At 37.7% G+C, this 71904-nt stretch overlaps 5 protein-coding genes across 10 annotated transcripts in view; 2 read left to right on the forward strand and 3 right to left on the reverse strand.

Annotated features, from left to right (window-relative positions):
- Positions 1-735, forward strand: part of etv5b (ETS variant transcription factor 5b) — a 6296-nt gene extending 5561 nt beyond the window's left edge. The window contains exons 12-13 of one of the 3 annotated variants that reach the window (XR_014608206.1): positions 1-381; positions 519-735. The exon at positions 1-381 is cut by the window's left edge and continues 53 nt beyond it. Coding sequence is in view for 2 of the 3 variants with exons in the window: in XM_084128470.1 (XP_083984596.1) it covers positions 1-184 (184 nt within the window). In the remaining variant the exon portion in view is untranslated. Of the gene's footprint in view, positions 392-518 lie in introns of those variants that run through there. The other 2 variants (XM_084128470.1, XM_084128471.1) reach the window with 2 other exon arrangements.
- Positions 736-6192: 5457 nt separating this feature from the next.
- On the forward strand, positions 6193-10417 carry gca (grancalcin). 2 transcript variants are annotated; one of them, XM_084128477.1, is made up of 8 exons: positions 6193-6642; positions 8724-8888; positions 8966-9035; positions 9141-9184; positions 9307-9454; positions 9664-9777; positions 9903-9961; positions 10115-10417. In XM_084128477.1, the coding sequence occupies exons 1-8, from the start codon at positions 6619-6621 to the stop codon at positions 10139-10141; spliced, it is 651 nt and encodes a 216-aa protein (XP_083984603.1). In that variant the 5' UTR covers positions 6193-6618; the 3' UTR covers positions 10142-10417. The 2 variants fall into 2 exon arrangements, with proteins under 2 accessions (XP_083984603.1, XP_083984604.1); XM_084128478.1 differs by lacking the exon at positions 6193-6642 and adding an exon at positions 8506-8530.
- A 6224-nt stretch (positions 10418-16641) lies between these two features.
- Positions 16642-40746, reverse strand: ptprnb (protein tyrosine phosphatase receptor type Nb). Of its 2 annotated transcripts, XM_084128468.1 has the most exons (23): positions 40514-40732; positions 38250-38300; positions 37378-37488; positions 36517-36622; positions 36306-36432; positions 35837-36176; positions 35597-35734; positions 35439-35473; positions 34311-34600; positions 33985-34071; positions 32942-33021; positions 31779-31843; positions 29950-30159; positions 29414-29665; positions 23968-24115; positions 23640-23713; positions 23126-23203; positions 22354-22473; positions 22085-22251; positions 19340-19393; positions 18454-18518; positions 18278-18351; positions 16642-18034 (listed from the first exon to the last, which is right to left on the reverse strand). In XM_084128468.1, exons 1-23 carry the CDS (start codon positions 40587-40589, stop codon positions 17963-17965), a joined length of 2820 nt encoding a protein of 939 aa, XP_083984594.1. In that variant the 5' UTR covers positions 40590-40732; the 3' UTR covers positions 16642-17962. The 2 variants fall into 2 exon arrangements, with proteins under 2 accessions (XP_083984594.1, XP_083984595.1); XM_084128469.1 differs by lacking the exon at positions 33985-34071 and having other exon boundaries at positions 40514-40746.
- Positions 40747-40956: 210 nt separating this feature from the next.
- On the reverse strand, positions 40957-55875 carry dnpep (aspartyl aminopeptidase). Of its 2 annotated transcripts, none has more exons than XM_084128474.1 (15): positions 55774-55875; positions 55330-55420; positions 54928-55016; positions 54481-54594; positions 54129-54254; positions 53561-53685; positions 53347-53431; positions 47024-47131; positions 46215-46292; positions 46015-46095; positions 45757-45917; positions 45006-45045; positions 44807-44908; positions 41909-42076; positions 40957-41257 (listed from the first exon to the last, which is right to left on the reverse strand). In XM_084128474.1, exons 1-15 carry the CDS (start codon positions 55777-55779, stop codon positions 41207-41209), a joined length of 1425 nt encoding a protein of 474 aa, XP_083984600.1. In that variant the 5' UTR covers positions 55780-55875; the 3' UTR covers positions 40957-41206. The 2 variants fall into 2 exon arrangements, with proteins under 2 accessions (XP_083984600.1, XP_083984601.1); XM_084128475.1 differs by having other exon boundaries at positions 55694-55819.
- A 1530-nt stretch (positions 55876-57405) lies between these two features.
- On the reverse strand, positions 57406-60206 carry LOC311092127 (polymeric immunoglobulin receptor-like). The gene is made up of 5 exons (XM_084128476.1): positions 60057-60206; positions 59618-59938; positions 59121-59435; positions 58698-59024; positions 57406-58317 (listed from the first exon to the last, which is right to left on the reverse strand). The coding sequence occupies exons 1-5, from the start codon at positions 60094-60096 to the stop codon at positions 58178-58180; spliced, it is 1143 nt and encodes a 380-aa protein (XP_083984602.1). The 5' UTR covers positions 60097-60206; the 3' UTR covers positions 57406-58177.
- Between the last annotated feature and the right edge of the window lie 11698 nt (positions 60207-71904).

Consider the following 71904-nt stretch of genomic DNA (forward strand, 5'->3'; position numbering starts at 1 on the left):
CTCCATGGCATTCCCTGACAACCAGAGGCCCAGTCTGAAGGCAGACCCCGATGGGATGCAGGTTCCTGAGGATGACACCGTTCCACTCTCACACTTTGACGAGACTAACAGTGTCCCTTATCCAGCAGATGCCAGGGACCAGTGCTTAGTGGGGCCGTCCTTTCCTGAAAATTATGCTTTCTGAACTGTTTCGCTACCAGAACTCTAAAATGCATCCTCACACTCCAAATGCAGCTCATGTCAAATTGTAATCGCTCCAATGAGGAATCTGTAACGCCTGCTGAAAAGTCTCTAAACTTTCTTGCCACATTTTTATTGTTCATTTGTTTGTTACTACACAGGTTCCATTATAGAAAAATGTTTTTCATTGCTTTTTTAAATGTACACAAAAGTAAAGGGACAACAACAGTATTTTTCAGTATAACCTTTTATATATATATATATATATATATATATATATATATATATATATATATATATATATATATATATATATATATATATAAATAAAATCAAAGGTTATACTGAAAAGTACTGTTGCTTTCTTTGTGTATTGGGCCTGGTGTCTATTTTTCAATGCTCTACTTCAGTGAGTTTTTTTTAGAACACTTCTGACAATGCATAATGATGCACCTCAGGCTGTGTTGTAATTATCTGTGTATATAGCTTTGATTATAATCTGGAAAAATGCAAAAAATTTCTCCAGCTGGCCAAGTAAAATCTTAGTAATTTCAACTGCTTTTGTAATGTGATTTTTATGGATATGGGGCGGGGTAGAATAGGCAAAAAGAGAGCAGGGGAAATGAAAAGTGAAGAATCTATGTATATTATGAGTATATTTTTGCAAAAGCAGAATTGAATAGCATTGTATAACCTGTACAACAGACTTTTATCACTTCTAATCTGTTCTGTTTGTACAGTGGTACAGTGGTGTGTGAAATTGAAAACCAGCTCTTGATATAGGGCAAAATCGAGGATGAAAAGCCTGATTGCTGATTCAGGATCAGTCATGCTTGTGTGACCTTTAACTGTTTACCAAAGGATTAGAGCAAGGCCATCTGATCACTGTTCAGTAGTAAACCAGCATGGCAAGAAACCCCCTAGCTCTTTCCACATTCACTGTCAACCTTACTTGTCTTTCCTAGGTACAACAGACCCCTAGTTCTGTTTCACTGTGGATAAAACTGTTGTTTCATTGTCTTTTGAAGGCAATTTCTTTCATTAAGAATTTTTAAGTACAGTTTTGGTGTACAATTACAGACCTGTATTTTCTGAACTATAAAAGTACAGGATAATAAATGTCCATAAACAGATATGGTTCTTTTTGGATACAGTTTGTTTGTTTTTTGTCTCATTTATAGCCAGTGGCACATCACCTACACTTTGAAAACATATTTGGAGTAAATGAACAAAGTAAAGAGCATTATGACGGTCATTAATACACTAAGGCCTGGTTTCACAGACAGGGCTTAGATTAAGTCAGCATTAGACCTTAGTTTTTTAGGGCATTTAAGTAGATTTTATACGTTAATGTGCCTAAAAACATTACTGGTGTGCATCCTGAGACAAAGCAATGGCAAAACAATATTTTATGATATGCCCGTGCAAGTTGCTTTCACTTAAAACCACTTAGACATGCCTTTTAATCAGGGACTTAAGGCTTGCCTGTGAAACCGGGGGTACATGACTTTTGCTCAGATTTGCATTCTGGAAAAATCGAATTGATTCTTGTTGACGAAATTCAGAGCAGTCTGCAGATTTTGGGCAGTTCGAGTTGACAGATTTCACAGAAAATCATGTAGTGTATGATGGGCACAGACTAAAAATGTTTGTTTCAGTTTTAGTTTACGTGACAACGATGTACTAAAAACAGAAAAGTTTTTCCTTCGCGTTTTTTGCATACAGATGACAACATTGTAAAAACGATTCCTATTCACACGGATCCGCGAAAACAACTAAAACGCTGTATCATGCTGCCATACCAGTAGTTGGCGATGTACTTTGTAAAGAAAAATGACTGAACACGTAATACGCATCTGCATGACATCACCGTTTTCACAAATTCGCGTTTTTGTAGTTTACACAGAGACGACAACAGCATTGTTTTCAAAAACTTGCACTTTAAGGCCATTTACATGACAGTGTTTTCAACTAAAAATGGAAAACTATATGCGTGTAAGCCATGTATTTACGCGACAACAGCATATTGGGGGACTGAAAATGCAAGTTTTTGAAAACGATACCAGTAATGTCTCCGTGTAAACTACAAAAGCCAAAACAGTGACGTCATGTGCATGCGTATTATGTGTGTATAGCCGTTTTAATCATTTTCGTGGATCCGTGTGAATGGGGATCGTTTTGATAACATCATCTGTACGCGAAAAGTGCAAAGTAAAAACTTTTCAGTTTTTATTACATTTATGTTGTACACTTTGAAACCCATTTTCAGGCCCTCAAAATGCTGTTGTCAGGTAAATGAACGGCCCAAAAGCATAATTTTCACAAATTTGCATTTTTTTTGTTTACACAGCGAAGATACAGTATTGTTTACAAAATCGTTGAAGCCCATTTTCAAAAGTTTTAGTTTTCAGGCCCCCAAAATGCTGTTGTCGTGTAAACAAACGGTCAAAACGCATAAAATGTTTTCCGTTTTTAGTTGAAAACACTGCCGTGTAAACAGCCCCTATATGATTCCATCCAGTCTGAGAATATCAAACATGTTTGATATTTTGAGCCGGTTTTAGAACACATTGTTTTCATTTGTCATGTGTCTCCACCAAACCATGTTTCTGCATTCATTTGTTATGTTCTTATGGTTTAAAAGTCTGGTAGTGTGTGATCCTCAGGTGTTTAATGTATAATGCCATAGTGTTTTAAAATCTATTCAGATTTTAAAAGTTGTGTAGTGTATTCCAGCCTTTACATTGAGACTATTCAGTCCATTTGGCACATTGAGGAATCTCATTTATGTGCGTCTGTGATCTTTCCAGGAACCTCTCAGTCTGACCACTAAACTGTAACCCAGCAAAGCCTGTGTAACGAGGCGATGCAAAGTAACAGGGTATTGCATAACCTAGTGACGCTCGTTCTCTTTCTTCTCTCCTCTCTCCTTTAGCAGGGTTAGTCTTAATCCTGCTGGTGACCTTGTTCCATGGAGCCAGAGAATAGAAGAGTTATTAAGCTGTCATACACCCTTATCATCATAAAGGAACTCAAGCTTACTGAATGCTTGGCAAATTATGAAGTATAACATGTTTGGTGCCAAACCACAGAAAAGTTACATACCTAAAAATGTGTAATTCTTAGAGACTGAGTACCATATTTACTGTTATACAACAGTTCCAGCACTCAAATCTGATTGGCTGAGCTGCGATATAGGTATAATAGCACCGGGATGTTTAACTGTTCGTATAAGTCAGTTCCTCTGTTTATGCTGTGAAATTACTTTGTATCATTACTTCTTTATAGAACTGTTGTATAAGAGCAATATCACACTCACATTCTTGCTAAATATCTGCTGTGATATTTATGACACAAGGCTGCAGCCCTGCAGATATTCAGCACTCATGCTCATGTGATATTGCTTAAATAAATGTACAGTTTTAACAGTGTATTCAAGTGGAATGCTTTTTGGGGGTGTACTAGAATATGTTTTCATGCTTGATTGGTTAAAAAATGCATAATTTTGCACATATTTTACATTATTGCAGCTCCTCTCTCCCCAGTCTGGCTCGAACACGCCGATTTCCATAAAGCCCCTCCTTCCGAAATACAAAATGTGCTGTGATTGGTTAGCTGGCCCAGTGTGTTGTGATTGGCAGAGCGTGTTCGGGAAGTGTCCTGCCCATCGATAACTGCAAGTTCTTCTCTAGTGTAAATATTAATGACGGCGTCAATTTCAAACCATTTCGAGCCCGGTTCAGACCCTGACAATGTTAACAAACAAGAGGATCGTGCAGAACGTATTTCATGCACAGACTTTGCAAGCACAGATTTCACAGGAAGTTTCAGAGTGGTATGTTTTTTGTAATTTTCTTATACATTATAGATACAATGTTATCCACCATTTAATCATGATATTTGTCGGAAAACTAAGGTAATACAAACAGTAATCGATCCCAAAACCATGGTTAATTTTCCTAAGGAGCAGTGAACGGTCTTACAAAGCTTACAAAAGCAACAGAAAACAAGCTGTTCTCCATAAAATGTGCAGCACACAGATAAAAGTTGGGGTTTAATGGCGCTTTTCCACTGCATGGTACGGCTCGGTTCGGCTCGGTATGGTTCGACTCGGCGCGGAACGGTTCGGCTCGCTTCGCTTTTCCAATGAGTGGTACGACTCGACTCGGTACGGCACGGTTCGGTTCGCTTTAGCTCGGTTGCTTTTCCACTGCAGTTAGTACCGCTTCAAAGTGGGTGGGACTGATCGTTATAGTTGCCGTCTCTACTGCCATGACATCATCATATTAAATGCGAATTTTTCATTCCGTGTTTCCCCATCCACTCCTCGGCAACCAACGAGAGGAACGTCTGCACCTCGTCCACTGACCACGATTCAGCCATTTCTTTTTTTGAAGTTTATACTCCTTTTTTTAAGCAAATACTTTTAAAACAGGCGCTACAGTGTTGGCAGTGTTGGCAGTGTTAAATCTAGCGGGTTTAGTGTCTCGTGTCGTAAATACAATGACGCTGGTAGTGATGATTCTGTCTGACCAATCAGTGATCTGCAGTGTTTTCACGTCACATTTTAGTATCGGTACGGTTCGCTTGGAACCTCAACAGAGGTGGTATCATTTAAAGCGAGCCGAAGCGAGCCGTACCGTACCGTACCATGCAGTGGAAATGCGCCATAAGTGAGCCGTACCGAACCGAGCCGTACCGTACCATGCAGTGGAAAAGCGCCAAAGCGTGCCGTGCTGTACCGAACCGTACCGTACCATGCAGTGGAAAAGCGCCAATAATGTTCAGGAACAGTGTTTAAAATACGTTTTAACCAAAGTTCATCAGCCTTAGAAGGTCAAACAAATGAGTTTTGAAAATGATGCAGTGTCTCTTTGACACAAGTATTTTGGAATTAATTTGCATATTCCGTGGGCGGGGATTAATTAAATGAGCACCATTGTGACTTCATAAGATCCAGAAAAATCACGCTGTAGTACAAATGAGCCATTCATTGTAGTTCTTAAAAAGGGGATCCTGTTAAATATCTCCCTTTGGAGTGGACTTTGAGCTTTGTAACGTTGAAGATCTTTTTTTATGCTCAAACAGCAACATTACAGACTAACTAAAGTTGAAAAGTGGAAAAACATAATAGGACCCGTTTAAAAATAAAGGCTCCACAAGGGGGGGTTTCACAACAATGCTATTGGTGAATTTCAGGTTCACCAAAGAACCTTTCAGTAAACACTTTTTTGGTGAGTGTGAAAAACAATTTAATACTCTTAAGAATCCTTTCCTACTATAAAGAACCTTCAGTGCAATGGAAAAGTTCTGTGGATGTTCTTCGTGGAACTATAAGATGTCAATAAAGGACCTTTATTTTTTAACCCAGCAAATAGCCATAATTTCAAGGTTAACTATAGACCCGATATAGTCTGGCTATGAGCTTGAATTTAAATATTGAATTGAATTGAAAATAACCATGAATTTGGTTACATGTCGTTTTTGCCAAAATAACCCATGTAAGCAAAGTCAACAGTGATCATTTTTTAAACATGCATAGCCTGGGAGTCTATAGGCTATGGTTATATTAAATGTTCACTGACAGCCCAAATTTTGCCTTGTTTTAGCCTAGACGTCAGGACTGTGTTTGGATGGCTATTGGACGTCTTTTAAACGCAAAATTGCTTGCTGGGAACTTGGAAGGGTATGTTATGACGTCAAAAACTTTCATGCGCACAAAACATCCTGAATGGAAGGAGTTGTCTCCTTTATTATTGTTGTGGTTGTTGATATTATGTGATGTATGATTTCTCTTTTGTATGTTACCGTTCTCTGCACACACAAAAAAAATAGAAGGAAACACTGTCCAAAACTTACCTCCAAACTAGAGTCTTGTTGCTGGGTTGAGCACAGGAGCTGCTAGCTTCTACTTTTAGTGTTTTAGCGCCCACCGCTGGTTCTCAACGTAAATGACAGGTTGGTGTTATATAAGCACGCACCATTGATAAACACGTCATCCCAGCCAATGGCGAATTACTACAGAATAACTCCACTAAGTTAATCACCAGTAAATACGTCTGTGATCATTTTGAACGTAACAGTGTTTCCCATGATGCATTTAACAAGCAAAACTGCGCAATATCATTGGCCACCAAGCTTATCAAATTGCCATATGATTTTCGTGTAGGCTATATCTGTCACTGAACGCTTGCTTTACATTAGGAGGTGTGATCCAAAATCGGCTCTGCATAGATAGTCATGTTTTATGACGTAAGGTTAAACTAAAACTCTGCGACCAGTCATCCGATCGCTGTCAGTCCCGCTAATCCTAATGACGTCATCATATGACTTCCCGTAACACAGTCGAAGTACGGAAGTGATCTGGACTGGCCGAAAACTTTCTCATAAGATTCATTTTTAAATCGTTTCTGTTACTTGAGGGTGCAATCACTAAGTATGGCGTATCCTGGGTATAACAATGTAAGTATCACTTATATGTTTTATGTTGTAGAATGTAAAAATAATTAGATAATTAGTTTAAGAAACGCCAGATTGGTTGAAAAATCTGTGTATGTCTTGTTACGCCCCAAATTGTTACATTGAATAAGTTACATATAATTTAAAGCGGTAATTACATTTCCTCTAATATGGATTTGGCATGAATATGGATTAGGCATACCGATTGAAACCGCAGCAGGTTATACCTGATTCCTGAACCCAGTAAGTTATCAGTAATGTAACTTTTTAACTAACGTTACAGGGCTATTATTTTGCCCACCGCCCACCCGGTTTTCAAGGGCAAGGACATTTTCAAAAATACAATAAGCCATTACATTTTTGTTTTGTTTTGTTTTCCATTGAAACATAAACATTACTAAAGCAAATTATCTTGAGATTTAAAATTGTGGAAGAATTTTTTCTTGCAATGTGTTTTAAGCATAAACTTCCACTTCTAGAAATTTTATTTTAAGAATGTTTAGATGTTTTTATAAAATATCTCCACAAAAACAAAAATAGTCACAGCACGTCATCCATCTATGTCAAAAACAAGCTAAATGAATCAAGTGAAATAAATTCTTTATTTGCACACCACCCACACATATTTTTTAAGGGCAAGGACATTTTCAACAATACAATACATAAGCCATAACATTTTTGTTTTGTTTTGGTTTCCATTGAAACATAGAAAGAAACATTACTAAAGCAAATTATATTGAAATTTTGTTTAACTTATTGGCAAATAATTTGTCTTGTTTTAAGCATAAACTGTCACTTCTAGTAAATCTTATTTTAAGGATGTTTAAATATGTATATATAAAATATATATATTTTTTGTTTTTTTTGTTGCTGTGGGTCACAGCACGTCGTCCATCTATGTCAAAAACATAAGTTAAATGAATCAAGTGAAATAAATTCTCAGGCTGAATTCATACACTGTCAGGAAGAAACAAATGTGCAAAAATGATGGCGGTTTAGCAAGCCACAGCTTGTGACTAGCTTCTAAGCTGTTGTAGCCTTGAAAGTTTGTTTCCCCCCTTTTTTCTCTGAGAATGTATAAGTCCAAATATTTATTTACATTTTTAGTCACTTTTATTGACATTTTCTGCTCCCAAGTCATGCCTATCTGCCTGTCTAATTTTGCATGGACAGGTTAAAGTAAAAAAAAAAAAAAGGTAGATGAACATGTAGCATAGATGTGGTTTCACCACAGAAAGCACATGTATAGCCTCTTGGCTATATATAGCCTCCTATGTAGGCTGGAGTTTATTTAGGCCCAATAGTAATTGGCCGCCCCTGTCTGTACTCTTGGTAAAACCCAGTGGAATGTTATGAGTTTAATTGGACAATTGTGTGTGTTTTGAAACAAATCCAAGTGGAGTAATACATGATGTTCAGCAATTGGTTGGTTGATACATTCTTTTGAACAGACACTAAAGGTTGATTTAGATTGCACATTTTATTCTAGCTGTAGCCTACTAGGGCTGTTGTCAGGGGCAGACCACTTGAACCTTTTTGTAATAAGTTAAGTCTTAAATGTAGTCATGAACCGAAATTTACATCTGAAAATTATTTCTCGTTTTTAATCAATCTGCATTTTGATGAACCAAGATATTTTAGTCTATGCTGTTTTCAGGTAGGCTAATGCATGAACAAAACATCACTAAACATTATTTTAGCGCACTTAACGTTACCATCTAATAATCGCAATAAGCGATTATAATAAGTGTGAGCTTTCAAATTCTGTACATTTTTTAATGAAATTCAAACAATAAATGTTGTGTTGGTGCTTTTTTGACATATCACTGTAGCCACCTGAGTTCTTCTTCTTTACTTATAGCACGAAATAAACAATAATGGGCGTCAGAAGGTATGTTAAAAGAAACTGTACAACTTATTGAAATGTCTCATGTAATCGCTCCATCAATGTTTCAAGATGTCAATATCTCAGGAACGCCATTCAATGTCCATAGCTTGTTAGTCAACTATCAGAAGAAAACTTGTTAGTTATTTTTCCGATCAGTACAGTAGGCTGCTTAAAAGTGTCACACTTTTAATTGCAGTTTGGTGGTCCAATGCCAGGAGTTCCTGCTCAGGGTATGGCAATGCCAGGGGTCCCTGCTGCAGGTGGTTACCCAGCACAACCATATGGAGCGTACCAGGGGGCTTTTCCTGCGGGTCCTGCCCAGGACCCAATGTGGGGCTATTTCACAGCAATAGCTGGCCAGGTGAGAGCTGCTAGCTATATACTGTTTTTTTCTGTCCCACTATGTTGTTCATGTAGTAAAGATAAATCTTATGTCAGGATGGTGAAGTTGATGCTGAAGAACTTCAAAGGTGCCTCACCCAGACCGGAATCAGCGGCACCTACAATCGTGAGTACAAAGATTGTAGAAGGATTTTTAGTTCCAAATGCTTGGACTAGCAAATCAATAATATAGAGCGAGTGGATCATGCTCACTGCGCTTCTTTTTTTGCAGCCTTCAGTTTGGAAACCTGCAGGATTATGATTGGCATGCTGGATGTATCCTTTACAGAAAAATGAAACAGCTCCGTTCTTATCTCTACAACTTGAGTCAAAAGTTTGCTTCATGCAGTATCCCAACATCTTGATGTGGTTTAGATTCTTTAAGCATGTGTGTACAGAGAGATCTCACCGGAAAGATGGGTTTCAATGAGTTTAAAGAACTGTTCTCTGTGCTAAATGGCTGGAAGCAGAACTTCATAATGGTGGACAGGGACTGCAGTGGAACGGTGGATCCTCATGAGATGTCCCAGTGCCTTGCTAACATGGGTGAGTTTGACCTTTCATAATAGTATAAATTCTATTTCTAAAAAAAGTAGCTAGTTCTCAGGGTAAAATCTCTCAAAGAATAAATAACAAGTCACTAATTTTGAGCTTTAAAATAAAATCAAAACTACAGGGCACAATGTACATGTCTTAGCCAATAGCCTTGGAGACTGTGATGCAAGCAAAGAATGTCTGTCATCATGATTGCACAGGTTTCCGAATTAGCCCACAGGCACAGAACGCCATCATCAAACGCTACAGCAAGTCTGGAAAGATCTACTTTGATGACTATGTGGCGTGTTGTGTAAAGCTAAGGGCACTTACAGGTGAGACTTTTTGTAAAATTTAGAAATGCAAATCTATACAAAACTGCACCGATTATAGTTATACTAAGTATTCTGTTGATTGTATTTTTGATCAAACACTGTATGACTTTTTTATTTTTACGTAGACAACTTTAGGAGGAGAGATACAATGCAGCAGGGAATGGTGAACTTCCAGTATGATGATGTAAGTGAAGACAAAGTTTTCCCATTTAAGTGCCTGTATTTTCTTATTTTTAAAATCTAAGGTGTTTTTTACTGATTAATTGTAGAAGTAAAATGGGTTACTTCTTGAAAGCATATAGGAAGCTGTTGTAACATCTTTAATTTCCTCTTGCAGTTCATCTTGTGTACTATGTCTCTCTGAAGAGGGTTACTGGCAAGTACAGTATGCACTCCAGGAAGAGCACTGAGTGACTGAAGGTGCAAAGAAATATATTTGCTAATTTGCCAGTATGATGTTATATGTGAACGTAGGAGTAAACCATATACTGCTTGAAATTATCAATAGTTGTGCCAAAGCAGACCTCAATTGTTTTTAAATGATTTTTTTCATATTCATTCTTTATAAATTCTGTGTATTATGTTAAAATATAACCACACTTACCATATATTTTGCCAATAAAACATGGTACATCTTTAAGAGTTGTGTTCTGGCTTTATTTAGCAGCAAGGACAGTGAGAATGTGCTGTTGTGGTTCATGTAGGTAGTAAAAATCAGTGTTGGGGGTAACACATTACAAGTAAGTAATCAGATTACTTTTTTCAAGTAACTAGCAAAGTAACACTACTTTTTAATTTACATTTATTTACTGACAGCTTTCCTGTCCGCATGTTGAGAGAAATCGGGAGTAAGTGCAGAGGCGTTGTGTGTGCTGTCTAAACATGAGCTGGCTTGTTGTAGTTCTAGACTAAATGTGAGCATGCTTTTACTCGTCTCACTTGCACAAAAACAGATTAAGTACCTCAAATCAAGTCACCTTCATTTATATAACGCTTTTAACAATATAGATTGTTTCAAAGCAGCTTTACAGTGATAATAGGAAATTAAAGTAACAGAGATTGTTTTGGCTTTACAGCAGCTCTAGGACAAAGTTATTGTCCAGCTAAAGTTAGTTTTGATTGATTCACTTCCATTGCAAAGATCATCAGTTATTAACTTAGGGGCCACTTACACGACACCGTTCTAACAGAAAACCCTTAACACGCTCCGGCCCGCTCATTCCCACAACAACAGTGCCTGGTGGCTCGAGAACGCAAACATTGAAATAGGTTCCAAGGTGCAAGCGTTGACTAATTTTGAAAAACGTCATCATCTCTGCGTAAACTTCAAAAACGCGAATCTGTGAAAACGCTGATGGCGTGCACATGCATATTACGTGTTTAGTCTATAGGTGGGCCATTCTACAGAATTGGTGCAAACTGCTGTCCCTCATCCAAAAAACACATTTGAAAAGCATTTAATTATTAAAATCTTAGATGTTTACTAAGATCCTTCAATTATCTATTGAAACCCACAATAATATTTAAGATATCAGTAAGCTTTATATATATAAAATCATAATTTATGGGCTACTTTCAATTAGGAGGTGGCTGTCCCAAACCTTAACCCCTAAATTTCAACTTGTGAAAATGATACTGAAAAATTTTTCCATTCTTGTTTTAAAAAAAAATATATATATATATTTATTTATTTATTTATTTTTAAATGAAGTTAAAAAAAAATATATATTTTATATTTTATTTTTAAATCATGAAACTTTATCTAAAAAAAACGTGTCCTGCATTTTCATGTCACTACCAAAACAGTGAATGTTGTAGTCCATTGGCTGAGACTGATTTTAACCACACCCCTACATTTTTGATCAGGAAATATTCCTGTGTCCCTCTCTCTCATGTGCTATATGGTGAGTAGATTGATCCCATCATTTTGAGGTAAATGTGTTCTAAAGTCTAAAAATCTGTGTGTAACTTTAAGGAATGTCACTACCAAACTCATTTTTTCTGCTATTGTGAGAACATTTTTGGATGTTATTCCATAAAATTTAGTTGTTATATGTGTTCAACCGTTCTGACCAGTGATTGCTAACTAGTGATTTTGCTTATTAGCATCTTCGAGCTAGGCTCAAAAGTATCTAAAATTGTCACTACCAAGACAGTCACAACCGAAACATGTCTTGAAGTTTCGATTGTGACATTATTGTTTTGGTAGTGACAAAAGGGAACACATAATCCTTTATTTGGAGGAATAAACTACATTTTAGTACAGTTATGTAAATAATTACTACTGTACTGTAGTATGTTTTAGTAGTGTTTTAGTATGCAAGATTCTGTTAAAATTCTGCAATGTGATGAGGTTACAATTACTTAAGGTTGCAGTCCATGATACTAGCTTAGGTGTAAGGTTGTTGTCAGTAATGTTAATTTCTATGATTAACTTGATAGGGAGAATGACATAAAACACCAACATGCCTAAAAAACCCCAGCAGTATTCGAAGCAGTGTGTGAAAAGTTAAACTGTTGAAAAAGTTAAACTTTCTCTCTCTCTCTCTCTCTCTCTCTCTCTCTCTCTCTCTCTCTCTCTCTCTCTCTCTCTCTCTCTCTCTCACACACACACACACACACACACACACACACACACACACACACACACACACACACACACACACACACACACACACACACACACACACACACACACACACACACTCACTCACTCACTCACACACGCGCACACACAATCGCATGTCTAGATCAACCTGTTCAAAGCAGCATGTAAAAAGTTGTAATTTGTAAAACTGTTGAATGCTCCTTAGAACAAAGGAAAATTATTCTGAAATTAATGTTTTATGTAAACACACACACACACACACACACACACACACACACACACACACACACACACACAGTTCAGTGGTTCTGGAGATTTATTTGAGGAAAATTATTCTGAAATTAATGTTTCATGTAAACACACACACACACAGTTCAGTGGTTCAGGAGATTTATTTGAATGAGGAAAATTATTCTGAAATTAATGTTTTATGTAAACACACACACACACACACACACACACACACACACACACAGTTCAGTGGTTCTGGAGATTTATCTGAATGACTCAAACAAAATGTTGAAAATGTGAAAATAAAACAAAGTGGTTCTGAAACAGTCTACATTGTAAGTTGTTGTTTTTTTTAGGAAGAAAAATCTATGAGCATACCTCTTCTCACTTGCACCTCAAGACCCAAAGTATAGAATAGCTCTAGGTGTTCTTATAAGATATTTACTGTCAGATGTGTGTCTGCTATAAGTACTGACTGCATATGTGCATCATAGTTATTTATTTATATTAACATAAAATGTGGACAGTCTGATTCAGCCATGGCAAACTAAGTATTGTGGTCACTACCAAAACATTACTGTCACTACCAAAAATGTGCAGTCACTACCGTAACATGGGATGTTTTGTCAAAAATAAAGTATATTGAATTATCAACTAAGATGTTATGATAGTGTTTGGTTCAATGCATATTCAAACTTAACTTTGAAATCAGTACGATAAACTTTATGCCTTCTACAAAGAAAGATTGGGTTCAAAATACAACAAATCTCATAAATTACACTTAAAATATTATTAAAATTATAATCTTTATTGATTTAACCTGTAAAAATATTTTTTTAAAAATAGAAAAAATATATATTTATAAGGTAGATGTAAACAAAATCTTAATAGGTCATTATAAGCCTTCTTAAGAAATTATTTAATATTGTGTTTCGGTAGTGACAAATTTGGGGAGAAGGAAAATATTCCAGCATTTTCTGAAAATACAATATGAGAATTAACTGCACAATTACTAGAAAAGCGTACCTTGGATATTATACAATTTGCATACATGCAAAATTTGTGGGGAAAAAACAAAAAAAATTCCAGATGTTTCCAACTCTGACTTTGCACCAATTCTGTAGAATGGCCCAGGTGAGGTATGCGCGTTTGAACATACATGTGCGCAGGCATGTAGTCCTTATTTACAAATTAACCTCAACAAATTACTTGTCTGGCCTTAAAAATTCATAATTAAGAATTTTTTGTCGCTTCCACGTATCCATGTAAACTGGAATCATTTTGACGTTTTACCTGTGCAGAGGTAAAGGGAAGGGAAGGAGGCGTTCACAGGGAAGAGACTAGTTGACACTTGAGGACTGTGTTGTCGTCGTGTCCAGGCGCAGGTCCTTCATCAGATCTGGATACGGCGGACTGCGATAAACCTGGGGATAAACAGAGAAACTAATATTAGTGTAGACGCCATTCTTATGATGCAACGTTTACATCAGGATATATGGGAAGTGTTCCCGTTCCGGGCTGACCTAATCTATGCAGCCTAACATTGAATTATCAAAGTTGATAATGTGTTATGTGTATGATAGGTCAAAGAGATGTGTTTGATAAAATTATAAAAACAGTGATTATGCAATCCTGCAAAAAATGAAATGTTAAATAACACAAATATTCGTAATGTATTTAATCTCACTTTATTAAACAATGTCTTTGCTGCTGACCTTCGATGATCCAGTTCAACCATATGAATAAGCAATAATCACTTTAGTTAAACATCACTTTTTTTTTTTTTTTTTTTTATTGCTGAGGGGCTGCATCCGAAATCGCAAAGTGTGCAGTGCCTACTCTTTTAAGAACACTGTGTATGCAGGCATACTTTTGTCTTATGCTGTTTTTCGCCCACAATATAGTAAGGACAGAGAATGCTCTGGTAAGGATGTATGTGATTTTAGATGCAGCCAGTTGACTTTTCTTCTTCTGCAATCCAGACTGGCAGTATGCAAAGCTGAAAGGTTTGTCTAAGCTGTGCCCTCTACTGTTCAGGCGTGAATTTGCATTTCCATTAGCTTGAGAATATTTATTCCACTTACGGTGTGAGAGTATGAAGGACTAAAAATGACAGAACGAAAAATAAATAAATAAAAGTAGAAATAAATAAATAAATGCAGAAATAATAGTGAAAATAAATACATTTTGGTATTATAAATGGCTATTTCTGTATTTTTACATGTATTTATTTATTTATTTATGCATTTTTATATGTATTTATTTATGTATTTATACATTTATTTATATATGTATTTATTTATACATTTATTTATTCCTACATTTATTTATTTCTGTATTTCCACATTTCTACATTTATTTATTTCTGTATTTCCACATTTCTTTATTTCTGTATTTCCACATTTCTACATTTATTTTTCCCTGCGCATGTATGCTAATTGACGAATGGCTAACCACGCCCCCTCCACTCACTCGGACAAACAGTCAACATTCGGTAACATGCGCTTTGGCAGCTGTCACAGTAGGAGACATTTCACAGGAGGCAATTGATGATTTTTTGGAGACAGAAAGATTATATATCATCTCGATGTCACCAAAAGGGCCTTAAATATGCATTGGAGGGTTATATTAATAATTTTATAGTTGAGAAGGTCGATAAGCTTCAGCTCCAGAACAAAGATTTACAGTTCACAGTGTAAACGTTATAGTTTGGTGCTATTTCGCTTCAAACGCTCGCTTTATACGCGTGTCCTATTCGCTTTGGATTCAAAATGTTCAAGCGTCGAACTAGACGCGGATACGCGCGAATTTGACGCTCTATTCGCGTTTGGTGTGAGCGCAGAATAATGAACAGGCTGCGATGTCAAGATTGCATTGCTGGAATGTGTGTGTGTGTGTCTGTGTGTGTGTGTCAGAGAGCGGGCGCGATCGAACAGTGGAAACATAAAAACATACTCCATTTTGTTCATACAGGACATAATTAAAACTGCAAAGTGTTTAGCCTACTTATATTTGTGTAAAACACAACATTGTGCTTTTGTCAAACTGTAAACTCTTGTCAAACTGTAACCTACAACTGTCACCCAACCAAAATCACACACACACGCTGTTTAAAGCCAAAATGACAAGAAAAAACATAAAAACGAATGAAAACCGATAACCGCAATGCATTGCAATGGACGAGGAAGCAAGCAGAGAATGTCCGAGTGTATTGGGTTAGCTATGCGTACTGTGATTGGCTCATCGCGTTTGGGGGCGTGGCTTAGCCATTGGTCAATTAGCATACATGCGCAGGGAAAAATAAATGTAGAAATGTGGAAATACAGAAATAAATAAATGTAGAAATGTGGAAATACAGAAATAAATAAATGTAGAAATGTGGAAATACAGAAATAAATAAATGTAGGAATAAATAAATGTATAAATACATATATAAATAAATAAATATATAAATACATAAATAAATGTATAAATACATAAATACATATAGAAATGCATAAATAAATAAATAAATACATGTAAAAATACAGAAATAGCCGTTTATATTACCAAAATGTATTTATTTTCACTATTATTTCTGCATTTATTTATTTATTTCTACTTTTATTTATTTATTTTTCGTTCTGTCATTTTTAGTCCTTCATATGAGAGGGCCTTTACATTTGCCAAAAATGTAACTTTTTTTATATATATATAAAAAGAAACAAGCCCGGGCCAGCCCAGCAAAAATTACGCAAAAGTAATGCCACACAATACTTTCAATAAAAAGTAACGCAATTATTACTTTTTAGATAGTAACAATATCGTAAAGCATTGCTTTTAAAAGTAATTTTCCCCAACACTGCTAAAATTCAACTAGCGGGATATAATAAAGCAATGAGACTCCTTTCTGTCAAAAATTAGGTTTTGGGTCAGCTATTTTTTATGTTTAATATATAACTGCATTTGTTTTTATGTATCAGATATGCACAAGCAAACAGTTCAATATATCAAAAATAATAAAACACTGAATAAAAAGACACATATACACAGTGATGCTCTGCATCACTTCACAAACAAGTTTTATTAGTCATCACAAGATACAAAATATATACTTTTTTAAATTCTTTTTTTTTTTTTTTACTGATTTGCCAGAGGAATAGAACAATTAAGCTGATCACAATAACCATAAAGTAGAGATATTTTGACCAAGGAGGAAAAGAGGGAATTCGATCACTGTCTTCAACATAATACCGCAACAGATCAGCATGTTCTTCAAAATCTAATCTGAAATTCAACATATCTTCCACTTCAAGTTCCTGCTGTCACATGAGCATTTGGTAGCGTTCTCATTGAAACTAAGTGTGATGGATTCCCATAGGAAACTAAAGAAATGTGGAGGGACGGAATGGAAATGGATTATTATTTTTTTTATAAATGAACATGCAAGGGGACGTTTAAAATTCTGAGGGCACATGTTAGCATTGAATGTGTTAAATATGTTGAACATGAGACTACAGCAAAGCTCACCCTCATGACAATTGTTTTCCCCGCCCCCTACCACCCCAGTAGACAAGACTATTGTGAAACTCACATAACACTGAAGAAGTGTACGTAACAGGACTAAGTCATCACCATGGTGAAACTGAGGGCAGCATAAAAGAGAGAGCGCAAACACGGAGAAACGGACTTCCCTTTAGATAATTACATTTTTGTTACCAAGAGTGAAGGCAAGGAAGAAATCAGATCTTGAAGAGCATAAATATAGGTCCAAGTATATATATTTTTTGTGAGTATTCATTTAAAGGAGATTTGATATTACATGCTGTAGGAAGGCAATTTTGGAGAACTAGTTGGGATAATGTGGTTTTGAGTGTTTATGTGCAGTAAATCAGAAGTAATAATTAGGGATGCCACAGAGTAATTTTGTAGGCAAGTACTCTTACATTAAAAACAAGTAATCATTACTACGTAAAAAAAAAAAAAATTCACAAACATAAGTCTAAATCAACTTTACAATGGTTTCACAAGATAATAAGCTATGCCTTTGGAAATCAAGACTCTAACAAGAACCATGAAGACTGATATATTGCACACTTAGATCTCTCACCCTCTTCATCATGTATCCAGAGTGCCACCCAATGCACTTACCGTAGAAATAACGATTTAAGTGAAGGCAAAGGAAAATCAATTTGCGAGTAGTTTGTGTAGAGTTTTACTAGTTAGTTGTAGAACGAGTACTTGATTAGTTGATTACTTGTGCACATCCCTAATACTAACCTCAGTGGCCACATAAGGCATGTATGCACACATGCATGTAATCTGTGAGTGTGTATGTGTGTGTCTGCTCAGTCATGGGCATTCGTTTCACTGGGGTAGAGCTTTGAGAATAGCATTAACCTCTTCAGCAACAGCGGTCAGTGCAAACTCAAACTGATCCTGAGGAGAGAGAAAAGCATAGATCAGCGTTTATATTTTACGATCCACTACTCCATCCGTCAAACTCTCCTTTAATAACACCATCAGCGGCAATGAAAATGATATATAGCAGTTACTGCAACTGAGGAGAACAAGAGAGGCTGCTGATACTATGGTGTTTTATGGGTACAATAGTGCTTTTATTTCTCAGTTGGGGCTCTGTGGTGTTACTGAGCACAGCTCTGCTGTTCTGTCCTTCATTACCTTGGTGCGCACCATTCCTGGCCTCTGGTCTCGAATGTGTTCCAGGGTTGCGGCAATATCGATCTCCTTTACTCCTGTGTTAAAAAACAACAACAAACTTTATTAAGCATCTTCAGTATGACTTTCCTAAACACTGATTTCTTCACAAGCTTTACTAGTTTGTATCATGTTCTGACCTTTAGCCATGCGGTTCAGGACCATGTCGATCAGGATGTATGTTCCAGTCCGGCCTGTACCATCACTGCACAGAAGGGCGATACTGTGAGCAATACACTCTAAAAAAATCTAATGTGCCATTTGTGAACATACAATTCACAATGCAATACTTGATCTCCACAAGAATACTGGGTGTATTTCAAAACACCTTCTAATAAAATGTTTGGCAGTCTTAGCATCTCTTAAGGGGGTGGTTGATTATGCGAATTATGATTTCGCTTTTCTAACTTTAGTTAGTGTGTAATGTTGCTGTTTGAGCATAAACAACATCTGCAAAGTTACGACCCTCAAAGTTACCCCTTACATTTACATAAACCCCGCCCTCGGAACACGATTTATAGATTATCAAGACAGAATATGCTAATCAATGACTAGAAGATAACTACACATAAGCTACATAAATTCATCAACCATTCAGAAATGTTGTCTACAAGTTGTCACTTCTTCGTGAGTCTCTCTATCTTTGTCTGACTCCGGTTTGAACATAAAAGGCTAAAAGCTTTTGAAATTTTCAGTGCATGTCTGTGTGAGTGGAAGCTGTTGAAGCTCCGCCCTCTGTGCCAGGAGCAGCAACTCATTTGCATTTAAAGGGACACACACAAAAATGGTGCGTTTTTGCTCACCCTCAAAAAGTGACAATTTTAACATGCCATATTAAAATATCTGTGGGGTATTTTTAGCTAAAACTTCACATATACACTCTGTGGACATCACAGACTTATTTTACATCTTGTGAAAAGGGCATTATACCACGCCTTTAAAAAAAGAAAAATCTCTAAAAGGAGACGAACTACACTTTTTTATAAAAACGTTTAATTCCTCAAACGCGCCAATGTGTTAAAATACCTGCAGTGCACGATGATGGGGCAGGAGCGTCCACGGTAGCACTTGTTGACTTTCCTGAAGGGCAGAAAGAAAGATTTCCTGAAGGAAATACAACTTACAAAGCAGCAAAAAATTGGTTTTAAGTTAGATTAGCTCTGGTTCTGAGTAAATGAAATAACGACTATAAGTTGCAATGGCATTGCTTTCTGTCAGATGTTCACAAGAATGCATACGACAGTGTAAAGGAGTATGCAGTACAAAAGTATGTAATATGTACCGTAATTAAATGCCAGAAAAGCAATCCAAATCCATTATCCAAATATTACGATGTTGAATAACAATCATTCTATTAATGTAAGTCAGTTTCTTAAATGTCTATAAAAACTGTATAGAACTGTATTCAACGGTTTGGGCTTAGTAAGATTTTTAATGGTTTTGAAAGAAGTCAATTATGCTCACTGAGGCTGCATTTATTTGCATATTATTACAATTTAAAACAACTGTTTTCTATTTTAATATATTTGTAATTTATTCCTCTGATGGCAAAGCTGAATTTTCAACATCATTACTCCAGTCTTCAGTGTCACATGATGCTCCAGAAGTCATTCTAATATGCTGATTTAGTGCTTAAGAAACATTTAGTACTAATTATCATATATGTATAATTATAACATTTATTATATTATTATTAATTTTGTAAAAAGTTTTGATACTTAATATTTGGTATAAACAGTGATATTGTTTTTCAGGATTCTTTGAAGAATAGTTCAAAGTTCAAATTTATTTGTATAGCACATTTAAAAACAACCACAGTTGACCAAAATAGCTTGGTTTCTATTCTAAGATGAATAGAAAGTTTATTAATTAAATTATTTTTTATTATTTTTAACAATGTAAAAGTCTTTACTGTGACTACTGTGTGATCAATTTAATGCATGCTTGCTGAATAAAAGTTAAATCATTATTAAAAATATTCCTTACCTCAAACCTTGAAAGGTAGTGTGCATATATAATGTAATGATTAATCATTTTAATCATTTAACATTTTAACATACAGAACATTTTTGAAGTTTAAAAAAATACAACAAATAAGTATAAATATGTTGCTCTGTGTAATTTGTTGTGCTTATACGATGATTGTGATTTGTTCTTTGTTAAAGTGTATATATATATATATATATATATATATATATAGACTTCAGATGTCCCAAAAAACCTTGAGCATTTATGTTTTTAATTTTACTCATCAGTGAAATTTTTGAAAATAAGGCAGTTCAATAATCTTCACATAATAACCTTTTAATTGCCATTAAAGTGAAATTACTGAACCAAAACATAGGAGCCTGATTAAAAAAAAATGTCAGACCGACTTAGAGGTTTTTGCAAGTCTTCATATATATTGTATCATATTTAGTGTTTAGATTAATATTATGATGATTGTGAATTGTATTGATGATGATGGCGAATGTTTGGATTTCGATATGGTTAAGCTTTATAATTTAATAAAAAACGAAAAGAAAACAGAAATATGTTCCACTGGGTATTATTCATTTTAGTGTTTATAATAATATGATGATTGTGATTTGTATTGATGACGAAGAGTGTCTGGATTTTGATTAATTTTCTCAGTGGCAGGAAAAAAAACAGATAGCAAAGCACAACATAAGATTAATTTAATCTACAGAGCAAATTTTTTATTGTGTCTGGACTGGAATATATGTAGCCATTTTAGATGGAATAATTGCAGACTTTGGTGGAGAACAAAAATTAATAAAGATGAGAGGAATTTCAACACAGTGGTCGCCTTGCAAGAACTGTAAAATCGAGGCTAATGTAGAGTGGAGACCCACAGAGATCAGAGGAAAACATCAGGACCACTGCACAGCAGAGAGCCAGAAAGATCAAAAAGAGGAGTGTTATACCAGTCAAGAGTGGTAAGAAACAAGCAACATCAACCCCAAACATCAAAAAGCATGTAATGTAAGGACGTGTTGGAGAAAGGAGAGACACAGAAAAGGAAATGAAAAGAGACTAAGATGAAAAGGTCGACAGAGAACGTGGAGGGGGAGTTAGGCGATGGAGCGTTTCATCAGCGTTGCTGCAGCCACACCTGTCTGTGCTCATTTTTGTGACTATGCAACTGGAACCAGACTACTAGCTGCAAACCACAAAAATGACACAGACAGCTGTGCAATACCTCGCTACTGCGCTCCATCGCTCTCAGAAAGAGACTGACAGAGGTCGAGAGGATAAAAGAGACTGAAGTGAATGGAGGGAATAAGAGTATAGCGTGATGGAATGATATCATGGCAGCTGGGAGAAAAGAGAGAGCAAATGGAGAACATGACGTCAAACTGACATATACATAAATTCACACAGAGCTGTCATGGTTTTGGCTGTAATGTCATTTCTAACTATTACTTGTCTTTCTGTATGAAAGTTATAGCGTACACTTAAACTAACACCTTAAGAATTCAGTTGTTGTTATTAAGAATTAATAACAACAACTGAAAAGCTGTAAAATGACATGAATAAAAATATTTATAATATCACCTATCCCACCTTAGTATATAATTAGAGTAAAACAAATAAAATACAAATAGAATTTGAATAATAATGATGGTTCTTCTTATTTTATAGCATTTTATAATATTATGATGTTATTGCCATTAGAGTAAATAATCACAATCAGGCAATAATTAAGCCTTCATACATGTGTAAGTAATGTATTTACACATTAAGTATTTTTGTGAGCATGTGTAGTACCTGCGGAAGTCCAGCAGAGGGCGTGTGGAGGTGGGTATTCCCTGTGCGGGCCAGCTCAGGAAGTGGAACTGAGTGAGGGTTCGAGTTTCCTGGGTTTGGACGTTCTTCAGGTAGAAACTACGCACCAGGAAGTCATTACACCAGATATGCTCAGACACCAGGTTCACCTGAGTGAGATGATTGAAGGGTAACAACATTTGATATAGTTTACACTACATAAAGCAAACAGCTCAAGGCATCTCTTCAGGTTCACAAGTGAAATTACAAACCTCATAAATGTGGTAGAGAGAAGATCCTTCATCGGGCCAGTAGCGATCGCACTGCTTTTCTCCGTCCTCAACCAGAGCCGTCATCATCACTATGACTGTGCATCCGCTCTCCCAAACCATCTGCGCAACATACACGGCTTACAAAACATGCCATTTAAGCTGTATTTACATGAATGCACAGAAAATAAGCAATAATTGATACGTAGAACAGTGTAAAATATACAGAAATACACCATTCAAAAATTTGGCATTAAGATTTTTTCATGTTTTTGAAAGAATTCTCTTATGCTCACTAAAGCTGCAAAATTATATAATTTAAATGTAATATATAATTAATTATATATTCATTTATATTTTAAAGTTTTATTTATTCCTGTGATGGCAAAGCTGAATTTTCAACAGTCATTACTCCAGTCTTCAGTGTCACATGATCCTTCAGAAATCATTCTAATATGCTGATTTGGTGCTCAGATAACATTTCTTATTATTATCAATGTTGAAAACAGTTGTTCTGCTTAATATTTTTATGGCAACCGTGATGCATTATTATTATTATTTATCTGATGAATAGAAAGCTAAAAAAAAAACAGCATTTATGTAGACATCTTTACTGTGACATTTGAACAATTTAATGCATCCTTGCTGAATAAAAGTATATATATAATTTTACTGACCCAAATTTTTTAATGGTAAATGTACATTTCAAGCAACTTGTATTACTTTATATCAAATGATTACAAAGGTCTCACATCCATACACAGATGTGACTGACCTGCCAGAAATCAGAGATGGTGTGTGAGAGAGGTCCTTGGGTGGCAATATAAGCTGGCATCCGGGGGTCATGCTCGATCTAAAGGGTCAATAGTAGACAAAAGGTCAGGGGTCAGTGTTTTAGCCCTTCTTAACCCTGGATCTGCCCATCACCACGACAACAGGCCATTAATGTGATCCGAGGCGCGTGAAGGCTTAATTGATGATCCCTTGCTCTCAACTACAACAGAGCAGCAGGGGATTCCAGACCTAAACATCATGAATGAGATCAATGCAATGTAACCATGGCAACGCTGAGAGGGGGATTCCGAAACCAGCGGCAGCCTTGCACATCTATGAGGAATAAATGGATTATTGCCTTGGTAACAGGAGGAGATGCAAGGAAAGGACTGCTTTCTAGCTTTAGATTTCAGCTACCGAGGAAAGGAAAGAGACAATAATGCAGGCCCTTCAAACTGCACTGAGTCACATGATGAGGTCCAGGGCAAAGAGGACCATCAAGTGCACATACTTACAATGGTGCTGGCGTTGATGTAATCTGTTCTGGAGGGGTTAATCTCAGCCTTCAGCTTCACTCTTGAATGGTCATCTGCATAAAACAATTGACGGTTACACATCTAATCCATTAAAAAGGGTCAATCAGGTTGTGTGAAAAAGAGATGCGTCCTAATTTACGTACTTATGCACTTTTTTATGCCATTTTATAGTATAAATAGTGTGAGTAGTGAGTTCACACTGAACTAACTCATCAGGTACACTTGCAGGCAGGGGGTGGGGGTGGGGTGGGGTGGGGGTGGGGTGGGGTGGGGTGGGGTGTGGTGGGGGCAATGGGGTCGTACTCACAGGGCACAGCATCAGAGCAGCGGTTCTTCTTTATGTTACTTTCACTCTGGGCCACTGAGATGGTGCTGGGTTCAGCCTGGTAGGAGCACAGAGCCTCCCATTCTTTGAGCAAACGGTCTTTATTCTTCAGATGATCCTCCATATATGCCTAGAAAACATGAGAGAGAGAGAGAGAGAGAGAGAGACAGAGAGAGAGAGAGAGAGAGAGAGAGCAAGAGTGAAACACCAGTAAAGACTCCTGATTTCTCAGAAGTGCTGCTCATTCATGTGATACTTAAAAAAAGAAAATTTAGAGAATGCCAGTATACTAACAAAATCAAATCAAAAACACTCTTTGTAAAGCATTATAGTAAATATTTACAAGTCAATATAGTAAATATTAATGTTTATGAACAGCTGCAGGCCAATTCATATACAAAGCGTTAACCAAAGGGAAAGAATGAAAGGCTGTGACACACCAGGGATGAATACTGTAATGATAACTATAAAGTTTTAATAAGTGTTGTAATTCTATGAGAATAGGAAAGTCCACACCATAAAGTAGAGCTGCACGATTTAAACACCCACACAATCTCATTCCTAAATGACAACAATTCTCCTGTATGGAAGTAAAATAATGTCAAATGTTTTTGAAATAAAAAGCCTGTTGAATTGCACTACTTGAAAAAAATAGGCATTGCATTAACCATGCTTGCATTTTAATGCATTGTATTTTTAGGGCTTGCATTTTTATGGGATGAAATTCAGCATGGTTGAATATTTAAGCTTTGAATATTTAAATTAAAAACATTTCAAACACCTTTTCATTATTAAAAATTCAATAATCCATATTTACCTTTCATATTTCACTTCCAAAATATTCAAACTGTTTAAAAATACAACCAATAATATTCAACAGGCAATTTTCGGTCCATTTTATTTCGCTTTGCAAATTCGCTTCCACAAATTCAGTGGTTCAAATTCAACAGTAAATTCAACATTGATGTCCAGGAACTGCAGGAAAAGCAATAGATTACCGAGCATACTCTCCATCTGCTGTTAGTCGACCTCACCAGCAGGTGGTGCAAAAGTGCGTGTTGTTGACGAAGACCAGCAAAATTAGAGCAAGTCATTCATTCATAAAACTCATTTACAGCAATGTAAGTGTATTTGTGATTATTATGACGGCTGTTTTATGTTAAATTCAGTGCCTTCACGGTTACTTTTCCTGGCATCTTTCTCTACCGTGAACGAGATTATAATGTTATTCCCCGATGCGGATGTACAGATCCAATGTTACATTTTTGAGGTTGACATATATTTCTCTTGGTTGTTTAGTTGCCTTAACTTTATATTGTGGCGATGTGCTGCATGCAGGCTATTAGGGTTTCCCTCAATACTTCTGGACATATACAACGCTTAACGTAGATTAATGGACTACAGTGATGTAAAAGACCAAACTCGCAGGCAAGCAGATGGACTCAGAATAACGCGCAAAGCTGAGCGTTTCCCAGTGATAGACTGGCATAAAGATGGCTTGATGTTGGACATTCGCACATTTAGGGACCGTCTCTAAAGTGTATACGACTTTGGTATACACGTTTCTAACTCCGATAGCATTTGAATAGAACGACTTACAGTCATAAAACCAACTGTAAAGTGTTCATGTAGTGTCAGGCATAATGCGCACCCTTTGGATTTTTGATATTTATTCGAATAAATTTAAGTTTGCTATTGAAGTTAGAAACATGTATGCCAATGTTGTATGCAACTTTAGAGACGGTCCCTAAATGTGCAAATGTCCAATGTCAAGCCAATTTTACATTTAGTCATTTAGCAGACGCTTTTATCCAAAGTGATTTACAGTTAAATTAACAATAGGACAACAATATGCAAGTGCTATGACAGTTTAAGCTGATGCAATACACGTAGGCATACTATATATAGTATATCAGTATATGTATATCACCAGTAGGCTTTAGGGTGACCACCTGCTAATAAGCCCAAGGGGGGACAAGGGGTATGTTTCTGAGGGACAATGTGGGACACTGCCTGGCGCGGCGGTGCCCCCACCCCATGGGCAGACTCACTGTGGATAGTGGTTTACCCATTTCTAGCACATACCACCTTACATCATCATGGTATATTAATAATGCCCTATTCCCCTAAACATGTATAATTGCTGATGTATGCTCATGAATAGGCCAACCAATGTGTATTTTTTTCTAAATAAAGATTCATAATATTTTGAACATTCAATGAATTGACAGATGCACTTCCACTTACGATTTAGGCTACTATTTAATTTAATTTATTTTTCATTACAATTTATTCACTTTAAATAAATTATAATATAAAATTATAGGATTAACAGGAATTGTAGTTGTTCAACACCACAGGAACAGTTAAAAAAAAAGTATTTTCAAAAAAAAAATACGATTGACATCGTATTCCCCTCCATGTCCGATTGAGAAGGACGTTTTGCAAAGGTCACAAAAAGCCCTCTCGGTATCCCCCTCAACACCTTTCAGGCACAAATATTCATTTTCCCAGTCTTTCTTGAACCCACACCTTCTCTTTTTAATTGATGATGGCGGTGCCTCTCAGACAGTCTCTTTCTCCATTTTTCGAATTGGAAAGCGCGCATCTAAAAGTTCCTTCAGTGTGTCTGGTATGCGCGTGCGTGCGCTGTCATGACAACAACGAAAAAGTTGACAACAGTCAGCAGTTCAACTGAGGGGTGGGTGTGGCAACAATAGCGTGCTGAACTGTCAAGTAATGTTCGTTTGGCTGCCTGGGGCTCGAGGATATAGAGCGACCAACTTTTTTTTTTTGAGCAAGCATGGATTATGCGTGACACGGTCTCAATTTGCGGGACGCATGAATTGGGCTTCAAACGCTGTGCGCGCACGCGCTACGCGGGACGGGTGGTCACCCTAGTAGGCTTATATGTATCGCCAGTATATCACGAAACGCTCAGCATGAAACTTTGCGCGTCAAGTTCATATTCTGAGTCCATGCTTGCCTGTAGCCTATATAGTAGCCTACAGCCTACTTCCTCAATAAGGTGCAAGATTGATCTTTCATATCACTGTATTAGTACATTAAGCTACGTTAAGCGTTTTGTCCCAACTGAAGGGGAATCCTTGAGTATGAGGTATTGAGGGAAACCGATTATAATCCTGTTCATGGTAGAGAAAGCTGATGACATGTAGAATACACAGGGAAAGTAACAATGAAGTTATTGAATGAAACATAAACACAGCTTTTGTGTGTTTATCATCTTTTCCGCACATACTGACACAGATAATCATTTCCATTTTATGAATGAATGTCTTCGTCAACAACAAGCGCTTTTGCACCATCTGATGGTGAGGTTGACTAACAGCAGATGGAGAGTATGCTCGGTAATCTATTGCTTTTCCTGCAGTTCCTGGACGTCAATGTTGAATTTACTGTCGAATTTGAACCACTGAATTTGTGGAAGCGAATTTTGCAAAGCGAAATAAAATGGCCGAAAATTGCCTGTTGAATATTATTGGTTGTATTTTTAAACAGTTTGAATATTTTGGAAGTGAAATATGAAAGGTGAATATGGATTATTGAATTTTTAATAATGAAAAGGTGTTTGAAATGTTTTTAATTGAAATATTCACAGCTTAAATATTCAACCATGTTGAATTTCAGCCCATAAAAATGCAAGCCCTAAAAATACAATGCATTAAAATGCAAGCATGGTTAATACAATGCCTATTTTTTTTCAAGTAGTGCAATTCAATAGGATTTTTATTTCAAAAACATTTGACATTATTTTACTTCCATACTCCTGTCTCTACTAAAATCACACCGGAACATTCAGATCTGCGTTGGCGCTGCCACTGACCTGGAGAAAGAAGTTGTCATGCATAGGTACTGAACAGCTTCACAACCAAAGTATCATTATTTCTGTGTTACAAACAGGGTTTGAAATTAACAGCCGCCAACCCGCCTAATGCGGGTAAAGACTGGCAGGTAACGCTGTCAAATCACTAGCCAATTTGGCAAGTTATTTATTATGTTTACTCACTTTGCTGGGGAAGTTTGTGTAAGCCAAATCTGCGTAGATTTAGCGCAAATACTCAACTTGTGAATCATCATGATATATTAAATACAGCGTATTGCGCAAAATCTGCGCATATCTGGCTTAATTGAACATGCCCGTCACTATAGCGGTGCGCTTGTTAATTTGCATTGAAGTAATAGCAACGATTAAAAAGCATTTGGTTAAAGGTACACTATGCAGTTTCCGTTTTTCTCAAACAGCGACCCCTAGAGTGGAGTACTTGTATTTAACGTTACTGTCGTAAATACCACTCACGCAGAGCCCTCTCTGCACTCTTCCGACCACGCTTTCTTCGTCGACTCTGCCATGATTCACGTCTGAAATGCATGCTAGTGTCTTCCATAGAGGCTGCTTCATATGTTGTTGATGTATGTGACGTCGTGCCGTAAAGCAAGTCGTGATTCTTGCGAGATTTGTCGGGGCGCCACCTCTCAAACTTGCATTGCTGGTTATGCCAGCGGTGCCCACCCCCCCCCCTGCTTTGCTATCGGGATGATTCGCCCTACTACGAGTTCGTTTACCATCGAAATGACTTCGAAGCTGTTATATTAAGGTAAAAATCTTGCATAGTGTGCCTTTAACAAAAAAGTAATTGTTATTTTCCAACATCCTACATGTTCTTTGTACTGTATTGATCTGGCCACCTAAAACACATTTTTTTGGTGAAAAGGATGAGGATGAAAGAGGAAGGGAGGAGATGACTGGATTTCATACATTCATTTCTTGTTCAAACAAAATCCTAAATTTATAATATAAGCTGTGACGCAGTTAATCTGTTTTTTTTTCTCTCTCTCTTTTTTTTTGTGTGTGTGGGGGGGAGGGGGGAATGGGGGCTAGTAGAAGTTCTGAATGGCAGGTAACAAATTGACCGGTGAGTGAAAAAGTATTTAAATGTATTCAAATGATAGCAGAAAGTAACCCCTTTTGAAAGTAACTTGGTGCTTCATTTCGAATTAATTTTGAAATATTGTTTAGAACAGATAGTATGCGAATTGGGATGTAGCAACTTATTCATCCAGCAATAAAACAAGTGAAGTATTTATGAACGAGTCATTGAATCATTCATTCAAACCGATAGTTTTTGAAAATAATTTATTAAAATTAATTAAACGCTTTTTAAATAAACAGCAGCCATTAACATTCTGTCAGAACCTCTAGTAAATTACTTGTTATTTTGTTTAGTTGTCTGTTCAGAATCGTTGGAAATCGCGATCTCTATGAAACAAAAAAAATTATTCTCAATTTATCCACAATCGTGCAGCTCTACCAAATAGTTATCGTTCTTGGTGTGAACGGGCCTTAATTGTTTACACTCGAAGTGAATTACATTTTTTGTGTCGGTAAATAGGGGTATAGTGTGTCTACCAGTATCATGTGCCCAGTGGAGATATCCATGTTAGACTGTGCTGGCTCCTCACACCAGGAGGGGGTGCTGCTATGTGAACTAGGGCTTGGCTGAGGTGCATCACTGAACTGTGACGACACGCTACTGACTCGTGACGTATCCGTTCCTCCACCACCACCTCCTCCTCCTGCACCGGCACCCCCTGCAGCTCCGACTCCGCAGTCCTGCCTGCCCATAGAGGACTTAGCAGCCATGTGCTGCCGACAAAGATCCTGAAAAATTAAGAAAATCAGAGAATGTGAGAGAAAGAAACAGAGAATTAGCTATTACTGACAAATTGCAGCACATGCTGCATATGAAATTCAGACAGTAAATGAATATCAACGCTAATCAAATTACTCTGGTTTGCTTCTGTTCAAATCAAATAGCCTAAATCTGATCACATTAGTGTCAGATAATAACATGCCATCACAGCCAAAGCCACTAAATTAGCTTGAATTCAGAGATTTTATTGCAGAGATATGATGCAGTACGCATTTCAAACACTCCTTCCGACCTGGTACTCATAATGCGTCACATTTCCTGCTTCAGGTCCTAGTCCCAGTTTCCCTGAGGCCAACTGGCGGGCATGGGTGCGCAAGCAGGCGATGGTCAACGCCCCCACCAGGAGTCCACCCACACAAGCCACACCCACAAACATGAGGAACACCCACTGGGTGTTGTCACGTACACGTGTTGCCACTGGCAACGCATGGCCATCGTTCTTCTGCAATGACGGAGAGAAGGAAACAGATGAAAACAAATATATGAATCACAAATCATTTATACATCCCATACTTAATGTTGTGTTACCATAGTTTGTACTATCCTAGAGAAGCACACATTTTACCCCTGAGAGGAACCATAAAGGACTCTGAAATATTTTAAGATGGAAAAGTGAAGAGGGAGAGAGGGTCCATGAGAAGTATTAAAAAGAGTATTTAAAAACAGGGCTGAACATCCCACCCTGCTGTCTGGAACTATGAGTCAGTGGGCAACATCATAACGTCTGATGCAAGTACCACAGTAGTAATTAACACGACAATAGATATAAAGCAAATAACTGATGAGAGAAACAGAGAGTGGAAGACTATCTAAATTCTTTATTACACCTCATTTCAACACACAAGAATCCCATCATATTCCCTAGTCCTATTTCTCTGCTAGAATGATGCAGACCACACAGGAGCCAGGGCATTACATCATCACTCCTGTGTGCACACCGCACTGACCTTGTCGCCACAGCAACCAACTTTACCTGACATCACTGTCTGTGCTGAGATTCTGAGTGCAAATCATTCTGATTGGTCATTTTTAATGCGCGTTCTTTATTTCAACAAATCACTGAGCACTTCGAGGAAAACAGTTTAACGACTACAGCAGGTTCCTAGATTCAAATAAAACAGTCTTGAGGACCGGGCGGCCAGTAAAGTAACTAATTTATTATTACATTTAACGTACATTTAATTATTTAGCAGACGCTTTTATCCAAAGATTACAAGTCTGATCATAAGCTTTAAACCACTGACTTCGGAGAGTGAGTAAATGAATGCTGGTAAAACCAAGGAGTTAGATAGCGTGTGGTTAAAACGGTCATATTTCATAATTAACGTTTTTAAATATTTTTTTTTCCAGCAACATGTGATCTGTATGAGATTTCTAACCAAGAATCAAGTGAACTGAAACGACAGGTAGGTGGATACGTTAGATAAAAAAGCAGATTTCTTTATAGTTTTACTGCTCCGTATGACCTGCACTTGCACGTGTTTAATTAACATGTTTAATATAATGTAACACGATATTAATACAACGTAACATTTAATCAAGTTTAAGAAGAAGTGCAACTCACCAAAAAATCAATAAACTAATGGAGAATGGAAACCTCACGCGCCCCGTGGTCCGCCGAAGATGAGCAGAAATTTGTACGTGCAATAACCCTAGAGCTCTTCTGCACCGGTTTGACATTTGAATTTCGTCCACTTTTCTTAGGAAGTGAAACGGTTGGTAAGTTTAAGTTCGCGGGAAACGAACAACGGTGACCGAGCTCAGCCCTGGAACAGACATCGTGATGTTTTGCGGGAATGTTGCGCTCTGAGGGGGAGAAGCATTTGGGATGGCAATCGGTCGCGCGCTTAGAGTCGTGAACGCGCCTGACAGTTTGACACGTATGATGTCGTTGTCATAGCAACAAAGCAAATGAGACGGGGCGGGGGTGGGTGTCAGGGGTCTTGTGAGATATTCCCTCCTCAACCATCGAAAGAGACAGAAATCATCGGGAAAGGGATTTTAAAAAAAAAACAGGCTCAAAAGTTAAGACATTGATTCAATGTTTCTGCACATCCTTACCTCCCCAACACCTGCCTGAAGCACCTTTAGACCAGTCTCTGATTCTAGAAGGTTCTTTTGAGCCACTGCATGTGAAAAAAATAAAAATCAATGTAAAGACAGTCACAGACAGCTTATTCTAATGTTTTCTCAACATGGTTTCTTATAAGCTGATACACAGAAGACATTTAAATAGACCTTATTTAGAGCAGCGCCATGACAGGTATGAAAGCGAAGCTGTGAGGGATAGACTTACCATGTTTTCAATGGCATGGGCTGTAAAAAGCTGTATAAAGCTCCTAGATCACTTATACTTTTCCATAGTTCATGTTGTCTGGAGTTTTTTTGTCTACTGAAATTTCTTGGAAATATTTTTTTTGCAGTGTTTCGTAATCCAAAAACACATTAAATAACAGTACAACACACTGAATATCTATCCCTCATAGCCTCGCTTTCATTCCCATTAAAAAAGATGGTGCTGCTGTGAATAAGGTCTATTCACTGTGTGCCAGTCTTTTGTCGTATAAAGCAACGAGTCACAAAAGGTTGTGCATTAGGCTACAGTGATTTTTTAACGCGATTATAAAAGCGCACAGCTTTAAGTAGCTTATTGCTTTAATAATGGTACGTAACTGAAATATGATAAAATACACATAGTTTATGTTCAATAACATTAATCAATAATGTATACACTTGATGCAAATATAGAATTCAACGGATGTGGGTCACGTGACTCATCCAAACAGATTTTTAGTCACCTGGGTCTGTTTGCTTTTAAGGCTAGTGTGCTCCAAAACATTGTCAAAATTCACTTTTTACACACAATTACAATCAGTCCTCTTCCAGAAGCAGGCCAAAAAAACTGATGACTCATGGTGCACTCACTTATTTAGTCAAATCAAATGCTCTCTAGAGTGAGAATGCCCCTCCCCCTAATAACACCAACATCTAGTGGCAAATCATCTTAATGGCTGTAGCATAAAATAAAGGCCATTTTCTATTTAAAAACAAGGACAAGCTCTTCAGAAATACATCAAGATAGGGAAAAAAAACTAAGCCTATCAAGTATTTAGTTTTTACTTTGTGTTATATGAGTTCTGAGCCATTATTATGTATCTCAGAAACACTTCTGTGTGACCAACATCACTAGTCAATAGTCATGAAACATTCTCTTCATTACTCACCGGTCTTTTCGGACACCTCATTTGCTGATAAATTCTGGCTGTTAGGGAGCACCCGGAAAGTGACAGCTGGACCAACCACACTGTGTAGAGCAGAATTTTTAATCACATGCCATTTTCCCATATGACAGGGTTTGAAATAAACTTTTTCACTCACCAGCCAATTAGGCCACTACATTTTTATGTTACAAGCCATTCAGAACTTCAGAAATAAACCAGATTACCAAATTCAAAGCTTAGATTTAAACATATCTTATTAAATCTGATTCTGAATCATTGAATGGCTTCCAGTTTTATAAAAAAATAATGTTTCCGGATACCAAAAAAGAAAAATATCTGTGACTTTTCACATTTTCTAATTTTAAAGATGTATCACGACACACCTCGTCAAACTTCTTTAATCTTTTGTTTCAATAATGTTGGAGGTTCCTCTTAGGGGAAGGGCTCTGGACATAAGGAAAATAGGAACTTCATAGGAAAAAAGTCATCATTTATGAAACATAACCTGTCAAATTAGCTAGTGAGTTGATATGCATTACCTGCCACGATAGATTTTCATCCGCATTTGGTGGGTTGGCAGGTGTTAATTTCAAACCCTGATTATGTTAGATATTGTGATCCAAGCAAAAATGGAAGGACAAGTAGTGAAGCAAATCCACTTTTGAGGTCAGTTCATTCCATTCACTTTTCTCTCTCATTCTTTCCCTCTTAGCCATCCCCCTCTGTCCTCCTAGGACAATGGATCAAGGTTCCAGCTCACCACAGTTTGATTTAGTAAAAAGGGTTGGTGGGATTAGTGTTTGCTTCCTAACCACAGCAACAAACAGCAATCAAGACTGTTTGCTTTAATAAAATAATTATATTAAATAAGTAAAGCATTGTTAGCTAAGTTAAACAGCTTGCTTTTTTATTTCCATATCTTCAGATTGTGTGTTAGTAAATGCCTTTGCAAGTTTGCTAATTAAATCAAGCTTAGGGTTAGTGCCCACCGCATCAAAGCTAATTCTGGGACTCTCCTCAGCTTTTGCTGCTAAACCTAAGCCTACCTGATATTGATGAAAGAGCCAGTGGTGAGATGGATCCTCTCAGCAAGGGTCTTCAGAAGACGAACCCCATCAGACAGACTAAGATGGCTGTAGAGAGACATACACATTCATATGCCCCCACACACAATTTCACAGCACAAACCAACACATAACTCACAAAAACAACACACAAACAGACTCTCCACTGAATATCCAGTTTGACGTGTGCCCTCAGGTCCTTCGGTAGTGTTTTGAAAACAAATACCACATGACTACTTTGCTTTCAGACAAAAGTAACGCCCACATAGACTAGCACTCAGTCCAACAGTCTAAACTGTTAGTTGTACCTTTGATTGGTGACAATGTATCCAAATTCCTCCTTTAACTTGGTTTCATTCTTTCCTGGTTGCACACTCAGGGCTCCCTTTCCAAGTCGTCCTTCCTCTTGTTTAAGAGCTGAAGGCCCTAGTGCACTGGCACCCATTGGGATGGAGTTATCCTGGGAGGTTCCTGGGGACCCGGGGCTCTTATGGGAGGTTTCGGGCCCGGGGTTGAGCGGGGAAGGGAAAGAGGAATTTGTAGCTGGGGCAGAAGCCTTCTCCACCACATGGGTCATCTCCTCCTCTGAAATCTTCATCTGATATAGCACATAAAACATGCCGTGTCAGGAATAGGCTGGAATAAACTCCACAACTTTTTTAAATGTTTAATTTTAAAACAATAGGCATCATATACTTGCTGACTTGGTTACACTGTCACACACTACCAGACATTAAAGTTGTTCGAAACACAACCAAATCAGTCAGAAACACTTGCCTTGTAGCTTGTTCTAAAATTGGATCAAAATATCAAACATGTTTGATATCCTCAAACTGGATGGAATCATAGTCTGATTGTGAAGCTAAAAAATCAGAGTCATCTTACACTACACGGTTTTCTGTGAAATCTGTCATCTGAAATCTGCAGACTTGCTCTGACTTTCGGCAACTAACCTCGACTCATCCTGTAAATCTGAGCAGAAATCTGGGCAAAGGTTGTGTAGTGTATTCCAGCCTAAAACTGACAACAGATAATAATTTGTTCAATTTATGATGTATAGTGCTTATCTTCCTAGTCTTTTCTCTCTTATTCTCTTTAAAATGCCTTTGGGAGGACAACCAAGTAGTGTCTGTTTATTTTGTAACCATGACTATTGATCATAGACGAAAGGTGGAGGAAAGGATATCTTGTTTCAGCAGTATAAAAGCACCTATGTGCAGAGATACAATGTTTGGTAAGAGGCCTAAAAGATAAAAGATTTACAAAACAAATCACACATAATCATGCTCTTGTTTCCCTCATGTTATACATTTATTTTCATAGTATTATGAGTTAACACTTGCTGCCCCCTGTAGGTATATAGCATTAATACTGAGATGAACCCAACCTTGTAACAATACTAAAGCACTTTACAGCACAAACATTTTGATGCTCACCACTTTTGGAGGCACAGAAGAATCCTTTGTTTCAGCTGAATAAAGGAAAACAAGCATTTATGACTTTAAGAGCTCCAACTCCTCGTATATGGTGCGTATATTTTGGAGTTGTATACTGATACTCTATAAAAGTTCCAGTGAAATCTCAGGGTGCTCACGTTTTCTCTGATTGTTTGTCGGTTCGCTTTGCAGGAGTTGAAGAACAGTGAAGAGACGCTCCGTCTCCTCAGGGTTCAGGTGGTTTAGATCAAATCCATGTTGCAGGAGCAGCTCATTCAGGCTCTGTTGAGTGGGTCCTGGAGTCAGAGTTCAGCAGTCATTGGCAAAGCATAAAAGTATATATAACATACAGTATATATATATATATATATATATATAACATTAAAAAACAATCTCACCACTGTGCCCAGGAAACACTCCATACTTCTGAGGACCTTTCTTTTGCTCCTGTTGGCTGTTGATCTTCTCATCTTGGGAAAAGAAGCCCTTGTTATAGTCAAGCGGGAAATCCAGCTCCTGAAAAAAAGACGAGGCAGAGTGAGGCGCTGCCACACGATGGCGTGAGGTCGGCTGTGCAGGCGAGGAAAGGAGGAGAGTCATCAGATCCTGCAGAAGCTGATCATCTTTATCTAAAGACGGAGGAAGTGGAGAATTTCCCTTAATTCGAGAGGAGGCCGGTGGGTACCTGCCCCCATCCACCAGGTTCAAAGAGCGCTCCTCTTCATCTTGGTAACCATACTGTGAGACAAAAAGACATGATGCAGGAATTAAAGAGAAGTAGTTGTAGACATCCATCCAAAGCTACAATGAGCACAATTTAACAAAAGTGCTACAGTATGTGTTTGGTGCTTGTGCAGGTTCTCTCACTCGCTGGTAACCATATGGATCCAAACTCTGCATATGGAGCGAAGACTGAGGTGGATCGACAATCATGTAGTCCATATAAGGCTGCACCAGTTTGGAGTTGAGCTGGTTTGTAGGGCGAATCTGAGGCCTTTTATAATAGAGAGATTAAGAGAAAAATAAATGCAGTGGAAGAAAAGGGAAAGGAAACTGAATATGTGACAAAATTGTATACTCTGTGGATGGGACATTCTTTATCCCAGAAGAAATTGGGATCTTCGGAACTTTGCTAAGTTCTTTCTTAATCACTGATTGGGTGACATCATCCCGCCAAGTTAATCCTGCGAAATAAAAAGTGAAAAATACATCAGCCCAGAGCAACCAAAAAGGTTTGTATTGTTTGTGGGTAAATTACACAATAAGAATGTCCATGATAAAAAAAGGGAAAAATCTAGTCTAAAACATGCGAAATGTTCTTAGAAATGTTCTCATTTCAGTTTAATTCTAAAAATGTCATTTCTTAACCCTCAAACAAAACGTTATAATGTTTTCCTTACACACATCTTTTTTTTTTTTAAATATATTTTAAAGTATATATAATTAAATATATTACAAGTGTCATGAGTAATTAGTTTTAGAGAGTTTCACAGGGTAAGGAGTTACACGGTCCTCTCTATGGCACATCAGAAGATTTTCTTTTTTATTGAATGAGGCTTTTTTATTATGATACCAGGACAGTTGTAGCACCCTGACATCTTTGTTTATCGAAATAAAGAGGTGATTTAAGAGCAAGTTTAAGTTAAACTGCATTTTTTTTAATGTATTTTTGATTAAACCAATAGATCCAGAAAAAAAGGGCATCACTGATACATGTATATTCACACATGTATTCACTTTTGATTCATTTGACCTTGGTTACTGTGGTAACATTTGGACCATTTTCTGTCACATGCTGGTGGATGAATCGTCACTTTGCCCATCGTGTTTGCATTGTGTGGTTTCTATGCCAACCGTCATGTTTTTTGCTAGCTGGAAAAGTGCCAAGAAATTTTAATTCCACTGAAGGAGGATTTTAAAATTTGCATGAGAAACTCACCTTCCTTCATGAGCGTTTGCAGTAATGACTGCAGTCTGTCCAGTAAGACTGCAGTCACCCTGTAGCGAAACCTTTCCTGTCTCTGTGTGAGACACTGACCAAACAGCTCATCTGGAAAACACATATAGAAACCTTACACTATGTCTTAGACAGTGTATAAATATTGACAGTGGTCATGGCCTGTCGGTATCAAACAGCTCACCTAATACATAGATATATATATATATATATATTGTGCAGCTTTCTATTTAATGTATTTACGGTATGACAGCCACAAACATTGCCAAAATATACACTCCAAGGTTTATCTGAGTATCTCTTTGCCTTTTTATATTTTGATTTCTCACCCCTGCTCTTTCTGCTTGTATTAGACATAAACAGAGACTCCAGGAGGGTGAAGTTGTGTGATGTCACAGTTGCCATGGAAATGGTTGAAGAACACTGATTGGGTAAGACCAGGTGATGGTGAAAGTGTGTGTTTACTGTGTAGTCAATGATTTTTTTTTACACACTCAACTGCACAGATCAGCTTTAGCTAAAAGCTACAAAATAGTCAGAGATCAAACCTACACATAATAATCTGTATTTACAGGATTTTTTTTTTTTTTTGTAACAAAATCAGTTTGTCGTGTTTGTCAGCATGACAGGCAATGAAGGCAATTTTATACACATAAAACAAATAAACATGAGGGCAAGACTGATGCATGAAAGCCAAATAAAACATAAAAGACGGAAGGGATGGCACTAGCACTACTATGTAGAGTCAATATTGCACATCTGTTCCAGAGACTCATAGTTATTTATTTTTCATTATTTTCCAGTGATGAGTAACATTATGTAAAACGGAAACTGTTAAATATGGCAGCACTCACCATCCCAGCAAACCTGCCCATTGGAGCACAGGCCTTCATCAAACAGACAACCTTACCAGAAAGAAATGGAGAAAAAGAACAAAGTATGAAAGACTTTTAGGTTAATGTTTTTCTGACATTTGACAAAATAGACCAGCACAGACCATCTCTTCTCATAAGTGAGCAGGTTGTTTCAAGATTTGTACTATAGCTAGCTCACAGCAGCACAAACATCCCAGAGATATATTTACATTAACCAGCACACCTCTGACAATTTCAGCACCATAAGTCAGTTTGTGCAATTGCTTATCAAACACTTTCAATCAATTTAACACCACAGCAGCAAACAGGTTCTGGTTTGGAATAATGACCAGCCACTATAATGGGCATTAGTCAAATTTGCCGGAAGATAAAACAAGCAAGAGTAGCTCTAACTGCCATCTGCATCTCAGTACAAATGTTTCTTAATAGGATTTACAAATAAGAATGGTAAATTACTGAGAGAGAGAAAAACGCAATATCAAGCTCTATAGGACAAGCCAGTGTTTCAAGTTTATTTGAAAGCATATCAGAATATTTTGCACTCTGCCAACCTTCTGTTTCCTCCAGTCCCCTTGTGCTCTCTCAAACATACACACACACACTTGAGAGTTGGGCAGACACACTCGTCATATATAATTGAATCATGAGATGAAAGTTGGTTACATGAGTGGGAGTTCCTGCTCCAGTCTGCTGTACTATATCAAAATAAATGTAAAGTCTTTCTGAGGCTGTATGTGAGGCCAAAGTGTAAGAGATGGGGTGCAGAAGAGGAGAGGAGATAAATCCCCCAAGATTCCTTTCTTAATTTGAAACCCATAATTAGTAGCCTAATTACACATCTCCTATCTATTATGCCACTTTTGTCACATGGAAATCAATATTTATGCTGTTCAGCTTCCACAACAGCTCTCTCATAGATTAATGACACATTCCCATAGAGTTTTGTAGGCTATGCCTCTGCCCTCACAGTGACGGCTGTTATAAGAATGACGTGTGATGGATCGTCAGTGGTGAGTCAGCCTGCAGAAGAGGAGCTAACAGATGCAGTGCACAAGCGAACATACTATCTCTGTGTACGAGACAACCACTCAGACACCCCCCACCCCGCTTACATACGCCCCATCAACTTCAGTTTAATTTGAAGCAATTGTTCCCAAATCGACCCCACTGTGCGCAATTAGAAATGGACTACTTCCGCTGTCCATGGTGCTGAGTTTTACACCACAACAAACAGAATGGCCTCTTAGCAATGGACTATGGTCTTGTGTGAAAGTCGTAAAATGCCTATGAAGGCAGAGGATTGCTCAGATGTTCAAATTATCGCTGCATAAGTGATTAATGCCACTAAATAACCATATTGTACCAGAATAAAAATAGTGTTATTACTGTGAACTATTTTAAACACAGATGTGGCTGTTCGCGTCGTATAAATCGCTAGAAGACTAACAGTAGACTGCGTTGTTGCGGGGATTAATCATGCCTGTATCTCATGCCAGATCGCCAAAATGTTGCCTTTTTTGTCAGAGAATAAGAATATTATACAACATAAGAAAAATAATACAAAATAAGGTATAATAAATAAATATTTTGTACAATTTGCACATACTTAATCTTAATACACAATCTTAAAAGCTTTTTATTCAGTTTCCTACTCGCAATGAACCCCATGATTTTCCTTAATAACACACACAACAAAGTTAGTTTTGTTATCAGTAAATTTACATTAAGACTATTGTGATAAATATATATTTGAAATGTAGCCAAAATTATATAAAATGAATACAACTGTTTTATCATCATCACCTTCAAGATAAGTGAAAACAAGAAGCACTTTTCCCACAATTAAATATATTTTCAAACGCTGCCATTCATCCCACCCGAGACAAGCGTTATCTCTTCGACGTCAACATTACAGCAAGCACAGGATTTTCTTTGTCAAAATTATATTAAATACATGTAACAATTTTACTGATAGCGTTTAGCATGCACGTTCTTGTGCATAACATCGCGCGTTTTTACTAATTCCAAATGCAGCTTTAGATTATAAACGCTTACAATGTGACATTAAAGTACAACAAAAAACTATGAAGGCTATAGTGCACATGCATTTAATGTGTGTGAGTGGGGGGAGGAGATATGCAACCATATTAAAATCTTATATTTAATACAGTTGATTTTCCGCAGTTGAATCATGCATCATTCAGTCAGCTGAAATTAACCTGTGGCTCGTGCTCTTGACGTACCGTATCTATCACCGGTGCCAAGCTGACAGCACGCAGTCGCCAAACAGACCAGCATCCACAGACGCGCCGATTTCATCTTCCCTCGGCTTCTCTCTCCTCGGTCTCCGTTTACACCGACATATTTAGATGACACAGCGATCAATGTGATGTTGCGCGCGTGCCAAACTTCAGAAACACGAGACGTGGGCAAGAGTGCGATAAAGATGAGTGTTTGCGAGAAGCAGCACCAGTGCGCTCCTGAAGGGAGGGGGTGAGAGGGCAGGACAGACTGAAAACCCGGATAGTGGGCACGACAATCAGTACAGTAATGCAGTTATTTTGAGTAATACACAAATTACATCATAATGGCCACTGCTGGTCTGTGGTTTGGACTTCATGCTTACATATTCAAGGCACATATGGCATGCAAATAACAATAATGGAAGACATGAAAACAAGGCATCATAGGTTTATCGGTTTTATTAGCAACTTCACAAAGTTGAGGGCATGGAAACATTGTTGAAGTACCACAGTATATGAGTGTTTCCATCTTCCACTCTCCATCTTCACCAAGCAGTGATTAACAAATGGATATATGTTGACAGATGGCAGTGGTTGATACAATGAGAAAATGAATGGGTGTTGGACAAGTGATACTGATTTCGCTAATAATGACGTCCATGAATCCCATCTGTATGGTTCTGATGATTCAGTCTAGTCCACAGTTACTGTGCTTCGTACAATGGGGAAGTGCTCAAAGAAGCCCTGCACATTACAACACAGTTATTACAACCCAAAACAGACTTAAAAAAACATTCATTAGACAATCCTTCCTTAATCCTTAAAAGAACAGTTCACCCAAAACTGAGCTCGCCCTTATGCTGTTCCAAATCCATTTTTCTTGAATTCTTCCATGATACAGAAAAGATGAAAATGTAAAAAATTGCACTTGTCACTCCTTTGAGGCTTCAAAAAGTGTTCTTCTTATTCTTATGTGTTGGATCTTTTTATTATATTGGTTGACCCCGTTCACAAAACCTCTGCGAATAATTTATTCACCAATATAGCAACATTTTATGGTGCTTTTTTGGAAACTTAAAAACCGTCAGTCTCCATTCTTCATAGTCGTAAAGGAGAGACCAACGCAATATTTCAAAAATGTTCCTGTGTTCATGGAAGAAAGCAAGTTATCCAGGTTTGAAACAACATGAGGAGTGAACCATTTCTTTAACCTTATTATCAGCATTTACATGCTCGATTTGTCATTCTGAAATAATTCACTTAATAATCATGGCCATTTAATATTAAAATTTTCGCAGAACTCCAAATTTTACAACTAAATAGAAGTGTTTTAGATTTATATTTGCCCTTATAATACTGAATGACCAAACCTTATGAGGTTAAGCTGGCTTTTACCTTAAAGAGGGTGGTGGTCTGGAGAACTCCAGATGTGCAGCACATCTCACGAATGGAGTGCATGGCAAGCTGCGGTGCCCCGAGATCCAGGACTGCCATTCCTAAACGAGCTGCTAAAATGGGACCAATTGTTGTTCCACATGGACTGTCATTCCTAACCATCACATCCTGTGGAAGAAGCAGCCTTTTATCCTTTTATTTATATAGCGCCTTTCCACATGCATGAGGTCGCTTTACAAAAAATACATTTCAAATGAAATTTAAATGGATAGTTCACCCAAAAATGAAAATTCTGTCATTAATTACCCTGACGTCGTTCAAAACCCTTAAGACTTTCATCTTCGGAACACAAGTGAAGATCTTTTTGATGAAATTCAAGAGATTTCTGTCCCTCCATTGACAGCTACTCAACTACCACTTTGACGCTTCAAAAAGTTCATAAATAGATCATTAAAGGGACACTGTGTAGGAATTTCTCCCATCTAGCGGTGAAATAGTATTTTGCATTCAAACAAATAGTGCTCTCCAGCGCCTCACATTTTCAAATGCATGTTGCATCTACGGTAGCCGTTATGAACCAAAAAGCTATGACAGGATGTCTTCTAATAGCACTTCATCGAGTTTTCCTTCGGGTGAACTGGTTTGTTATTTCAAACAAACTGCAACTTGACACAACGAACAAACGAATGTTACAGTTTTGAACAAACAAAACTTACAACCTTGTTTTTAGGGCCTTCTCTACTTTACTCAATAGCTGCTATTCATCAAAGAGCCTGTTTAACTTTTAACTATAAATGTTCTACTGTCTATATAATAAAGTTCACAACCAAGCAATGAAAAAAAGCTTGTAATTAACACTTAGAAGTGCCATGGCGGTCATTTTTACCGTTTTGAATTTTTTATCTGTAATAACTTTGTTGAAAAAATAAATAAAATCCTGCCAGTACCTGACTTTTCCTAAAAGTGTCCGTATTTTCATTTAAAATGTTTTTCAGATAAATTACACATAAGGCAAAAAAACAAATGAACATATTTACCTATATATTGACCGCACTGAATTTCGCTGTATTATTATAGGCTATACCAATACACAACAATAAAATGTGGTAAAAAAATACACAAAACATATTCAACAACAAATCATTTAAATGTAATGATATTCAGAACAGAACAAGAATGAAAAAATAACTATAAACAAGCCAAAATTAAATACTTTATAAGCGAAAGTGAAAGTAAGCTGCGTTAGGCTCACGTAACTCTCTAATTAGAATCAAAATGTTTCAACATTTGCGATGTATTTGGATGGTAAACTATTCTTTATTATAGGCTTTGTACTTCACTCACGTTCCAATATCGACGGAAAAATCATCCTTTTCACACGCGCAAAAATGGTACGAATTGTACCAGGCTACTGACTATATAAACAGAGTAGTGGAATTTTTATATGTTAGGTTGACTATTTTATTATGGCTATAATGAACAGGCTGCAATGTCAAGGTGTGTGTGTGTGTGTGTGTGTGTGTGTGTAGGCGGGTGCGGGCGCGGGCGCGATCGAACAGTGGAAGCATGAAAACATAGGCTACTCTGTCATTTTGTTCAGCACATCTACGGATATTATTTATTTATAAATGTATAATTAAACTTGTTTAAATGTACAGTTTGGTGTTGTTTTGTTTTTAAAAGATATCCTAATACAATAAATGCATTAATCTCTCAATTGGGTATTTATCATTAAAGATATAGAGTTTGGAATCTATTTGACCGCTTGCGGCAGCTCTAGTAGTTATGGAATTCTGGCACTTCTAGTGTTAAGACCGTAACATTGACTTACCTGTCGATAAGAAAGCAGGCAACTTCAGCATCTCTTTTGAAAGCTTTCTCCTGCATTAGCTATCCCGACATTAACCCTTGTTTTTTGTAATCTCCGGTCACGATTCCTTTTACGGTCTATTTTGGACTTTTTGGACGACGAGGACTCCTTATCCTGTGACTCAGCATATGTATGAATGAACGGTGTATAATAACCATACAGTGCAGCCTTTTAAACTTGCCGGGGCAGTGACAAGCGCCTCTCACTGGCTTCAGTCACGTGACGCTGGCTCTGAACGAAAACGCGTTGTGGAAACGCGTTGGCTTAGTACTTTTTGTCCCTCTCTGCTATTATAGTTTTTCAAGATGGCGGAACTACATGGAAGCCTCCGTGGACCTACCCGTCCCATGTATATAAAGATAATAAATTATTCATTTACGAGGATAAGTCAGATAATTAGCAGAGGTATTTGTATACCATTGAGGACATATTTATGAATAAAAATAGTAATTTTAGATAATAAAATACCTAAAAACCTACACATTGTCCCTTTAAAAAACTAATCAATATGAATCGAGCAGTTTAGTCCACATTTTCTGAAGACACAATCTCTTTATATGATGAACAGAATGAATTTAGGCTTTTAAATATTAATATCAATGCCCATTCCACACAGAGAGAAGAGAGTCATTTATATCACTGTTAATTGTGTATACAAACAGTGTCTTGGTGACCAAGGCAAGATTTCATTCACCCTCTTTCTATCATTGTTTTTCCTCTTCTGCACCCTGAATCCCACACGGTCTTATGAGCTGCCTGTTGCTAGGAGCAATGGTATGAAGAGAGATGGCATTCTCTCTCTCTATATATACAAACATTAATAAACATTCTAAATGGCTACCAACAAGAACAAACCACACGATAGTAATCAATTGCTTTCTCTTGCATTTCATGTCTTCAGAGCAGTAATGCTAATTTTAGCTCAGATAATGAGGAGCACTTTAACTGATTTATATGGCAGAAGAATCTTGACAGATGGTGAAGCAGGATATAATGAAATGGAAGGGAGGAGGGAATGTTCTGCTTACCTGTAGAGGTACGCCCACTTTTCCTGCAATCTCTCGTAATATAGCAGCAGTTACAGCAGTGGTGGCATAGCGCTGGTTACTGTTAAACTTGATGACTGGACCCTGATCCAGGACAAACAATGTGAGAGATTTAGCTGACTGGGCTCTGCCGAAGACTTCATGAATGTGTTAAAGAGGCATTAGTGAGTATGTTTGTTACCTTATGAAAAGCTGGCCTGTGGTTCTCCTCATGTTTCTCCCTGTAAGGTGAATAATATTTATTATACATTACAAATATAATACATTTTAAACTAGAAAACAAATATTCCTTTACTTTAACGTGGACACTTATTTGTCACTGACCCTTGCCCAGTTGGATAATTAATAATAACGTAATTAATCATTTTATTAAGGACAATTTCCAGCCTGTAAACAAAACATATACAATCACATATTATGCAAAACGTTTTTTTTTTTTTTTATGTTTTTGAAAGAAATCTCTCATGCTGCATTTACTGGATCAAAAATACATTAAAAACAGAAATATTGTGAAATTCTATTACAATTTCAAATAACTGTTTTCTATTTTAATATACTTTAAGATGTAATTTATTCCTGTGATGCCAAAGCCGAATTTTCAGCATCATTACTCCAGTCGTCTATGTCACATTATCTTTCAGAAATCATTCTAATATGCTGATTTGGTGCTCGGGAAACATTTCTTCTTATTATCAATGTTGAAAACAGTTGTGCTGCTTAATATTACTGATACTGACTTTAGATTTTATTATTTTTTTATTACTTTCAAGACTGGAAATAGCAATTCCCAGGTATTTCTTGTGACTGGGAAATATGATTATTATTAAAACAAAAAAGGCACAAATTCCGGAGTCACCATAGTGATGATACATTGTACCAGGATAAAGGCGGTAAGCGCAGAAACAAACAAGCTGGCATAGTAAGAGACTGACTGGTAGTTAGGGTGTGCAGCGTGTGCCATGTCTGCACTGATCATGTAGGACAGTGGCACTGCCTCCTGAAAGGCGGTCAGATTGTCAGGGGTCGAAGCTAGGCGTCGCAGAATCAACTCAGTCAGGTTAGACTGAGCTCCCTGAGCGCTTTCAGATCCCACCTATTGATCAACCAAGAAGCCAAATTATTTTGGTTAGGAGATAGTGACCGATGGATTTAGAATCTGCATTTGCTCATAATATTTGCATTTTGTTCACCTCTTCGTTGTCATATAGGGTAACCATACGGATGTTAGGATCTTTAGCTAGAGAATCAGGTGTGCTGGAGTCCATGAGTGCCTGGGAGAGAAGACATAATTATGCATTAATTATTTATCATCACTCCTCAGATAATTTCTGAGTGAGTGAGTGAATGACTGAATATTTAATAAGAAGTTGCTCTCTGTGTTCAGACGTACCGTGAGGGCACAGAAACAACTGTGCAGGTTGTCCAGACGAGGAGAGAAAATGAATTCCTCATAGACACCTCCTAGTGCCTGCAGAACACAAAAACATGTCGAAACTCATGATAATCAGTTAAAAAGCCCAGGTGAGAACCCACCGCCGTAGTTCCGACAGTTAGTTTATGTGTAAATCATATGGAAATGAGAGCCATCAGAGCTCTTTGTCTTGTTCCTTCCAGATTCTCTAAAGTAATGCTTAATTCTGCTGGGAGTCCCACTCTCACATTTAAAGGCTTCTCTTCAGTCGGGTAAAAATAACAGCAATTCTCTTTGCTGAGCACAAATGTACCCTGCATACTAATCCTCTTTATGTCAGCACAATTTTGTGCAAAACCTCAAAAAAAGAAAGAAAGAAAGAAAGACAGAAAGAAAATAAAAGGACTACCCTAGTAAAAAACAAAACTATACCAAAATGCATTTTAAATACATTTATTTCATACCAATTATAGTACAAATCCAGCAACATATTTAATGACATATTGCTTGAGACTTTCTGATATACATGCACTACTTCAACACTACTTCCAGATAACTAAAGAACAAATTTAGTTGTTACAATTTAGCACACTTTAAGTATATCAATTTAGGATACCAAAATTGCAGGGTATTTATAAGTACATACAAAATGTATATGTATTTGTAGTATACTTAGCATTAAATAAATGTTTTTCAGATACATTTTGGCATATTTATTTTTCACTAGGGGTAGAAAGCAAAAACAGATCTTTTGGGTATTTGTCTAACATGAAGACGAAGAGACTTACGCCAGGCTGTGTGTCTGCCAGACAGAGCTCAAAGTCCAGTAATGCGTTTGGCTCGACCCCGAGCTGTCCACACAGCATCTGGATCAGTGCAGGGTGATGCTTCTCTGCCTGAACACACATTGATGCAAAAACACTGAGAAAAATGTTTACACAAGGATTGGTCACTTGTTCAATTGTTATCGGTCGAAATCAGAAATCTTAAAATATCTGTTTTTCATACTGCACATTGTAATGTTGTGGTGTCTAAATTCACTTGTAGCATTCTACAACTTAATTTGGGTTATATTTTAAATGTACTTAATAGGCCTATAGTATAGAATTTGAATATGGGTCATAAGAAAATAATTATTGGCTTACTCGCTTTCATGTCGTTCCATTAATATGGAAGCTCAAAGGTGTTTGCTTCACGCATGACAACCAATAAGGTTTGTTCTCGCATGTCATGCAAGCACGTTTGAGCTTCTTCAAGAACCAATGAGGTTTGCTCTCGCCTGAGGATGAGCTGCCACTGGCCAAATCTGATGTGCTCTATATGTGAATAAAAGCTGAAATTAAACTCGTTCATCCTATAAAGTGGTCATATCTCTTTGGAAGACTTGGAAGTTAAACGGCTTGATTCATATGGATTACTTTTACAATGTCTTTATAAACTTTTGAAGCTTGAAAATGTGATGGAATGGACTTTCAATGGAGGGATGGAAATCTCTCAGGTTTTACAAAAAAAAAAAAAAAAATCTTCATTTGTGTTTCAAAGATGAACTAAAGTCTGATAGGTTTGGAATGATAAATGATAACAAAATGTTCTTTTTTGGGCAAACTATCCCTTTATTATTGGTGCGTCTCGATTTTACAGTGTTAAGCATTAAGCATTAAGCTGAATAATTGGGTTAATGGGTTTAGTGCTTGTATGTACGGTGGCCGAGAGAGGTCAACGCGCTTGAAACTGAAGAAAACACCCGCAAATTAAGAAAACATCTTCATCAGCTTCACAACACATGTGTGCTCCAAATACTCACAACACAACCAAATACAGAAACAAATACAGAAACGCACTGCAAATAGCAGAGCCGCCTTAACCTAATGTTAGGCCCCGGGGATGAGAGGTTTTGTAGGCCCCCCCCCATCCCCTCGATTTATAGAGTCTCATTTTAAAAAAGGGTAATATCTAGGTAATCTACATCACAGTTGAGAAATTTCAACTTTATGCAAATGAGAAGCGATTTTCCCCTGGCGATTTCGACAACCAATAGGAAAGAAGCCTTTCAGTGGAGCTCAGCTCCCGTCACCGTCTCGAGTGCAGTGCAGGCAAGACAGAAGTGTTCGAGGGCGATTTCACTGTTTTATATGATTTGACTGTAACTAACCACAAACATGGATATAATAAAATGATGCATGGAAAAGAAACTGTCGACAGTCTCAGTGAGTTTAATTCATACATTTATAGTTCGAGTGTTGTAGTTTTATGATGCAAGTTTAGCACTGCATGCAGTTCATTTTACAGTTTCCCCTGCATCATGTTGACTATTAGGGACAAGAAAATTGATTATTTGTCAAATTCGGATGACGTTTTAGTAATTTATGACAGTATGAGTGAGTTTAATTTGTAGATTGATCGATCGTTAATCTGGTAAATTATTTAATCCACTGAACACTGCTGTGTGGTGATATAAAAACACTCTCCCAACAGCATACTGTTTCTTTTGAGCTTAATTCCTAGTGTTGTATAATATCAAGAAAATGCAATTACCTGCCTCCTTGTTTATTATAGATGCCTTTTTGTTACACATATTTAGCCAATGTATTGGATATAATGCATTGCATTCAGTGTTGTTATTTATTTTGGTTGTAAAAGATGGCTTATATTGTTTTGGCATAGATGTACAGTAATTGGTTATGTATGTAAATGTGACTGTGCCAACCCATGTTGAGAGGAGCAGAAAAGTGCAATTATGTGTGAGCGCTAGAGGACTCCAAGAACTTTAAATGAACTCAGCCATTGTAGTTGAGTTTACTGGAGTTCAAGGACATGAAGAGGTGGACCTGCCTGGAGAAGGATCTGGGAAACTTTGGAGGAGTACCAACCTAACGCCTGTTGTAAACAACAGAAGTATAAAAGACTGATGAACTGACTGCCTCTTGGGATACTGATACGCCAGTGCCCCCGACGCCTAGAAGCCCAAAGCTGAGGACAAGAAACCCCAAGCAGAAGATAAGAAGCCCAGAGCTTACTACACCTTTGTTTCAAAACATGATTATTGTATTTTATACTTAAACGATGAAGTTCTATTTGCCTTTATATTTTTATTTATTATAAAAAGAAAAGTAACCAATTAAAATACATTTAATTGATTACAAAATCTGCCTACTGAGACTTAGATTTATGATGCTGGAAGACTTTTAATGAGAACATACCACAGGGGAGTCTTCTGACCAAATTGTAAGTACCTTTTGAATGCTTATGGTTTAGGTCAGATTTGACTTTCTTTACCTTACCTGAGAATAATAAATAAATAGGTAAAAGGTGTTAAGAATAAAGTACACACCGTAAAACACTAGTCAAATTAAAATAATATAGTTGTTTCACTTGTGATGGTGTTTTGTATAGATGTGGCCAGACGAGTAGTCTACCAACAACATTAGAGCGACAGCACTACCAATGCCCACAAGCGACTTCACAGTATAGAGACTAGCGACATACAGCGACAAAATCGCTGGCTGTGTGAACGGGGCTTATGGGGCCACGTGGGTCACTCAATCAGCAGACATGTAACGTGCGATTAGACTGATTGACAGAAAACCTGACAAGTTACAAAACAATATGACCTTTTCAGCTCATCATGAACCTGAACATGGGAGGCCCCTGAACATGGGAGGCCCCTGGGCTTCAGCCCAGGTAAGCCCGTGCATTAATGCGGTCTTGGCAAATAGCACAGACCACAACGGAAATGTTTCCAAGGGACCCCAATAAGTGACGAACCCGGCTGGGACGTGCTTATTGCTCATGAGCATCCCTATGCCCTACTCCCTTCGAAGGGCAGACGGCAGAGCCCTTGGGAGCAGGGCACTTGTGGGCCATTATGTAATGTTAGCCGTTTGGAACGCACTTGATGAAGTGAGCAACGAAAGACAACGTAATTTCCTCATTATTTTCACCTGGGATGTTCCTATGACAACGCAGCACGGTGTACATCAGCTGAATAGCTGTTATTACCAGAACTGATGCAAATAAATATACATTTTATACAAACAAGTTTTTAAAATATGCGTTATATATCTGTGTGTGAGTGTCTCATCTTTGGACCCCACATTACCTAACATTTCTTATGAAACTTATTTAAACATAACATGACAAAATTTGTACAATGTAACTGATGTATAGATTAATATCTTTCCCTCGTGTTCTATTTCTCTATCTTTTTTATTTATTTATTTTAGTTTTCAGCTCATTAGTATTCTGATGACACTGAACATATTGTTAATACATTTTGTATATTGTATACAAAGTTGTATGTCATAAACATGTCATCTCTGTATGTTTTGCAAAGATAATAAACATAAAATAAAATAAAATAAAGTAGACTTTGAGTTGTAAGCACGTCCCAGCTGGGTTCATCACTTATTGGGGTCCTCTGGAAACATTTCCATTGTGGTCTGTGCTATTTGCAGTGCGTTTCTGTATTTGGTTGTGTTGTGAGTATTTGGAGCACACGTGTTGTGAAGCTGATGAAGATGTTTTCTTAATTTGCCGGTGTTTTTCTATTTGCATGTGTTTTCTTCAGTTGCAGCGCGTTGAGCTCTCTCGGCCACCCGTATGTATGAGTCTCTTTGTAAAACATTGGCAATCAGATCAATATTGGATGATGATCACAGTGTTAATTATTGGTCAATGAAATTTAAGCCTAAAATTTCCTGATCAATGCACCATTATTAATTATTAGGGCCGTAGATTTAACGTGTTAATTTGATGCGAATATGGAAAAAATAATGTGTAAAAATTATTAAACGCACCCCACTCTGGCCCAGACCTGTACGTCATGAACAACTGACTGCGTGATGAAGCCTATTAGAATTCAGTTATAATGGCACTGAAATTCAAGATATGAGGGCAAAAAAATGCTTCTCTTATATTAATATCATATGACATAGTTTAGCAATATCACATGAGCAAGAGTGCCGTTTCCCCAAATATCTGCACGATTGCAAATGTGATATTGATTTTATACAACAGTTAAATAAACAAGAAGTTAATATTGTTACATTTTAGACACAAAAGTGAGCCGTTGTTTCAGTGACCCATTCATAGATGGTCACTTGCTTCGTTCCTGAATGAATCAGCCGTTGGAATGAATGACTGACTCATTAAAGGTGCTCTAAGCGATGTCACGCGTTTTTTAGGCTGAAACATTTTCTGTCACATACAGCAAACATCTCCTCACTATCCGCTAGCTGCCTGTCCCCTGAACACACTGTAAAAAAACATGGTCTCTGTAGACAGCCCAGGCTCCACAAATGGCAAGAAAAACAAACTGGCCCAGCCTGGACCACGAAACATAACAAACAGTGTTCCAGCCAATAACCGACAAGAATGATTTGGGGGTGGGGGTTGGGGGGTTAGTGCGCGTGCACATGAAGGGGGGAGTGTGGGGAGTGGAGGAGAGAGATAAGCATGAAGAGGGAAGTTAGCTAGAGGAGAGATGCCCTAGACAACGACAACGACTAACGTTAGAGTTATATTCTCTTGAATTTTGATATGGCCGACACACGACCAAAGAGATGACGCTCCGATTAACAAATAGCAAAGAAAAGGGAAAGGAGAAGGAACGCACGGAAGGGAGGGGACGGGATGAGGAGGAGGAGGAGGGAGGGTCGAGCTAACCTCCGTTTTGTTTGACAGTACTTCAACCGTCAACAAGAAGTGACATCACCCAACATCGCTTAGACCACCTTTAAAGGAGAAGTTCACTTTCAAAAAAACTTTTGCTGATAATTTACTCACCCCCATGTCATCCAAGATGTCCATGTCTTTCTTTCTTCAGTCGCAAAGAAATTAAGGTTTTTGATGAAAACATTCCAGGATTTCCCCCCATGTAATGGATTCTATTGGGACCCAAACGGTAGAAGGTCCAAATGACAGTTTAAGTGCAGCTTCAAAGGGCTTTAAACGATACCAGACGATGAATAAGGGTCTTATCTAGCGAAACGATCGGTCATTTCCAAAATAAATAAAAAAGTTTAAGTTTTATAAGCACAAACGCTCGCCTTGCTCTGTTCTGTGATGCGCGTTGAAGACGTCACGTAATACGCAATTACGTTGAAAAGGTCACACTTGACGTGTTTACAAATGTGCGGAAGGAGGACCATATACACATTTTCAAATGTATTTGTGTCAGTTTATCGTTTAAAATGCCCATTTCGTGTGCGTATCCTGGGTGTTTTAATATTAAAAAGCCAAAAAGAACATTTTCTTCAGGACAGAAATTTTTCAAGCGTGACCTTTTCAACGTAATTGCGTATTACGTGACGTCACGAACGCGCATCACAGAACAGAGCAAGGCGAACATTTGTGCTTATAAAACTTAAACTTTTTTATTTATTTTGGAAATGACCGATCGTTTCGCTAGATAAGACCCTTATTCATCGTCTGGTATCGTTTAAAGCCCTTTGAAGCTGCACTTAAACTGTCATTTGGACCTTCTACCGTTTGGGTCCCAATAGAATCCATTACATGGGGGGAAATCCTGGAATGTTTTCATCAAAAACCTTAATTTCTTTGCGACTGAAGAAAGAAAGACATGGACATCTTGGATGACATGGGGGTGAGTAAATTATCAGCAAAAGTTTTTTTGAAAGTGAACTTCTCCTTTAAGACAGTGACTTGCCACCACCTACTGGCGGTTTTAGTTTTATATTTAGAGTGTCATTTCATTTTTCCTTCATATTCATGCCACCTCTGAGCTGCATTAAACTGTGTAAATATACCTAAATGCCACTTCAGATGCAGCTTCTAAAAAGTAAGTTTATGTATAATAAATTCTATGGCGAATCAAAATATTTTTTTCTATAAAGCTACTTTGTAATGTCTATTCAATGCTTTTCTCATCTAGCAAAATAAATAAATTCAATTATTTTTGGGGGGTAACTTCTCTGCCAAAATGGATGCGTGATTAATTCGAACTGCCACATTATGTAATTATTAGATTAAAAATGTTAAGCGCTTGACAGCCCTATTAATTGTCATTTGGTTGCGCAGAAAGCATATACTTCAACTTCAATCAGGCTTGTGTGGCTTTGTACACCTAAAGCATGAATTTGCATGATCTTACGATGGATGTTGCATTAGAGGCATCTCCACAGGAGGCAGTTCCTGTTTCCAGCTCCTCCTGTATGGCAGTGGCCAGGAAAGGTGTTCTACAACGGACAGAAATACAGATACATACTAAACAAAAATCAGCAGCATTCCAGCGCGCTTATCCACATCTGTCCGAAGCTCCACCTGTCCTGCTCCCTGTCTTTTCCTATGAGTAAATTAGTGCTTACAGGTGGTTTTCCTTGTTAGGTCCAAAGGAGTCGTTGATGTCTCTCTGCAGGTGAATGGCAAGGTGGGGGATCCTGAGGATGGGACGGGGAATGTGAACCAGACGCTGCACAAGCTTGCCTTCGCTCTGTACAAAGAGAAATAGACAGACAACATTGGGAAAAGCAAGTGTTATTCATATATAACTTAAGATCAACAATAGATAATTTAAATGAACTTGGGTAGGTTTTACATTTCTATATCATGGTCTAAAGGCCTGTTCACACCGAGAATGATTACTATAATGATAACAATATAGTGTTAAAAATCACTCTAAATGTAAAATAAAATAGCAGAGTCCACACCACAACTATAACAATAACAGCAACGAAAACTAAACTGAAACATACCTGGCTAACCATCTAAACCGGCTTCATGGTATAGGCCCCTAGTCGAGGACGTGATAATCACGATAGGTGATGGGTTTTTGCAAGACAATCGAGGGCGGAGTAGAATGCAGTAAGTTTGCTTTTGATTGGATCACGATGATTGCATGTTAAATGCCATGAGTAAACGCAGCCAGAGGTTTACCTTAACCATGATACGTCCAGCAATGGTCAGGTCACGATCAAACCATGTGTTCCAGATTCCCCCTCCATAACACTCCACTCCTATCTGCAAGAAGCCTAACTTTGTCTTCTTAGAGCGTGGCTTCACCTGAGCACGCGCACACACGCACACACACACACACACACACACACACACACACAGGAAATTAAGAATGATACCCATATATGTATCCTCTACTTACATTAATGTAAAATACAGTGATCTGACTGCTATAATGTAATTACTAAACAAAACTACAGATCACTCAGAGAACTGATATGTTATCTATATCAAAAAGCCCTTTCACAGGGCATCAGGTGTTTGTCCTTCTCACCCTCAGACATGGACTGTCCGTATGAGCCCCGATCATGGAAAAACCATTTCCAGGCTTGTAGAGACCACCGACAGCAAAGGCAATAATGGTGGAGTAATTTCTGGTTACAAAGTACTGGAAAGGGAAAGATTACAGTAAATATAGTGACAAGATAAGGATGAGCTGCATGTTTCTCATTCTGTCCAAAAATAATAGAATAAGCTACATATGGCTGAAGACATTTTGTAAGATGAGCAGGACCTTTTTATACAAGTTTCTACACATCTGCCTGCTATCATCCAGGTGTTTGAAGAGTGATTTTTTTTTTGCAATATATAATTTAATATGCATCACAATATTATTATATTATATATTATTATAACTATATTATAAAATGCACCCTTGAAAGTCCCTCCCCCCATTTGTAGGGGCTTATTATGGTATGCTAAGATTTAAGCGCGCGCACACCTTATTGGCAGGTTTAATGTTCCAATGTTCAGCCTCCTTGAGCTCAGTAAAACCAGCCTTCAGCAGGCGGGATTTACATTCCTCCACCACTGCAGGACGGAGAAGAAAGGAACAGTGAGATATACAGACTGTAAACTGACATTACAAATCTTGTGATCTAGGGAAAAAGTGAAGGTGCATTCTTTCAAAGTCTAGATCAAGATCGATTAACCATATCTGGAGCTCTATCAGCCAGTAAGGAACAATGTTCAAGACTCTATCTATATATCTAGTCAGACTGTAAAGTTGGGTAATCATATTACAGACAAAGTGGAGCTCAAGCTTTCATGCATTTCCCTATAATACATTGTCATGGCTCACAGCTTTATACAGCATTGCATTTCAGTCCTATGTCATTCTTACCATGGTATGGTGAAACCCCTTTATTGACAAAAGTAAGAAACTCTTTGGCAGCGGCCTGCACAGCTTCTTTGGAGCTCTTCATGATGAAAGACTGTGAAAATAATTGAGGAAACAGTAAATATAAGCACAAGCAGTCAGTCATATGCAGAGACACTTTCACTCTATTAGTGACAGCGTGAAACCAACTGTATTCTTGTTTTGGAGATTTGTATTATCATTGTTTTGGAAATTTTCATATTTTTAGTAAGCTTATGCACATGAATAAATTAGAAACAACAAAAAATAAAGTACAAATGTAAAAAAACAAAAAAACAATCACACAGTCGATACCTATATAACCAAACTACAACACATGCAGAATTACCGGAAATCCGACACAAGGAACACTATACAGATCTCTGCACTGTCGCAGGACTTTTAAAGTTACCCGTCAACCGTTCTTACCTGCATATGATAAAGTCATAGACGGATAAAGTGGACTTTCACATTCAGTTCAGGGCATGAACGCAGGAAGCAATGGGGATTTGCTGTAGTCTGGTTGGTAGCAGAAGAAGTTTTGCGCCCTCTAGTGGTTGGAGGTGCAATAGCTCTTTTAATGACTATATTGACAAAGGCAGTTCACGTACCCAATGCACCAAGTTTTGCTTGCATCATGTAACTTTATTCTATGCATTATATAATACTTGACATAGCCTAAACATATTAAAAATATATGGCATGGAATGTGAAAATGTATTATTGCATTTTTTTTCTTACTTGTAAGCTATATTTATATATTATTCAAAATAAAAAAAATTAATAGGCTACTTATTTTATTGTAGTTGTAATTTTGCAGTGTAAATTATTTGATTTGATTGGCAACAACCCTATAGTGTCTTATTGTAACTGAATTTGCAATTACATTTTTACAAATGTAAGAATTTGACATTAAGTACAAAAACCTGCCATTACAGGTATACCTGCACCCTTATTTTGAGGACAAAACCCCCCAAACTTCATGCGATCGGGAGCTGTTTGTAGGATATTAGCGGCCATCTGTATTCAATGTAACTTCATGGCATCTACGCACTCATGAACTTTGACAGGCGATGATCTGACAAAAGACGGCCATTGTGACACTGTAAAGTGATGGTACTATGGAGACATGTGCTTTTTAAAACCATTTTCATAGATTTAACGTTACATTCTGCTCGGAAATTACATTAATTTGGCTAGAAACACCGGAAACCGGAAATGTAAAGGATAATTCAACTACGAGTCGGGTGAGTCTTCCTCGTTCAGAAAAAAAGATGGTGAATAAATTGATTATTTGGTCAGTCTGACCGAGCTCCACATAAGAACGAATGGTGTGATTTTGGAGCGGGACTTTCTGTTTGTCAGATCAATGAAATTGTAAGGATGAAAATGAACCCCCTCCAAGAGTCATTTGGAATTCATAAAGGCACAGAAGTGCTGATAGAGATCAAGGCCTAGGCCAATATGTGTGTACTGAATGTCGACAATGTTTATGAATTGTCACACCTTTAGTACGGTGGGGGACGTGGTTGTTTTCTGATTGGTCAGTTTGACTGTCTCACATTTGTGTTTCAGTAACATGGTCAAGGAAAGGATAAAAGAAGATTGCAACAGTTGCTCTATCTCTACTTTTCGCTGGCTCTTCTTTGCTCTGCTGGGCTTTCTTTTCTTGGGGCCTGCTCTTTGGCTCTCTTCTCCTTCTCTCTTCTAAAGCCATTCTCTCTCTCTCTCTCTCTCTCTCTCTCTCTCTCTCTCTCTCTCAGGTTACATTCTACATGTATGCTGAGTACAATTAATGGTATAATTTATCATCATCTAATACATCTATTTTGTAACTATTTTAAGTGTAACCATACAACATATATTTCATTAAATCCTTTCAACTACAAATGATGTGCTTACTTGTTTTGATTTGGTATTAACATTAATGTATTACCTATTGCAATACAATATCGTCCAAGGATGGCAGCCAATGTTGCGGTTGAAGGGTGCCTGCGCATTCTGTCTCATCAGTGTGGCAAAGTAATTGTCATAATACAGAAGGAGACAACACAGGTGAGTAGCGGGACACAGATGTTTATTTGCAGGAACCAGAAGCACAAGCAGCAGAGAGTCACTGGTCATGGGACTTCGGGTCAACTGGGAAAAGAACAAACTCTCCCCTGAGCAGAGGATCTTTTTTCTCTGTATGGAGCTGGACTCGGTCAACCAGAAAGCACGCCTCACAGAGGAATGTATTCAGTCAGTGTTGAACTGCTTGAATTAATTCAAGGGCAGGACATAGGCCGTGCTGATATTGTTTCAGAGGCTCCTGGAAATTACATATGTTGTACTGTCCTAACTGTGTGAGATGCAAATCTCGCATGCCAATGTCCATTGGCTCGTTTAGTTACATTCGAATTTGACTCTCTCGAAGCGATCCCCAATTCGTCGGTCTGTTCTGACGTAACGTCTCTGTTCCCTCCTTCAGGAAACGAGGGATACACACGTAACTGAGACGTTTTTCCAGTCTTACAAAAGGATAGTCAGCAGTGTTTGAAACTTGTTTGAAAACAGTATTTTGTGATTGTGTTTGATGACGTTATTAAGGGTTGTTAAGTCTGATCGTTTTATTTGTATAATGCTTTCACATTAAATACTGTTTCAAAGCAGTTTTACAGAAAATCACATTACTGTCTAAAATCCACAAGTGAGCAACTGTGGCAAGCAAACAATAAAAATAAATCCATAAAATGTTTAAAAAACACCTGTTTACACAGTCTGTGTCTCACTTGTAGCTCAGTGTTCATCCTGGACCCTGTTTACTGCACATCTGTGTATCCTTTTAAATGAGTCATTTTATACACATTCTCTGCTGCGGAGATTCAATTGATGAGACGGATGAGGAGGAGGAGGATGAGGAGGAGGAGGATGAGACGGATGAGGAGGAGGAGGATGGTGGTGGTGGCGATGATGGTGATGTTGCTTCTGGAACTTTTGTATATAAAAAATTAAACAATGAATTTCTAAAGGATGCTTTTTTCACACACAGAACTTGACATCATTTTCTAATGGTGAGGATACGTTTACTGATGTCTATCACACATTCACTACCCAGAATTCATGTTTGCTGACGCAGAAACTTCATGAGCTGTTCAGTTTGAGTTTCCAGAACTGAAGCCTGTGGTTTCACACTGAATAATACAGTCTAGCAGAGTGACTGATGAGCACTGTTAAACTGCAGTTTAAAAAAATATAGTAATACGTGTCCAATCTAACACACTAATGCTGCAATGCCAAACACTGTAGTAATACGAAAATTAATTATTTCTTAATTGCATTATGATTAATATCACTGAGAAAATCATCCGTACCTGTAATGCTGATCAGGACTCGTGTGATGAAGATCTTGTGTCCTTGATCAGACTGAACTCCACACCAGTATTCTGAATCTTCTTCAGTCACATGACTGATGCTTCCCGTCAGGAGCTGCTGTTCTCTGTCATCATACAGCCGGATCTTTCCCTCATCCCTCCATCTTCTGCTCTCCTTCACAGACGTCTCTTTAGCACAGAGATCAGCTCCAGATCTCCAGCACAGAAACTTCACATCACGAATGTGGGATTGTGGGTATTTGCAGTTGATGTTCACAGATCCTCCTGCAGAAGCTGATAGACTGATGCTCTTCACACAACAATCCTCTGTTTAAGATCCAGATAAAGTGCAGCAATGTTACAATCACCAGATATATTCATGGATTCTGTCAAATAATGCATAAATGACTGAAAGCAGCTCACCCTTCTTAATGTCCAGATTAAACTCAGAGAAGAAACTGTAATCTTCAGAAACTTTGACTATAATCTTATATTTCCCAGAGTCGTTCTCATTCAGATCTCTGATAAACAGAAGTAAGAGTCCTGCAGATCTGTCATCATGAACGGAGAATCGTCTGTCATGTTTCCATTCTGCTCTTCTGTTAGTGTTTATTACAGTAAAACACTGATCTGCAGTTTTACAGACGTCTATCACAGGATTCTCTTCTTGAATCTCATATTTGTAGTTTATAATGATGTTTCCTCCTGAATATCCTCTCACTGTCCTGATTTGTTGACCTGAAAAACACAAACCAAGATATCAGTGTGTAAAAAATCAAGTCAGTAATGATAATTAATCTTCATTTAATGACAAACATGTCTGTTATAAGTTTCACATGTGAACGTCAGTAATTACAGTCAGTGTTGAGTATCGTGATGTTGTGGAGATCATCATGGGTTTGAGGGTCTCAGTTACTCACCTGTTAAAACCTCCAGATTCACTTCAGTGTAGGGATCTTTTTTTGCATATATATCAGTTCCACAGTAGTGCGTCCCAGAATCCTCTTCTCTCAGATCTCTGATGGTCACAGTGAAGACTGCTGAACTTCTGTCGTCATACAGAGAGAATCTTCCAGCATCAAACCATTTATCTTTAATATCAGTCTTGATTTGGTCTGTGCACTCTGACCACTGTCCTTTACAAAAGTACTTTTTATTGTCTGTATATTCTTCATCATATTTGCATGTGATCGTGACTCCTCCTCCTTCATATCCTGTCACACTCATGGAGCTCACGACACCTACAACAAACCAGCATTAAATACAAAACAAATATATTCATAAGACAGAACAGAAATTAACTTTCAAATATCTCATTAAATCTATTTTTCATGATCTACTCTGAGTTCAGATTCTTACCAGGAATCATCAGCAGAGTGAAAGTCCAGATGATCTTCATTCTTCTCTCTTATTAAATGATCTTCTCTGTTGTTAGTAGATTCAGTTCTTCTGAAGCTCTCGATGTGTGTTCAGAAGAGTTTTGAGTGTTTCTTTCCTGGTTACATGTTTAACATAAAGAGCTGAATGTGACAGAGACGCCCTCTTCCTCTGAGAGAGAGAGAGAGAGAGAGAATGAGAATTGAAACTAACTGGGAATTGAACCGGGAAGTGAAACTAATTCTCCACTAGGTCATGGCAGCACATCACCCCAATCCTCACTCAGCTTCACTTGCTCCTGGTCAAATTCCGCATCACCTACAAAATCCTCCTCTTCACCTATAAACTATAAATCTCTCCCTGCCACTGCCCCCCAGTACCTACTGGACCTTCTCCATCCCTACATCCCCTCACGGAATCTGCAGTCCATTGACAAGGGCCTGCTCTCTGTCCCCAAAAGTCTGTAGTCTGGTGGTGGGGACAGAGAGCAGGCCCTTGTCAATGGACTGCAGATTCCGTAGCAGCATTCAGCGCAGCATTCAGTGTCACAGCCCCCACCCTCTGGAACTCCATCCCCTCAGACATCCGAAATGCCCTCTCTCTGGACACTTTCAAAAAACTTATAAAAAACACCTCTTTACAAAGGCATTTAACCTTGAATGACTTTTCTTCTGTCTCGGCAGTTGTGTAAAGTGTCCTTGGGTCCTGTGAAAGGTGCTATATAAATATAAGTTATTATTATTATTATTATTAACAGAAAGTGCAGATAAAACTTTTTATACTCATTTTTATTCTTATTTAAAACATAGCCTATCTATTTTACAGATATTTTAACAGAATGATTCTATTATTATTTCAAAGCTTTAGTTTTAAGGAATAGTTCACCCAATTTTTCTTTTTTTTTACCCTTGATTTACTCACCGTAAAGTCATCCTAGGTGTAAATGACATTCTTCTTTCAGACGAATATAATCAGAGTTATATTAAAAAAAATGTCCTGGCTCTTCCAAGCTTTATAATGGGATTCAATGAGTACATTTTTGTGGAAGTCTATCAAAGCGTTTATTAACCTGAGCCGTTTCGAGCACTTTTATAATGGATGGATGCACTTTGATGGACTTCCAAAAAAATATACCCATTGACTCCCATTATAAAGTTTGGAAGAGCCAGGACATTTTTTAATATAACTCCAATTGAATTCTTGTAAAAGATGTGAAGAAGAAAGAATAATGTCATATACACCTATGGCTTCAGGGTGAGTAAATCATGGGCTACTTTTATTTTTTGGGTGAACTATCACTTTAGTTTTACATTTTCCAGAACTGTAATATTGAATGTTTTTAACTTACTTAAATTACCGGTAAGTGTTTCTTCACTGCATCATATTCAGTTTAAAGATACTGATAGTGAAAGCAGCAGACCTCTTCCGGGGCTGGTTCTAGGCAAACGTCTGTCTTGCCATCAGAATTTAGGAACAGATAGTGTTGATCTGTTTTTATGATTTGTGCATTGATTAAAAGCAATCTGAGGTGGGTTCAGTGTTAAAGGTGTTGATGAAGGCCAGTAAAATGCCACAAACAATCCCATGGCGACCAAGTAAAAACTGCTTTGATTGATACAGCATATATTAATTAATTGTCAATTATCCTTCATTACATATCATTTTTATATTTCATTTAATTTGTTGTCATTTACTAAGAAATTTAAAGAAAGGCTGAAAGTGTGATTAAGTCACACTTAAAATAAAGCTCAGCTGAGTTTTACTGAGAACGTCTTGGTTACGTATATAACCCTCGTTCCCTGAGGAGGGAACGGAGACGTTACGTCATGACAACGAATGGGGTTTCGCTTAGAAAGCCTCTCACCTTCGAGTATACAAAACGAGCCAATGGCAAGAAAATGCCATGGGTCTGCGGAATTTGCATGGTGTCACGCCGCCCCACCTCGTGGGTATATAAGGAAGTACGCTGGCAACATGCAGATATGTTTTTGCTTCAGAGCCAAGTGTTTCACTTCACTCCACAAGCCATCCTGAGATCATAGACTTATCTCTACTCTTAGAGACGAGTTTTCCTCTCACCGTGCACTTCAAACGTTCCGGTTGAGACTCAATGACCTCGTCAGAGGGAGAGTCCCATCATCCACACCCCGATCTACTGCCTTCATGAGAGGTGGTACTTAGGCTGGTGGCCAGGGTGACCTGAGGTTGACGGTGTGGAGCAAAGCGCCGACGTTTCCTCCCCGGCCCACACACCCCTCTCCAGCGTTGCAACGCCCCGTGTGTCTCATTTGGCGCTCCAGATGATGATTCTATGTCAATTGCTGCATCACATGGTGGGCAAGAGTCCTCAGGAGATGAAGATTCGGCTGTGCTGCCGCCTTCGGGTGTGCCAGCATAGCCCGAGTCTGATCCCGAGCTGACGGCCATGCTTTCCCGGGCAGCCGCAGCCATTGGGTTATAGTGGAGTCCTCCACCCTGCCTAGTGCGTTCGCGGCTTAATGATTTTTTCTTTTTATTGCGGCCGCTGATCCCCGTCAGTGTGCAACCCCAATACCTTTCTTCCCGGACATACATGAGGAGGTCAAGAGATCCTGGAAGCCCTGTCTTCCCATGATCATTCGGCGACCTTCTCCACCTTTCCACCCATCAATCAGGCCGCTGCCAAAGGGTACACTGGGGTTCCCCAGGTTGAACGCTCTGTTGCGATGCAACTGTGTCCGCAGAGCGCTTCTTCCCACAGTGACCCTAAGCACCCCTCCAAAGTCTGTAGGTTTTCGTCTACTCTGGTGGTGAAATCCTATAGAGCCGCGGGGCAGGCAGCTGCCTCTCTGCATGCCATGGCCACTCAGCAGGTCTACCAGGCCCAGATGCTCAGGGACATGCACGAGCAAAGGACTGGCCCAGGGCTCTTTGATGAACTGTGTGCCGCCACTGACCTCGCTCTCCGGTGGACGAAAGTGACCGCACTCTCCTTGGGTCAGGTGATGTGGCTCAACCTGGCCAATATGAGAGACCTCGTCCCCCTCTCCCTCTCTGTCGCCAGACCCCTGCCAGAGCACGCCCCAGTGGAATGCTGGTCCTTCACTGGCCTCTTCTGGCAGGACGCGGCTAATGACCGTGCCCCCACACCGGGTCGCTATGCTGCCCACGTCCGGGGTGGTCATTCCGCCTTGCTGCATCACTGTCTGTGGGTTCGCATGACCCCGCTGGCACAGTTCTTTGGAGCCTGGCTAGAGCTTCCCAACCTGTCCCGCTGGACGAAACTAGTCACATTGTCACATTGTCACATTGTCACCTGTCACATTGCGAAACTAGTGTAATGAGTTATCACATTTCAGTGAACTTAAAAATTCATAGTACTAATTATCAAGATTAATATTAGTAATCATGGTTAACATATACTAATAGTATTGATATAGTATAACATACACAGTGTAATGGGAAATTTTGATTTTCATTTATTTACAGTATTGATTTTCATTTATTTTCATTATTAAGACATTGAAATGATCTTTGCTGGACTGTACGTATTCTGCAAACATATGACTAATGTGTGTGTTTTTAAACACTGGGAAACAGATGAGACATCAGGAGAAGGCAGACTGAAAAGGGGCTCTAACCCCTAGGGTCAGAGGCCGTCCAATTTAGAACTTGTGAGTTTGTAAGAATAAACTCAGCAGGATTAATCACTAGCAGAGAAACCTTCCCTTGTTTAGATAAGGGCCTGTAAGCAGGAGACCTTGAAAGCAGTATAAAGGCTCCTCTGCCCTCCCTTCCTGGTTGCATGTTTCACAGACTGTACTGGTGACTTCTGTGTGGCAACTGGGCCTTCTTGCAAGAATAAAATACTTTTTATTGATCATTTGAATTTCAGAGTGTCTCTTACGCAGTTGATGATTGTTTAATGAAATTTTGCCACAACAACAGAAAATATACACCTTTTAATAAATAAAATGAACATAAAAGAATAATTGATTGAATAAATACAACTTCATTTGCTTTGATACAAACATAAATGAATGTCATGATGTCAGAATTATTTAAAAAGTATACAGGAATACTTCACAAGTATATTCACAAGGATTATACAATATCTTTTTCAGGACCAAAATGTTCATGTTTTATTACATCAGTGGGGAGTCAATTTTCTGAAATAAACATTATTAGAGCAAACGCTAAAGTTATGCTTTTTTGTGCATTCAGCTTTCGATAATCCATGAATATCACATTTGCGAACAATATCACAACCAATTTATCAGGCCGTTAAAATGAGAGCCGACACTGAAACAGTAGTTGCTGTATTTGCTAAAGTTTGTAAACTTTATGAAATTGATCAAAGCTGCATACACTTTTGTTTCTGAAATATTCAGTACTTATTTACATTAAACTCTGACCAAAGGTTTTTGATCATTTCTTTTCATCTGCAGAACAAAATGCTGTAATTGAATTTGCAGTGAGATGATTGACAGCAGCGTATTCACTGTAATCCTGATTATTCCTGATATTTTCACTATCAGGACAGTCAGATTACAGTGGAAATTCACCACTGCATAATTCAGATCTTCAGCAGATGTGATGCACATGGGCATGTTAAGGCGGTCAGGGGCCCATAGGCTGCTCTTTTGGTGAGGCCCCATCTTAATTATTATGCTTTACTGGAAAAATATATTTTGTGCCATACATGGTCCAAACATAAATAGTAAGGTGAACTGGCATACACACACACACACACACACACATTGAGACAGCCGGTCAAGTGGTGGACCACCACAGAAAATGACCACCACACCACATAGGTAAAATGAGAAACTGAACATTACAAAAAAAACATGAATACAAACAAGTACAAGATCCAGTGTTTAAAAGCAGCCCTTTAATTATGATCAAGAAACACCGGCACTACGACCAAAACTAACGTCAACAGAGATGTAAGTGGAAAGAATATCGGATATTACCGTCTGTCACCACAGCCACAAAACAATTACAAAGGAAAACAGCAAAGCAACATAAATCCCTGCATTCCCAGTTCAACTGCAAGCTGGCAACCGCCTTTAGCTTTATAAAGCAACATGTAGATGACAGCTTCTGCATCAGTGCAGAACACCCTGTTTTACTGAGGCAAAATCACATCATTACTGAGACACAAACCACTGTGCAATACACTAAACTGTGTACAGTATTAAACAAAGCCATAAGACAGACATCCGATTTTCTCTCAAATGTTTACTTTCACTTTAGACATAGCCAACTGTGTAAACCTTGTGTGTATTTGACAGTATTAAAGCAATAAGACATAAAAGAGAACTTAGTCCAGTAATCAGACACTGTTTGACAGGCTCTTAGTGCCAGTGTGCTTCGGGTGTAAGCGCTCATTAAAGCGCACATTAGAACAGCGCATCAGCACACAAATTAAATTATTAACTGGCAAGGCTTTAAAGCACATGCAAATAATGAACTTTTGTTAATGTACATGTGATGTGAATGTACGTACAGTATGTTAAGACGGAGGGGCCAGAACTGAAAAGCAGATTGTGGACACATTTTAAACATCCAAGATAAAAAATTCTCTACCTTGAATTATCCAGCCAAAATAGCGATTTGTTTCAGTATATGTTGCAGGGTGGGAATTATGTAATTTTAGGGGCAAGGCCATTTGGCCTCCACCTTTTTTTTTTTTTTTTAGGGGCACCAAGGCCATATGACAGGGCACAAAGGCCATCGTACAATTCAATGGTTTTCCCATTCAGATTGATACCATAACATCCTAATTTGAAATAAGACATGGATTATGACTTTTTTAATAAAAAAAACCACATTTTTTTAATGAGAGAGAGAGAGAGAGCGCTATTACATCCAGAAGGTATACACCCTCACACAACAATAGAAACAACATAAATGCCAATAAAAGCATTCAGAAACACCACAAATGCCAATAAAAGCATTCAGAAACAACACAAATGCCAATAAATTAATATTTTCCTGCATTGTCGAATGCTCTTCTTCATGTGCTTCAAATATGGACTATAATGTTCAGTAGAGCGCCCTCAGGCTGTTGGTATGAATTGAAAACACAGCACATCAGTATACAGCGCTCATAATGATTACATAGACGCATTTGGCTATAAATTCAATAAAATATTATTCCTGTCAATAGAAATCTGATGTAAACTGAGAATATATCAATATTTCTCCAAATCTGCACACTTTTGAGCTAAAAGCCGTGAGGGACGTTGTTTTGTGAATCGCTTTCATGACGACAGCACAGGAGTTTTTTATGAATGAAAGCGGCCGACGCTCATAATTCATATTAAAGGTATCGACTCATTTTTGCATTTCATAACTCCTGACACAAATTAAGACATAACTGTCAATATAAATTTCTCAGAATACAATAGTGGTCAAATACTGAAACGTGAGTCTTATATCTTTTTAATGATGTAAGTTATAGTTTGTCAAGGTAATAACATTAAATCTTATAGTAACTTTGAACTATTAAAGAAAAACGCTTCAGTGCGCCGACGCCGTTACCTCTGGAACCTTGCATAGGGCCCTTTTCTGAAAAGGGCACTTATCTAAATTACTAGCAAATAGATTTTGATATTTTTAGGTCAAACCGTTCTTGTCTGTCAGTCATATAATGCAGGTCTATGGTCACTGTCTCAAAACACAAGCACAGAGTCCAGATTAAAACAATTCCCAATCGTCCAAATTAAACAATTCCCGATCGTAAGTACACATTGATGGCCTAAGACACGAAACGAGCGGTTTGTGTGTGAAAACGAACAGTATTTATATCGTTTTTACCTCATGTAACACAGCGACGTCCAAGTGATCTGAGGGCGCCCGCGCTTCCTGCTGTGTGACGTGTACGCAGACTGGTGCATAGATAGACATATAGATTTCGCCTTGGCCACGGCAGTTCATGAACAAATGCCGTAGCCAAGGCGAAATCTAGTGTATATATCTATGCACCAGTGTCGACAACAGAGTGTCGTTCTTCTGTTGGTGCTGACGTTACATGCTTCTGCACTGCTGTTTTGATGTGTGAGATCATCGATGTGATTATGACACTGCACCTGCGCGAATCCACAAACTAATTCAAGTTCAGAGACTACTTGGGTGGAACTTTGACAGGGCCAGGGCACACAGGCCACTGTGGCCGTACGATGATTTTTTTTTCACGGGGCATGAAGGCCAAAGTGTAGGGCAACGGCAGCCATGGCCGCGTGGCCGCGGTATAATTCCCACCCTGATATGTTGGTCACGTTGTTCTTTTAACCTTTGTATTTTCTGTTTTTGTGCTCCACGATTGGACTTTCTTTCGGACATCAGTGATGTAAATTAAAATGATTGTCTTGATTTGACCAGCAGCTGATTGGACAGATTGACCCAAATTTTACATCTATCCAATCATCATCATTTTTATATGTTTCTAATGGGCTAATGAGGGTCTTTTTTTCTTCGCGCTTAAGTAAATTTAAAATGATCTGGCCAATCCTATAGGCTGCAACCGCAATCCTGTGTGTTAATCCAAGAGTCACTGGTGGCTTTCTCAACTGTAGAAGAAACAGAGGGGCTTGTGGGTAATTGAGCAGTGTGTAACGCTTTAACCAGAGGGGCCGGATAGCTTGCCTGAATGGTCGTAGCCAAGTGTAAGACTAGACTCACGTGTTTGATATTCCACAGTGGTTATTTATTATCAGCGTGGTCGATCCCACGCACACATGGGCAGTTTGCAAAACACTCCACTAACAACTGTGTTACTGAATAGAAATAAAACCAGGTAACCCATACGGAAATGTAATATATGACATATATGTCCCTATATCGCAAGTGACACCGTCATATATGCTAAATATAAGACAATATATTGCTATCACATATATACATATCTCTAGATATATGTTGATATAGGTTTATAACATATATAAATTGTCCATATTAAATTAGTATATTGGCATATATTAATATGATGTATATGATTATTGTTTATATAATTTTGTATGTTATGACCATATATGTCACCAATATGTTTAATTTATATATGCCAATTTATTTAAAAAACATACATACATTTTACATGCTTATGGTTTCCTTATTAATTAATTCCTTGTTTTCCTTATTTGAAAAGCTTGAACTTAACAAGTCTTCACAATCCACATTTCATTTCAATTTCTATCCCATTTTAGAATTATCACAATTTGTTATAAATAATTTTTTTATTTATTATTATTATTATTATTTTACGTAACTGGCTCATAAAAACAAAACAAATACAAATTCTATTTGCAAACTTATTCTTTTTTTCATATCATCAATAACCATATATCAATATCATCATTCTATAAGTAAGAAAATACAATCATACATACACATTAAAACATGCACTACATATGTAGATGCATACAGAATAATCTAGGGACCCCAAATGTAATTTAAATGCATTTGACTGCACTGATGCAGCTAAGTCATAATATAATATCATCTGTGCTGTCCCAATGGCATGTGGAAACACTTTCTGTCTGCATTTCAGGCCATGCATTTAGCATGCGTCCCACTCCAATACGTTACGTCATCTTTATTAGGCGCGCCAAAATTCAAACGTAATCAAAAGACCGCCATCTATTACGTGCATCCAGAGACGTCACCAACCAACGGATGGAGAATGGTCGTCCTTGTCGAGTGAACAAAGAAGAAACCGATAGTTGGAGCATTGTTCCAACATCACACATAAAAACTGAAATATTAATGATTTCGTATACGGACTTGATGACAGATCTGTAGGCCTATATTTAATTGAGTGGAGAGGTGGATTGAAGAAAAGGCGGATGGCCTTAGTACGAGGCAACGGTGCATACAGTTGCAGGTAAGTTAATTTCTGAACTTTTATTATAATTCACACATTGATATTGCACAGAAAATAAATAATTTAAATAATCGCTGAACTGCATGAGATTATAAACGATCAGATCGGAGCTAACGTTAGGCTACAGATCGGATGATTGAGCAGATATTCACTGTTTAGCTGCTAACTTTTTTTTTTTTTTACATTGAACGTTGCTATTAAAGACGATGGATACATTTAAGAAGTTAAAAAAAATCCGCCTTTATAAAGGTAAATAACGCCCTGGGGTAATTATCACAAATTTTGTGATATCACAAAGATTTGGTCAATTTGATCCGTGCATTAGGTCTTAAAGTGACAGCAAAATGTTAATCAAACAACTAAAAAGACAAAGAGAAAATAACTCCTTGCTTTTGACTGAAAAACTTCCAGCTTTAACAAGGATTAATCTGTATTTAATTTATAGGGTGAAGACTATGCAGTGTTATTTTACATTTGATTATTACATTTCTGCCTTCCTGAAAATCTTAAAACTGTGTTTATTTCATCTTTGTTCTTTTAAATGTGTTTTTGGCTATTGCTTGCGAGTTTGTTTGTTCTTATTTTGTTTGAATTTCACTGGTATAGGCCTATGTAAAACTGAATAGCTTATTTATTTGAATAAAAGGTCACATGGGTCAAAACCTTTTTATCTTGCAATGATATACTTCAGTGATTGTGTTTACAGTGGGAAAATGTTTGAATGCCTCTTCTTTGGGGCAAATGCTTTCTTCAGCATAACAGTTTTTGCATTATATAGGATTTAGGAGATATGGGCAGAATTTGACTTGTCGTGAATCTTCAGAATGTCTTTTTGTCTATCTGTATCAAGTTCTGTTAAGTTTGGCCTTTGCATTCAGCCGACATTCTTCAGACATTAGTCAGGCAATGCCTCAAAATTTAATTGGCTTCATTGAGATGATCCATGCCAAATTCCATGCAACATATCTAGTTAGTTAGCTAGTTAGAAAACATAGATTTTTCAGGAAATTCAAAATGGCTTATATTTTGCAGTGTTTGACTTAATGATTCAGAGGAATTTGGTTTCTGGCCCTTACGGTTTCAGAGTTAAGATCTAAAATGTACATGGCCTTATTATAGCGCCACCTAGTGTCAGACGGATATGTGTCTGTGCACTTTTTTCAGGATCATCCTGCCAAGTTATGGTCTTTGAAGAAGAAGAACTTAAAACAGCTTATTGTCCTGGTCAGTATAATATAATATAATATAATATAATATAATATAATATAATATAATATAATATAATATAATATAATATAATATATAATTCAGTCATGGGAAAGTAAGGAAACTGGGGGAATCATGGCAAGCAAGGAAACGTGTTCACTCAAAAAACAGAAATACATATCAACATTAAAATAATTTTAATGCCCAGAGATACATCAAAAATAAAAATACACTTGCATTTGTATGTCTATGTTTTTGTACTGTTGCCTGGTTGCAATACAATATTTAGAAACATGATCTTCCCCGCTTCCCATCACAAGAGCACACACAGCCCTGAAGCACGAAGTTAAGCTGGTATGATTCACAAAACTTTATAATAACATATAGCATTTTTCACAGTCTATCTGGAATTCACAGTTGTACAAATCGTTATGTTGTTTGGAATTATCCTGTAACATTTATTTGAAACCTTCTATGCATTTTCAGTTGTGTGTGTGTGTTTGTCCTATCCTGTTCTAAGAAACAAATAAAATATTTGATCTCATCCAGGAATTGCAAGTTTATCTGAGTGATATTTGGCAGCAACATCCCTGAAATTTTAGGGTGTGATGTTTTCGACCACAGCATATTTTTATTCAGTCACAAAAAAAAAAAAAACTAAATGTCACAGCTTCTATGTGAATAATACCATGGCAACATCTGATAGTGAAAGGTCACACTCTCTAATTAAAGCAGTTTTATAGAAAACAGCTTTTCCTGTTGCCAAGCAAGGATTTAAAGACTCTTCTCCGAGTTTGTCACAATTTGATCTGTTCTGGACAGTAATTATATATATTTTTTATATATTTACCTATTTATTTGTATTTGTTTTGCATTTATTGTTTTATTATATTCAGAATTACACATTAAATAGAGAAAATGTAAACAATAGACCAAATTATTGTCAGGATGATTAATTGGCTTACATTTTTTGCACTGTCAATATGGCAGTCTTTTTGGACATACACTGACACCTTGTGTCGTGAATGTAACATTACCCAATATTTCCAAATGTTTCAGGTGGAATTTATGCTCTATTCACAATTTTTTAATTTTTTTTATTTTGTGTGTGTGTGTGTGTGTGTGTGTGTGTGTGTGTGTGTCTCAAACTTTTTCAATGAAAAAAACATTGCTGAATGCAACTTTAAATATAACACATATCTTCATCGTTTTACTTCATTATACTTGTGCACCTTATATAGAGCCGAAAGAGATAGAACAGGGTGAGAGGAGAGGTGGATAAACAGGAGGAGAGTGGGAGTAGAGGAAAAGAAGATTTGTTTATATTCTCTGTCACCTGTGGTCTCTCTCTCCTGCTAGTTGAAGGCTTCCAGAGAAGCTTTTTGTAATGATGGAATTCCAGTCCTCTTACACTCTCTATAAATAGGTTTGACAAAAACCATGGAAAGCCATCAGAGGCTTGTAACAATTTATATGCCTTATTTGATCCCTCAGCCCAAAAGATCTGAAATTGCACACTTTAAAATATATGAGATTGTATAGGGAAAAAGGCGTTGATCTCCACTTTTCGCAATTCAGATCATCTTCAGAAATAGGTCTGTCATTACATGCATATCTTAGGTTATTTCATTATTAATACTGCTTGATGCAGGTCTAAAACAGGGGTCTTTAATAGGGGGTCCACAACTCTTAGGGGGTCTTCCAATTATTTATCTAAGCAGACGTTTACGGAGCCCCTGAGGGGACCTTTGCAAAAAA

The sequence above is a fragment of the Abramis brama genome, assembly GCF_963993115.1.
Source record: "Abramis brama genome assembly, chromosome: 11".
Classification (NCBI taxonomy): domain Eukaryota; kingdom Metazoa; phylum Chordata; class Actinopteri; order Cypriniformes; family Leuciscidae; genus Abramis; species Abramis brama.

Bases quoted from the DNA above. Each gene is read 5' to 3' on its own strand.
- ptprnb (XM_084128468.1), bottom strand. From the start codon at position 40,589: ATGAAATCGGCGCGTCTGTGGATGCTGGTCTGTTTGGCGACTGCGTGC. The intron at 30,160-31,778 runs GTAAGGATGTGC...CCGTCATTGCAG, and splicing joins TTCAGGCAGGTGTTGGGGAG to AAGAACGATGGCCATGCGTT. The intron at 22,252-22,353 runs GTTTGTAATTTC...CATCTCACTCAG, and splicing joins CTCTCTACCACATTTATGAG to GTGAACCTGGTGTCTGAGCA.
- dnpep (XM_084128474.1), bottom strand. The intron at 46,096-46,214 runs GTACGTCTGAAC...CTTCTCTCCCAG, and splicing joins GTTGTTTCTGTGCCCTCACG to GCACTCATGGACTCCAGCAC. The intron at 44,909-45,005 runs GTAACAAACATA...GTCCTGGATCAG, and splicing joins ACAGGCCAGCTTTTCATAAG to GGTCCAGTCATCAAGTTTAA.
- gca (XM_084128477.1), top strand. From the start codon at position 6,619: ATGGCGTATCCTGGGTATAACAAT. The intron at 9,455-9,663 runs GTGAGTTTGACC...ATGATTGCACAG, and splicing joins CCAGTGCCTTGCTAACATGG to GTTTCCGAATTAGCCCACAG. The intron at 9,962-10,114 runs GTAAGTGAAGAC...TTCCTCTTGCAG, and splicing joins TGAACTTCCAGTATGATGAT to TTCATCTTGTGTACTATGTC.
- LOC311092127 (XM_084128476.1), bottom strand. From the start codon at position 60,096: ATGAAGATCATCTGGACTTTCACTCTGCTGATGATTCCTG. The intron at 59,025-59,120 runs GTGAGCTGCTTT...GATCTTAAACAG, and splicing joins TAATCTGGACATTAAGAAGG to AGGATTGTTGTGTGAAGAGC. The intron at 58,318-58,697 runs GTACGGATGATT...TATATACAAAAG, and splicing joins AGTCCTGATCAGCATTACAG to TTCCAGAAGCAACATCACCA.